This window comes from Cryptomeria japonica, unplaced genomic scaffold, assembly GCF_030272615.1.
Source record: "Cryptomeria japonica unplaced genomic scaffold, Sugi_1.0 HiC_scaffold_414, whole genome shotgun sequence".
Taxonomy (NCBI): domain Eukaryota; kingdom Viridiplantae; phylum Streptophyta; class Pinopsida; order Cupressales; family Cupressaceae; genus Cryptomeria; species Cryptomeria japonica.
In genome coordinates this window covers 21039-89892 of record NW_026729235.1, presented here as the reverse complement: position 1 = coordinate 89892, position 68854 = coordinate 21039, and the positions used below count along the sequence as shown (strand labels likewise).

The 68854-nt window shown below is 62.7% G+C and overlaps 9 non-coding genes across 9 annotated transcripts; all 9 read left to right on the top strand.

Moving 5' to 3' along the window:
* The first annotated feature begins 3065 nt into the window (after positions 1–3065).
* On the top strand, positions 3066–3184 carry LOC131871493 (5S ribosomal RNA). Its single transcript, XR_009369710.1, has one exon. It is a non-coding gene; the product is annotated as a 5S ribosomal RNA (ribosomal RNA).
* Positions 3185–10925: 7741 nt separating this feature from the next.
* Positions 10926–11044, top strand: LOC131871492 (5S ribosomal RNA). The gene has a single exon (XR_009369709.1). It is a non-coding gene; the product is annotated as a 5S ribosomal RNA (ribosomal RNA).
* Positions 11045–18838: 7794 nt separating this feature from the next.
* LOC131871491 (5S ribosomal RNA) lies at positions 18839–18957 on the top strand. Its single transcript, XR_009369708.1, has one exon. It is a non-coding gene; the product is annotated as a 5S ribosomal RNA (ribosomal RNA).
* Positions 18958–26761: 7804 nt separating this feature from the next.
* On the top strand, positions 26762–26880 carry LOC131871490 (5S ribosomal RNA). Its single transcript, XR_009369707.1, has one exon. It is a non-coding gene; the product is annotated as a 5S ribosomal RNA (ribosomal RNA).
* Positions 26881–34684: 7804 nt separating this feature from the next.
* On the top strand, positions 34685–34803 carry LOC131871489 (5S ribosomal RNA). Its single transcript, XR_009369706.1, has one exon. It is a non-coding gene; the product is annotated as a 5S ribosomal RNA (ribosomal RNA).
* Positions 34804–44959: 10156 nt separating this feature from the next.
* On the top strand, positions 44960–45078 carry LOC131871488 (5S ribosomal RNA). Its single transcript, XR_009369705.1, has one exon. It is a non-coding gene; the product is annotated as a 5S ribosomal RNA (ribosomal RNA).
* A 7804-nt stretch (positions 45079–52882) lies between these two features.
* LOC131871503 (5S ribosomal RNA) lies at positions 52883–53001 on the top strand. Its single transcript, XR_009369720.1, has one exon. It is a non-coding gene; the product is annotated as a 5S ribosomal RNA (ribosomal RNA).
* A 7804-nt stretch (positions 53002–60805) lies between these two features.
* LOC131871502 (5S ribosomal RNA) lies at positions 60806–60924 on the top strand. The gene has a single exon (XR_009369719.1). It is a non-coding gene; the product is annotated as a 5S ribosomal RNA (ribosomal RNA).
* A 7804-nt stretch (positions 60925–68728) lies between these two features.
* Positions 68729–68847, top strand: LOC131871501 (5S ribosomal RNA). Its single transcript, XR_009369718.1, has one exon. It is a non-coding gene; the product is annotated as a 5S ribosomal RNA (ribosomal RNA).
* Positions 68848–68854: the final 7 nt, after the last annotated feature.

The window sequence follows — 68854 nt, the reverse complement described above, 5'->3', positions numbered from 1 at the left end:
GCAATTAACCCAACTTCCAACTTCGCGCGCGCCAGGGTGGGAGCGCACCCAACAACCGGGCCTGGGAAGAGCCAATGCGAGAAACCCCACCAAACTCTCTGACAAAAAAAGAGGGGGCGCTCCAGTAACCCCGCTTCGGAGCGCACCCTGGGCAAACCCAGCCAAGGTGCCCACCCCGGCCAAGGTGCAGGCGAGGTGCGCACCCGGGGCAAACCGGGCTCCGACAACGTGCACGCCGCACCTTGGAGCACACTTCGTAGCGCTCCCGGGTGCGCACCTCAGAGCACACCAAGGTGGGCAGCGAGGTGCGCACCTTTGATGCGCTGCCTTCACTAATTTCCAGAAAAGGCAAAAAAAAAAGGAGATTTTAAAATTTCCGTTTTGAAAGATAGTGAAAAAAACGGAACGCGCGTGCCATCTTGAGCCCGCCCTGGTGCGCAGCCCAGGTAAGGTGCCACCCTGGCAAAGGTGCGCACCCGGGCAATTAACCCTACTTCCGACTTCGTGCGCGCCAGGGTGGCAACCGGGCCTCGGAAGAGCCAATGCGAGAAACCCCACCAAACGCTCCGACAAAAAAAGAGGCGGCGCTCCAATAACCCCGCTTCGGAGCGCAGCCGGGGCAAACCAAGCCAAGGTGCCCACCCCGACGAAGGTGCACGCGAGGTGCGCACCCGGGGCAAACCGGGCTCCGACAACGTGCACGCAGCACCTTGGAGCACACTTCGAAGCACTCCCGGGTGCCCACCGGCGTTGCGCACCGTGGTGGGCAGCGAGGTGCGCACCTTTGATGCGCTGCCTTCACTAATTTCCAGAAAAAGGCAAAAAAAAATGAGATTTTAAAATTTCCGTTTTGAAAGATAGTGAAAAAAAAGGAACGCGGGTGCCATCTTGAGCCCGCCCTGGTGCGCAGCCCAGGCAAGGCATGCGCACCAAGGTGCCCACCCGAGGTGCACACCCGGGGCAAACCGGGCTCCGACTTCGTGCAGGCCGCACCTTGGAGCACACTTCGGAGCGCTCCTTGGTGCGCACCATGGTGCCCACCAGGGCGCACCCGAGGCAAACCGGGCTCCGACTTCGTGCACGCCGCACCTTGGAGCACACATCGGAGCGCTCCCAGGTTCGCACCAGCGTTGCGCACCTTTGATGCGCTGCCTTCACTAATTTCCAGAAAAGGCAAAAAAAAACGATATTTTAAAATTTCCGTTCTGAAAGATAGTGAAAAAAACGGAACGCGGGTGCCATCTTGAGCCCTTCCTGATGCGCAGCCCAGGCAAGTTGTGCGCACCAAGGTGCCCACCCTGGCGGAGGTGCGCGCCCGGGGCAAACCGGGCTCCGACTTCGTGCACTGCATGGTGCCCACCAAGGCGCGCAACCCAGCCAAGGTGCCCACCGCAGCGAAGGTGCACGCGAGGTGCGCACCCGAGGTGCACACCCGGGGCAAACCGGGCTCCGACTTCGTGCACGCCGCACCTTGGAGCACACTTCAGAGCGCTCCTTGGTACGCACCAGGGCGCGCAACCCAGCCAAGGTGCTCACCCCGGCGAAGGTGCACGCGAGGTGCGCACCCGGGGCAAACCGGGCTCGGACTTCGTGCACGCCGCACCTTGGAGCACACATCGGAGCGCTCCCGGGTTCGCACCAGCATTGCGCACCTTTGATGCGCTGCCTTCACTAATTTCCAGAAAAGGCAAAAAAAAGAAAAAAATGAGATTTTAAAATTTCCGTTTTGAAAGATAGTGAAAAAAACGGAACGCGGGTGCCATCTTGAGCCCGCCCTGGTGTGCAGCCCAGGCAAGTTGTGCGCACCAAGGCACCCACCCTGGCCAAGGTGGGTCACGGGGTGGGTCCTAGGGTGGGTAACGGGGTGGGTACTAAGGTGCGTGCCAAGGTGGGTCATAGGGTGGGTGCCAAGGTGGGCACCAGGGTGGGTGTGCACCAACCCTAGCCAGGGTAGGTCACGGGGTGGTTGTCGGGGTGGGCGTCAAGGAGCCAAGGTGGGTGGCAAGTAGCCAAGTTGCGTGCCAAGGTGGGTGTCGGGGTGGGTGCCAAGGATCCAAGGTGGGTGCCAAGGAACCAAGGTGGGTGTCTGGGTGGGTGCCGAGGTGGGAGCCAGGGTGGGTCCCAAGGTGAGTGCAAAGGTGGGTGCCAGGGTCAAGGTGAGTGCCAATGTGGGTTCCAAGGTGCCAGGGTCAGGGTGAGTGCCAATGTGGGTTCAAAGGTGCTAAGTTGGGTGCGAGGTTGGGTGCGAGGGTGGGTGGGTGCCAAGGTGTGCTAGGTGGAAGCCCGGGTGGGTCGGCATCCCATGGGTGTCGAGTTGGGTGCCTGATGGGTGCTTCTTGTCAAGTTTTAGTCGTCGGGACTCATTTCGAGCCTTAGAGGTCGTTTCTTGTCCGGTTGCCCTGTCTTCGACCTGGGAACCCAATTTTGGTCCTCGGGTCCCATTTTTTTTTGTCTCGCATCCCACTTTTGGCCTGTGGCCTTTTCGGGGTCGATTCTCGTTTTGGGCATCAGAGCATGTTTCTTCTCCTAAAACCCAATATTTGTTTATTAAGTCTCGGAACACATTTTTGTTCTCGTGGACCCATCATGGGTCTTGGAACGCATTTGTGGTCCTTGGGTCCCATTTTGCATCCCGAAACTTGTGTTTTGGTGCTTGATCCCTATTTTGGGTGCCCACCTTGCACCAAGTGCGCACCCGGGGCAAACCGAGCGCCTTGGTGCACCGGGGCAAGATCGAGCGTGCACCCGAGGCGCCCCGAACATGCACCAAGGTGCACTCGGCCCACATGTGAGCGCAGGTCGTTGCGCCCGAGGTGGTGTGTGGGCACCGCGTTGCAGACGGGACACTGCACGCACACGACGCCCCCTCCAGGTGCACGCACGTAGGCCGGGCCGGGTGCACACCCGACGCCCTAGCAAGGTGCGCGCACCCGGGCAGGGCTCACACTTGGCGAACGGGGCGCACTTCGCGAGGGAGGGTGTGCACCTCGACGGGGGTGGGTGGCCGGGGTGGATTCGCACGTGGGTCGCGGTTTGCTAAGTACACACTGCGACAAGCTCATAACGGGTGCGATCATACCAGCGTTAGTGCACCGGATCCCATCAGAACTCCGCAGTTAAGCGCGCTTGGGCCGGAGTAGTACTGGGATGGGTGACCTCCCGGGAAGTCCCGGTGTTGCACCCTTTTTTAGTTTTTCGCCGGGCGTCGCAATGCTATTTGAATAAACCTTTTGCCCGTTTGCGTTCTCGTCGGGGCCGGGCCGGGCCGGGGTGCGCTGCCCGCACTACCGCGCGCGCGGGGGCGACACCGAGCGCGCACCCGAGGCGCCCCGAGCACACAGGCCACGGTGCAACCCGGGCGTTGTGCGCGCACCCCGGTGCGCCCGAGGTGCTGCGCGCGCACCCAGGTGAAATCGGTGTGCACCTCGGCCAGTGCGCGCTCGGTCGAGTCGCGCACGTTGGCCAAGGTGCACGGTGATGTTTCTTACTCTAAGGTTCCGCACCAGACGCCCGGGACAGGTGAGCGAAGCTGGGCGGGGCCGGGTGCGCGGCCGGGGCAGGTGCACGCAGCTGGAGAGAGCTTTGGAGCACACTTCGGAGCGCACCAATGATGCGCTCCATTCAAAAGTTTCCTGAAAAGGCAAAAAAAGTTGAGATTATAGAATTTCCCACTTGAGAGATTGTAAAAAAAAAAAATTTAAAATGAAGGAAACGCGGGTGCCAAGGTGTGCGCAGCCCAGCCAAGGTGTGCGCACCAAGGCGCCCACCCTGGCGAAGGTGCACGCAAGGTGCGCACCCGAGGCAAACCGGACAATTAACCCAACTTTCGACTTCGCGCGCACCTTGGAGCGCACTTCGGAGCGCTCCTTGGTGCGCACCAATCTTGGGCACCTCGGAGTGCACCATGGCGCCCACCAAGGTGCGCACCCGGGGCAAACCGAGCTCCGACTTCGTGCGCACCTTGGAGCGCACGAAAGGTGCGCACCATGGCGCCCACCAAGGTGCGCAGCCCAGCCAAGGCGTGCGCATCAAGGTGCGCACCCTGGCGAAGGTGCGCACCCGGGGCAAACCGAGCTCCGACTTCGTGCGCACCTTGGAGCGCACAAAAGGTGCGCAACCCAGCCAAGGTGTGCGCACCCCGGTCAAACCGAGCTCCGAATCGTGCGCACCAGAGGTGCACGCCATCGTGCGCACCTTGGAGCACACTTCGGAGCCCTCCTTGGTGCGCGCCGATGTTGCGCACCTCGGAGCGCACCCGGGGAAAACAATGCAATTAACCCGACTTTCGACTTCGTGGGCACCTCGGAGCGCTCTCGGGTTCGCACCTCGGAGCACACCGAGGTGCGCACCTTTGATGCGCTGCCTTCACCAATTTCCAGAAAAGGCAAGAAAACATTGAGAAGGTGTGCGCACCGAGGTGCCCACCCTGGCGAAGGTGCACGCGAGGTGCGCACCCGGGGCAAACCGGGCTCCGACTTCGTGCACGCCGCACCTTGGAGCACACTTCGGAGCGCTCCTTGGTGCGCACCAGGGCGCGCAACCCAGCCGAGGTGCCCACCCCGGCGAAGGTGCACGCGAGGTGCGCACCCGGGGCAAACCGGGCTCCGACTTCGTGCACGCCATGGTGCCCACCGCGGCGAAGGTGCACGCGAGGTGCGCACCCGGGGCAAACCGGGCTCCGACTTCGTGCACGCCGCACCTTGGAGCACACTTCGGAGCGCTCCTTGGTGCGCACCATGGTGCCCACCAGGGCGCGCAACCCCGCCGAAGGTGCACGCGAGGTGCGCACCCGGGGCAAACCGGGCTCCGACTTCGTGCACGCCGCACCTTGGAGCACACTTCGGAGCGCTCCTTGGTGCGCACCATGGTGCCCACCAGGGCGCGCAACCCCGCCGAAGGTGCACGCGAGGTGCGCACCCGGGGCAAACCGGGCTCCGACTTCGTGCACGCCATGGTGCGCACCGCGGCGAAGGTGCGCACCCGGGGCAAACCGGGCTCCGACTTCGTGCACGCCGCACCTTGGAGCACACTTCGGAGCGCTCCTTGGTGCGCACCAGGGCGCGCAACCCAGCCGAGGTGCCCACCCCGGCGAAGGTGCACGCGAGGTGCGTACCCGGGGCAAACCGGGCTCCGACTTCGTGCACGCCGCACCTTGGAGCACACTTCGGAGCGCTCCTTGGTGCGCACCATGGTGCCCACCAGGCCGCGCAACCCAGCCAAGGTGTGCGCACCAAGGTGCACGCGAGGTGCGCACCCGGGGCAAACCGGGGTCCGACTTCGTGCACGCCGCACCTTGGAGCACACATCGGGGCGCTCCCGGGTTCGCACCGGCGTTGCGCACCGTGGTGGGCACCTCGGAGCACACCAAGGTGGGCAGCGAGGTGCGCACCTTTGATGCGATGCCTTCACTAATTTCCATAAAAGGCAAAAAAAAAACGAGATTTTAAAATTTCCGTTTTGAAAGATAGTGAGAAAAAGGGAATGCTGGTGCCATCTTGAGCCCGCCCTGGTGCGTAGCCCAGCCAAGGTGTGCGCACCAAGGTGCCCACCCTGGCGAAGGTGCGCGCCCGGGCAATTAACCCAACTTCCAACTTCGCGCGCGCCAGGGTGGGAGCGCACCCAACAACCGGGCCTGGGAAGAGCCAATGCGAGAAACCCCACCAAACGCTCTGACAAAAAAAGAGGGGGCGCTCCAGTAACCCCGCTTCGGAGCGCACCCTGGGCAAACCCAGCCAAGGTGCCCACCCCGGCCAAGGTGCAGGCGAGGTGCGCACCCGGGGCAAACCGGGCTCCGACAACGTGCACGCCGCACCTTGGAGCACACTTCGTAGCGCTCCCGGGTGCGCACCTCAGAGCACACCAAGGTGGGCAGCGAGGTGCGCACCTTTGATGCGCTGCCTTCACTAATTTCCAGAAAAGGCAAAAAAAAAAGGAGATTTTAAAATTTCCGTTTTGAAAGATAGTGAAAAAAACGGAACGCGCGTGCCATCTTGAGCCCGCCCTGGTGCGCAGCCCAGGTAAGGTGCCCACCCTGGCAAAGGTGCGCACCCGGGCAATTAACCCTACTTCCGACTTCGTGCGCGCCAGGGTGGCAACCGGGCCTCGGAAGAGCCAATGCGAGAAACCCCACCAAACGCTCCGACAAAAAAAGAGGCGGCGCTCCAATAACCCCGCTTCGGAGCGCAGCCGGGGCAAACCCAGCCAAGGTGCCCACCCCGACGAAGGTGCACGCGAGGTGCGCACCCGGGGCAAACCGGGCTCCGACAACGTGCACGCAGCACCTTGGAGCACACTTCGAAGCACTCCCGGGTGCCCACCGGCGTTGCGCACCGTGGTGGGCAGCGAGGTGCGCACCTTTGATGCGCTGCCTTCACTAATTTCCAGAAAAAGGCAAAAAAAAATGAGATTTTAAAATTTCCGTTTTGAAAGATAGTGAAAAAAAAGGAACGCGGGTGCCATCTTGAGCCCGCCCTGGTGCGCAGCCCAGGCAAGGCATGCGCACCAAGGTGCCCACCCGAGGTGCACACCCGGGGCAAACCGGGCTCCGACTTCGTGCAGGCCGCACCTTGGAGCACACTTCGGAGCGCTCCTTGGTGCGCACCATGGTGCCCACCAGGGCGCGCAACCCAGCCAAGGTCTGCACACTAAGGTGCCCACCCCGGCGAAGGTGCACGCGAGGTGCGCACCCGGGGCAAACCGGGCTCCGACTTCGTGCACGCCATGGTGCCCACCGCGGCGAAGGTGCACGCGAGGTGCGCACCCGGGGCAAACCGGGCTCCGACTTCGTGCACGCCGCACCTTGGAGCACACTTCGGAGCGCTCCTTGGTGCGCACCATGGTGCCCACCAGGGCGCGCAACCCAGCCAAGGTGTGCGCACCAAGGTGCACGCGAGGTGCGCACCCGGGGCAAACCGGGGTCCGACTTCGTGCACGCCGCACCTTGGAGCACACATCGGAGCGCTCCCAGGTTCGCACCAGCGTTGCGCACCTTTGATGCGCTGCCTTCACTAATTTCCAGAAAAGGCAAAAAAAAACGATATTTTAAAATTTCCGTTCTGAAAGATAGTGAAAAAAACGGAACGCGGGTGCCATCTTGAGCCCTTCCTGGTGCGCAGCCCAGGCAAGTTGTGCGCACCAAGGTGCCCACCCTGGCGGAGGTGCGCGCCCGGGGCAAACCGGGCTCCGACTTCGTGCACTGCATGGTGCCCACCAAGGCGCGCAACCCAGCCAAGGTGCCCACCGCAGCGAAGGTGCACGCGAGGTGCACACCCGGGGCAAACCGGGCTCCGACTTCGTGCACGCCGCACCTTGGAGCACACTTCAGAGCGCTCCTTGGTGCGCACCAGGGCGCGCAACCCAGCCGAGGTGCCCACCCCGGCGAAGGTGCACGCGAGGTGCGCACCCGGGGCAAACCGGGCTCCGACTTCGTGCACGCCGCACCTTGGAGCACACTTCGGAGCGCTCCTTGGTGCGCACCATGGTGCCCACCAGGCCGCGCAACCCAGCCAAGGTGTGCGCACCAAGGTGCACGCGAGGTGCGCACCCGGGGCAAACCGGGGTCCGACTTCGTGCACGCCGCACCTTGGAGCACACATCGGGGCGCTCCCGGGTTCGCACCGGCGTTGCGCACCGTGGTGGGCACCTCGGAGCACACCAAGGTGGGCAGCGAGGTGCGCACCTTTGATGCGATGCCTTCACTAATTTCCATAAAAGGCAAAAAAAAAACGAGATTTTAAAATTTCCGTTTTGAAAGATAGTGAGAAAAAGGGAATGCTGGTGCCATCTTGAGCCCGCCCTGGTGCGCAGCCCAGCCAAGGTTTGCGCACCAAGGTGCCCACCCTGGCGAAGGTGCGCGCCCGGGCAATTAACCCAACTTCCAACTTCGCGCGCGCCAGGGTGGGAGCGCACCCAACAACCGGGCCTGGGAAGAGCCAATGCGAGAAACCCCACCAAACTCTCTGACAAAAAAAGAGGGGGCGCTCCAGTAACCCCGCTTCGGAGCGCACCCTGGGCAAACCCAGCCAAGGTGCCCACCCCGGCCAAGGTGCAGGCGAGGTGCGCACCCGGGGCAAACCGGGCTCCGACAACGTGCACGCCGCACCTTGGAGCACACTTCGTAGCGCTCCCGGGTGCGCACCTCAGAGCACACCAAGGTGGGCAGCGAGGTGCGCACCTTTGATGCGCTGCCTTCACTAATTTCCAGAAAAGGCAAAAAAAAAAGGAGATTTTAAAATTTCCGTTTTGAAAGATAGTGAAAAAAACGGAACGCGCGTGCCATCTTGAGCCCGCCCTGGTGCGCAGCCCAGGTAAGGTGCCACCCTGGCAAAGGTGCGCACCCGGGCAATTAACCCTACTTCCGACTTCGTGCGCGCCAGGGTGGCAACCGGGCCTCGGAAGAGCCAATGCGAGAAACCCCACCAAACGCTCCGACAAAAAAAGAGGCGGCGCTCCAATAACCCCGCTTCGGAGCGCAGCCGGGGCAAACCAAGCCAAGGTGCCCACCCCGACGAAGGTGCACGCGAGGTGCGCACCCGGGGCAAACCGGGCTCCGACAACGTGCACGCAGCACCTTGGAGCACACTTCGAAGCACTCCCGGGTGCCCACCGGCGTTGCGCACCGTGGTGGGCAGCGAGGTGCGCACCTTTGATGCGCTGCCTTCACTAATTTCCAGAAAAAGGCAAAAAAAAATGAGATTTTAAAATTTCCGTTTTGAAAGATAGTGAAAAAAAAGGAACGCGGGTGCCATCTTGAGCCCGCCCTGGTGCGCAGCCCAGGCAAGGCATGCGCACCAAGGTGCCCACCCGAGGTGCACACCCGGGGCAAACCGGGCTCCGACTTCGTGCAGGCCGCACCTTGGAGCACACTTCGGAGCGCTCCTTGGTGCGCACCATGGTGCCCACCAGGGCGCACCCGAGGCAAACCGGGCTCCGACTTCGTGCACGCCGCACCTTGGAGCACACATCGGAGCGCTCCCAGGTTCGCACCAGCGTTGCGCACCTTTGATGCGCTGCCTTCACTAATTTCCAGAAAAGGCAAAAAAAAACGATATTTTAAAATTTCCGTTCTGAAAGATAGTGAAAAAAACGGAACGCGGGTGCCATCTTGAGCCCTTCCTGATGCGCAGCCCAGGCAAGTTGTGCGCACCAAGGTGCCCACCCTGGCGGAGGTGCGCGCCCGGGGCAAACCGGGCTCCGACTTCGTGCACTGCATGGTGCCCACCAAGGCGCGCAACCCAGCCAAGGTGCCCACCGCAGCGAAGGTGCACGCGAGGTGCGCACCCGAGGTGCACACCCGGGGCAAACCGGGCTCCGACTTCGTGCACGCCGCACCTTGGAGCACACTTCAGAGCGCTCCTTGGTACGCACCAGGGCGCGCAACCCAGCCAAGGTGCTCACCCCGGCGAAGGTGCACGCGAGGTGCGCACCCGGGGCAAACCGGGCTCGGACTTCGTGCACGCCGCACCTTGGAGCACACATCGGAGCGCTCCCGGGTTCGCACCAGCATTGCGCACCTTTGATGCGCTGCCTTCACTAATTTCCAGAAAAGGCAAAAAAAAGAAAAAAATGAGATTTTAAAATTTCCGTTTTGAAAGATAGTGAAAAAAACGGAACGCGGGTGCCATCTTGAGCCCGCCCTGGTGTGCAGCCCAGGCAAGTTGTGCGCACCAAGGCACCCACCCTGGCCAAGGTGGGTCACGGGGTGGGTCCTAGGGTGGGTAACGGGGTGGGTACTAAGGTGCGTGCCAAGGTGGGTCATAGGGTGGGTGCCAAGGTGGGCACCAGGGTGGGTGTGCACCAACCCTAGCCAGGGTAGGTCACGGGGTGGTTGTCGGGGTGGGCGTCAAGGAGCCAAGGTGGGTGGCAAGTAGCCAAGTTGCGTGCCAAGGTGGGTGTCGGGGTGGGTGCCAAGGATCCAAGGTGGGTGCCAAGGAACCAAGGTGGGTGTCTGGGTGGGTGCCGAGGTGGGAGCCAGGGTGGGTCCCAAGGTGAGTGCAAAGGTGGGTGCCAGGGTCAAGGTGAGTGCCAATGTGGGTTCCAAGGTGCCAGGGTCAGGGTGAGTGCCAATGTGGGTTCAAAGGTGCTAAGTTGGGTGCGAGGTTGGGTGCGAGGGTGGGTGGGTGCCAAGGTGTGCTAGGTGGAAGCCCGGGTGGGTCGGCATCCCATGGGTGTCGAGTTGGGTGCCTGATGGGTGCTTCTTGTCAAGTTTTAGTCGTCGGGACTCATTTCGAGCCTTAGAGGTCGTTTCTTGTCCGGTTGCCCTGTCTTCGACCTGGGAACCCAATTTTGGTCCTCGGGTCCCATTTTTTTTTGTCTCGCATCCCACTTTTGGCCTGTGGCCTTTTCGGGGTCGATTCTCGTTTTGGGCATCAGAGCATGTTTCTTCTCCTAAAACCCAATATTTGTTTATTAAGTCTCGGAACACATTTTTGTTCTCGTGGACCCATCATGGGTCTTGGAACGCATTTGTGGTCCTTGGGTCCCATTTTGCATCCCGAAACTTGTGTTTTGGTGCTTGATCCCTATTTTGGGTGCCCACCTTGCACCAAGTGCGCACCCGGGGCAAACCGAGCGCCTTGGTGCACCGGGGCAAGATCGAGCGTGCACCCGAGGCGCCCCGAACATGCACCAAGGTGCACTCGGCCCACATGTGAGCGCAGGTCGTTGCGCCCGAGGTGGTGTGTGGGCACCGCGTTGCAGACGGGACACTGCACGCACACGACGCCCCCTCCAGGTGCACGCACGTAGGCCGGGCCGGGTGCACACCCGACGCCCTAGCAAGGTGCGCGCACCCGGGCAGGGCTCACACTTGGCGAACGGGGCGCACTTCGCGAGGGAGGGTGTGCACCTCGACGGGGGTGGGTGGCCGGGGTGGATTCGCACGTGGGTCGCGGTTTGCTAAGTACACACTGCGACAAGCTCATAACGGGTGCGATCATACCAGCGTTAGTGCACCGGATCCCATCAGAACTCCGCAGTTAAGCGCGCTTGGGCCGGAGTAGTACTGGGATGGGTGACCTCCCGGGAAGTCCCGGTGTTGCACCCTTTTTTAGTTTTTCGCCGGGCGTCGCAATGCTATTTGAATAAACCTTTTGCCCGTTTGCGTTCTCGTCGGGGCCGGGCCGGGCCGGGGTGCGCTGCCCGCACTACCGCGCGCGCGGGGGGCGACACCGAGCGCGCACCCGAGGCGCCCCGAGCACACAGGCCACGGTGCAACCCGGGCGTTGTGCGCGCACCCCGGTGCGCCCGAGGTGCTGCGCGCGCACCCAGGTGAAATCGGTGTGCACCTCGGCCAGTGCGCGCTCGGTCGAGTCGCGCACGTTGGCCAAGGTGCACGGTGATGTTTCTTACTCTAAGGTTCCGCACCAGACGCCCGGGACAGGTGAGCGAAGCTGGGCGGGGCCGGGTGCGCGGCCGGGGCAGGTGCACGCAGCTGGAGAGAGCTTTGGAGCACACTTCGGAGCGCACCAATGATGCGCTCCATTCAAAAGTTTCCTGAAAAGGCAAAAAAAGTTGAGATTATAGAATTTCCCACTTGAGAGATTGTAAAAAAAAAAAATTTAAAATGAAGGAAACGCGGGTGCCAAGGTGTGCGCAGCCCAGCCAAGGTGTGCGCACCAAGGCGCCCACCCTGGCGAAGGTGCACGCAAGGTGCGCACCCGAGGCAAACCGGACAATTAACCCAACTTTCGACTTCGCGCGCACCTTGGAGCGCACTTCGGAGCGCTCCTTGGTGCGCACCAATCTTGGGCACCTCGGAGTGCACCATGGCGCCCACCAAGGTGCGCACCCGGGGCAAACCGAGCTCCGACTTCGTGCGCACCTTGGAGCGCACGAAAGGTGCGCACCATGGCGCCCACCAAGGTGCGCAGCCCAGCCAAGGCGTGCGCATCAAGGTGCGCACCCTGGCGAAGGTGCGCACCCGGGGCAAACCGAGCTCCGACTTCGTGCGCACCTTGGAGCGCACAAAAGGTGCGCAACCCAGCCAAGGTGTGCGCACCCCGGTCAAACCGAGCTCCGAATCGTGCGCACCAGAGGTGCACGCCATCGTGCGCACCTTGGAGCACACTTCGGAGCCCTCCTTGGTGCGCGCCGATGTTGCGCACCTCGGAGCGCACCCGGGGAAAACAATGCAATTAACCCGACTTTCGACTTCGTGGGCACCTCGGAGCGCTCTCGGGTTCGCACCTCGGAGCACACCGAGGTGCGCACCTTTGATGCGCTGCCTTCACCAATTTCCAGAAAAGGCAAGAAAACATTGAGAAGGTGTGCGCACCGAGGTGCCCACCCTGGCGAAGGTGCACGCGAGGTGCGCACCCGGGGCAAACCGGGCTCCGACTTCGTGCACGCCGCACCTTGGAGCACACTTCGGAGCGCTCCTTGGTGCGCACCAGGGCGCGCAACCCAGCCGAGGTGCCCACCCCGGCGAAGGTGCACGCGAGGTGCGCACCCGGGGCAAACCGGGCTCCGACTTCGTGCACGCCATGGTGCCCACCGCGGCGAAGGTGCACGCGAGGTGCGCACCCGGGGCAAACCGGGCTCCGACTTCGTGCACGCCGCACCTTGGAGCACACTTCGGAGCGCTCCTTGGTGCGCACCATGGTGCCCACCAGGGCGCGCAACCCCGCCGAAGGTGCACGCGAGGTGCGCACCCGGGGCAAACCGGGCTCCGACTTCGTGCACGCCGCACCTTGGAGCACACTTCGGAGCGCTCCTTGGTGCGCACCATGGTGCCCACCAGGGCGCGCAACCCCGCCGAAGGTGCACGCGAGGTGCGCACCCGGGGCAAACCGGGCTCCGACTTCGTGCACGCCATGGTGCGCACCGCGGCGAAGGTGCGCACCCGGGGCAAACCGGGCTCCGACTTCGTGCACGCCGCACCTTGGAGCACACTTCGGAGCGCTCCTTGGTGCGCACCAGGGCGCGCAACCCAGCCGAGGTGCCCACCCCGGCGAAGGTGCGTACCCGGGGCAAACCGGGCTCCGACTTCGTGCACGCCGCACCTTGGAGCACACTTCGGAGCGCTCCTTGGTGCGCACCATGGTGCCCACCAGGCCGCGCAACCCAGCCAAGGTGTGCGCACCAAGGTGCACGCGAGGTGCGCACCCGGGGCAAACCGGGGTCCGACTTCGTGCACGCCGCACCTTGGAGCACACATCGGGGCGCTCCCGGGTTCGCACCGGCGTTGCGCACCGTGGTGGGCACCTCGGAGCACACCAAGGTGGGCAGCGAGGTGCGCACCTTTGATGCGATGCCTTCACTAATTTCCATAAAAGGCAAAAAAAAAACGAGATTTTAAAATTTCCGTTTTGAAAGATAGTGAGAAAAAGGGAATGCTGGTGCCATCTTGAGCCCGCCCTGGTGCGCAGCCCAGCCAAGGTGTGCGCACCAAGGTGCCCACCCTGGCGAAGGTGCGCGCCCGGGCAATTAACCCAACTTCCAACTTCGCGCGCGCCAGGGTGGGAGCGCACCCAACAACCGGGCCTGGGAAGAGCCAATGCGAGAAACCCCACCAAACGCTCTGACAAAAAAAGAGGGGGCGCTCCAGTAACCCCGCTTCGGAGCGCACCCTGGGCAAACCCAGCCAAGGTGCCCACCCCGGCCAAGGTGCAGGCGAGGTGCGCACCCGGGGCAAACCGGGCTCCGACAACGTGCACGCCGCACCTTGGAGCACACTTCGTAGCGCTCCCGGGTGCGCACCTCAGAGCACACCAAGGTGGGCAGCGAGGTGCGCACCTTTGATGCGCTGCCTTCACTAATTTCCAGAAAAGGCAAAAAAAAAAGGAGATTTTAAAATTTCCGTTTTGAAAGATAGTGAAAAAAACGGAACGCGCGTGCCATCTTGAGCCCGCCCTGGTGCGCAGCCCAGGTAAGGTGCCCACCCTGGCAAAGGTGCGCACCCGGGCAATTAACCCTACTTCCGACTTCGTGCGCGCCAGGGTGGCAACCGGGCCTCGGAAGAGCCAATGCGAGAAACCCCACCAAACGCTCCGACAAAAAAAGAGGCGGCGCTCCAATAACCCCGCTTCGGAGCGCAGCCGGGGCAAACCCAGCCAAGGTGCCCACCCCGACGAAGGTGCACGCGAGGTGCGCACCCGGGGCAAACCGGGCTCCGACAACGTGCACGCAGCACCTTGGAGCACACTTCGAAGCACTCCCGGGTGCCCACCGGCGTTGCGCACCGTGGTGGGCAGCGAGGTGCGCACCTTTGATGCGCTGCCTTCACTAATTTCCAGAAAAAGGCAAAAAAAAATGAGATTTTAAAATTTCCGTTTTGAAAGATAGTGAAAAAAAAGGAACGCGGGTGCCATCTTGAGCCCGCCCTGGTGCGCAGCCCAGGCAAGGCATGCGCACCAAGGTGCCCACCCGAGGTGCACACCCGGGGCAAACCGGGCTCCGACTTCGTGCAGGCCGCACCTTGGAGCACACTTCGGAGCGCTCCTTGGTGCGCACCATGGTGCCCACCAGGGCGCGCAACCCAGCCAAGGTCTGCACACTAAGGTGCCCACCCCGGCGAAGGTGCACGCGAGGTGCGCACCCGGGGCAAACCGGGCTCCGACTTCGTGCACGCCATGGTGCCCACCGCGGCGAAGGTGCACGCGAGGTGCGCACCCGGGGCAAACCGGGCTCCGACTTCGTGCACGCCGCACCTTGGAGCACACTTCGGAGCGCTCCTTGGTGCGCACCATGGTGCCCACCAGGGCGCGCAACCCAGCCAAGGTGTGCGCACCAAGGTGCACGCGAGGTGCGCACCCGGGGCAAACCGGGGTCCGACTTCGTGCACGCCGCACCTTGGAGCACACATCGGAGCGCTCCCAGGTTCGCACCAGCGTTGCGCACCTTTGATGCGCTGCCTTCACTAATTTCCAGAAAAGGCAAAAAAAAACGATATTTTAAAATTTCCGTTCTGAAAGATAGTGAAAAAAACGGAACGCGGGTGCCATCTTGAGCCCTTCCTGGTGCGCAGCCCAGGCAAGTTGTGCGCACCAAGGTGCCCACCCTGGCGGAGGTGCGCGCCCGGGGCAAACCGGGCTCCGACTTCGTGCACTGCATGGTGCCCACCAAGGCGCGCAACCCAGCCAAGGTGCCCACCGCAGCGAAGGTGCACGCGAGGTGCACACCCGGGGCAAACCGGGCTCCGACTTCGTGCACGCCGCACCTTGGAGCACACTTCAGAGCGCTCCTTGGTGCGCACCAGGGCGCGCAACCCAGCCGAGGTGCCCACCCCGGCGAAGGTGCACGCGAGGTGCGCACCCGGGGCAAACCGGGCTCCGACTTCGTGCACGCCATGGTGCCCACCGCGGCGAAGGTGCGCACCCGGGGCAAACCGGGCTCCGACTTCGTGCACGCCGCACCTTGGAGCACACTTCGGAGCGCTCCTTGGTGCGCACCATGGTGCCCACCAGGCCGCGCAACCCAGCCAAGGTGTGCGCACCAAGGTGCACGCGAGGTGCGCACCCGGGGCAAACCGGGGTCCGACTTCGTGCACGCCGCACCTTGGAGCACACATCGGGGCGCTCCCGGGTTCGCACCGGCGTTGCGCACCGTGGTGGGCACCTCGGAGCACACCAAGGTGGGCAGCGAGGTGCGCACCTTTGATGCGATGCCTTCACTAATTTCCATAAAAGGCAAAAAAAAAACGAGATTTTAAAATTTCCGTTTTGAAAGATAGTGAGAAAAAGGGAATGCTGGTGCCATCTTGAGCCCGCCCTGGTGCGCAGCCCAGCCAAGGTTTGCGCACCAAGGTGCCCACCCTGGCGAAGGTGCGCGCCCGGGCAATTAACCCAACTTCCAACTTCGCGCGCGCCAGGGTGGGAGCGCACCCAACAACCGGGCCTGGGAAGAGCCAATGCGAGAAACCCCACCAAACTCTCTGACAAAAAAAGAGGGGGCGCTCCAGTAACCCCGCTTCGGAGCGCACCCTGGGCAAACCCAGCCAAGGTGCCCACCCCGGCCAAGGTGCAGGCGAGGTGCGCACCCGGGGCAAACCGGGCTCCGACAACGTGCACGCCGCACCTTGGAGCACACTTCGTAGCGCTCCCGGGTGCGCACCTCAGAGCACACCAAGGTGGGCAGCGAGGTGCGCACCTTTGATGCGCTGCCTTCACTAATTTCCAGAAAAGGCAAAAAAAAAAGGAGATTTTAAAATTTCCGTTTTGAAAGATAGTGAAAAAAACGGAACGCGCGTGCCATCTTGAGCCCGCCCTGGTGCGCAGCCCAGGTAAGGTGCCACCCTGGCAAAGGTGCGCACCCGGGCAATTAACCCTACTTCCGACTTCGTGCGCGCCAGGGTGGCAACCGGGCCTCGGAAGAGCCAATGCGAGAAACCCCACCAAACGCTCCGACAAAAAAAGAGGCGGCGCTCCAATAACCCCGCTTCGGAGCGCAGCCGGGGCAAACCAAGCCAAGGTGCCCACCCCGACGAAGGTGCACGCGAGGTGCGCACCCGGGGCAAACCGGGCTCCGACAACGTGCACGCAGCACCTTGGAGCACACTTCGAAGCACTCCCGGGTGCCCACCGGCGTTGCGCACCGTGGTGGGCAGCGAGGTGCGCACCTTTGATGCGCTGCCTTCACTAATTTCCAGAAAAAGGCAAAAAAAAATGAGATTTTAAAATTTCCGTTTTGAAAGATAGTGAAAAAAAAGGAACGCGGGTGCCATCTTGAGCCCGCCCTGGTGCGCAGCCCAGGCAAGGCATGCGCACCAAGGTGCCCACCCGAGGTGCACACCCGGGGCAAACCGGGCTCCGACTTCGTGCAGGCCGCACCTTGGAGCACACTTCGGAGCGCTCCTTGGTGCGCACCATGGTGCCCACCAGGGCGCACCCGAGGCAAACCGGGCTCCGACTTCGTGCACGCCGCACCTTGGAGCACACATCGGAGCGCTCCCAGGTTCGCACCAGCGTTGCGCACCTTTGATGCGCTGCCTTCACTAATTTCCAGAAAAGGCAAAAAAAAACGATATTTTAAAATTTCCGTTCTGAAAGATAGTGAAAAAAACGGAACGCGGGTGCCATCTTGAGCCCTTCCTGATGCGCAGCCCAGGCAAGTTGTGCGCACCAAGGTGCCCACCCTGGCGGAGGTGCGCGCCCGGGGCAAACCGGGCTCCGACTTCGTGCACTGCATGGTGCCCACCAAGGCGCGCAACCCAGCCAAGGTGCCCACCGCAGCGAAGGTGCACGCGAGGTGCGCACCCGAGGTGCACACCCGGGGCAAACCGGGCTCCGACTTCGTGCACGCCGCACCTTGGAGCACACTTCAGAGCGCTCCTTGGTACGCACCAGGGCGCGCAACCCAGCCAAGGTGCTCACCCCGGCGAAGGTGCACGCGAGGTGCGCACCCGGGGCAAACCGGGCTCGGACTTCGTGCACGCCGCACCTTGGAGCACACATCGGAGCGCTCCCGGGTTCGCACCAGCATTGCGCACCTTTGATGCGCTGCCTTCACTAATTTCCAGAAAAGGCAAAAAAAAGAAAAAAATGAGATTTTAAAATTTCCGTTTTGAAAGATAGTGAAAAAAACGGAACGCGGGTGCCATCTTGAGCCCGCCCTGGTGTGCAGCCCAGGCAAGTTGTGCGCACCAAGGCACCCACCCTGGCCAAGGTGGGTCACGGGGTGGGTCCTAGGGTGGGTAACGGGGTGGGTACTAAGGTGCGTGCCAAGGTGGGTCATAGGGTGGGTGCCAAGGTGGGCACCAGGGTGGGTGTGCACCAACCCTAGCCAGGGTAGGTCACGGGGTGGTTGTCGGGGTGGGCGTCAAGGAGCCAAGGTGGGTGGCAAGTAGCCAAGTTGCGTGCCAAGGTGGGTGTCGGGGTGGGTGCCAAGGATCCAAGGTGGGTGCCAAGGAACCAAGGTGGGTGTCTGGGTGGGTGCCGAGGTGGGAGCCAGGGTGGGTCCCAAGGTGAGTGCAAAGGTGGGTGCCAGGGTCAAGGTGAGTGCCAATGTGGGTTCCAAGGTGCCAGGGTCAGGGTGAGTGCCAATGTGGGTTCAAAGGTGCTAAGTTGGGTGCGAGGTTGGGTGCGAGGGTGGGTGGGTGCCAAGGTGTGCTAGGTGGAAGCCCGGGTGGGTCGGCATCCCATGGGTGTCGAGTTGGGTGCCTGATGGGTGCTTCTTGTCAAGTTTTAGTCGTCGGGACTCATTTCGAGCCTTAGAGGTCGTTTCTTGTCCGGTTGCCCTGTCTTCGACCTGGGAACCCAATTTTGGTCCTCGGGTCCCATTTTTTTTTGTCTCGCATCCCACTTTTGGCCTGTGGCCTTTTCGGGGTCGATTCTCGTTTTGGGCATCAGAGCATGTTTCTTCTCCTAAAACCCAATATTTGTTTATTAAGTCTCGGAACACATTTTTGTTCTCGTGGACCCATCATGGGTCTTGGAACGCATTTGTGGTCCTTGGGTCCCATTTTGCATCCCGAAACTTGTGTTTTGGTGCTTGATCCCTATTTTGGGTGCCCACCTTGCACCAAGTGCGCACCCGGGGCAAACCGAGCGCCTTGGTGCACCGGGGCAAGATCGAGCGTGCACCCGAGGCGCCCCGAACATGCACCAAGGTGCACTCGGCCCACATGTGAGCGCAGGTCGTTGCGCCCGAGGTGGTGTGTGGGCACCGCGTTGCAGACGGGACACTGCACGCACACGACGCCCCCTCCAGGTGCACGCACGTAGGCCGGGCCGGGTGCACACCCGACGCCCTAGCAAGGTGCGCGCACCCGGGCAGGGCTCACACTTGGCGAACGGGGCGCACTTCGCGAGGGAGGGTGTGCACCTCGACGGGGGTGGGTGGCCGGGGTGGATTCGCACGTGGGTCGCGGTTTGCTAAGTACACACTGCGACAAGCTCATAACGGGTGCGATCATACCAGCGTTAGTGCACCGGATCCCATCAGAACTCCGCAGTTAAGCGCGCTTGGGCCGGAGTAGTACTGGGATGGGTGACCTCCCGGGAAGTCCCGGTGTTGCACCCTTTTTTAGTTTTTCGCCGGGCGTCGCAATGCTATTTGAATAAACCTTTTGCCCGTTTGCGTTCTCGTCGGGGCCGGGCCGGGCCGGGGTGCGCTGCCCGCACTACCGCGCGCGCGGGGGCGACACCGAGCGCGCACCCGAGGCGCCCCGAGCACACAGGCCACGGTGCAACCCGGGCGTTGTGCGCGCACCCCGGTGCGCCCGAGGTGCTGCGCGCGCACCCAGGTGAAATCGGTGTGCACCTCGGCCAGTGCGCGCTCGGTCGAGTCGCGCACGTTGGCCAAGGTGCACGGTGATGTTTCTTACTCTAAGGTTCCGCACCAGACGCCCGGGACAGGTGAGCGAAGCTGGGCGGGGCCGGGTGCGCGGCCGGGGCAGGTGCACGCAGCTGGAGAGAGCTTTGGAGCACACTTCGGAGCGCACCAATGATGCGCTCCATTCAAAAGTTTCCTGAAAAGGCAAAAAAAGTTGAGATTATAGAATTTCCCACTTGAGAGATTGTAAAAAAAAAAAATTTAAAATGAAGGAAACGCGGGTGCCAAGGTGTGCGCAGCCCAGCCAAGGTGTGCGCACCAAGGCGCCCACCCTGGCGAAGGTGCACGCAAGGTGCGCACCCGAGGCAAACCGGACAATTAACCCAACTTTCGACTTCGCGCGCACCTTGGAGCGCACTTCGGAGCGCTCCTTGGTGCGCACCAATCTTGGGCACCTCGGAGTGCACCATGGCGCCCACCAAGGTGCGCACCCGGGGCAAACCGAGCTCCGACTTCGTGCGCACCTTGGAGCGCACGAAAGGTGCGCACCATGGCGCCCACCAAGGTGCGCAGCCCAGCCAAGGCGTGCGCATCAAGGTGCGCACCCTGGCGAAGGTGCGCACCCGGGGCAAACCGAGCTCCGACTTCGTGCGCACCTTGGAGCGCACAAAAGGTGCGCAACCCAGCCAAGGTGTGCGCACCCCGGTCAAACCGAGCTCCGAATCGTGCGCACCAGAGGTGCACGCCATCGTGCGCACCTTGGAGCACACTTCGGAGCCCTCCTTGGTGCGCGCCGATGTTGCGCACCTCGGAGCGCACCCGGGGAAAACAATGCAATTAACCCGACTTTCGACTTCGTGGGCACCTCGGAGCGCTCTCGGGTTCGCACCTCGGAGCACACCGAGGTGCGCACCTTTGATGCGCTGCCTTCACCAATTTCCAGAAAAGGCAAGAAAACATTGAGAAGGTGTGCGCACCGAGGTGCCCACCCTGGCGAAGGTGCACGCGAGGTGCGCACCCGGGGCAAACCGGGCTCCGACTTCGTGCACGCCGCACCTTGGAGCACACTTCGGAGCGCTCCTTGGTGCGCACCAGGGCGCGCAACCCAGCCGAGGTGCCCACCCCGGCGAAGGTGCACGCGAGGTGCGCACCCGGGGCAAACCGGGCTCCGACTTCGTGCACGCCATGGTGCCCACCGCGGCGAAGGTGCACGCGAGGTGCGCACCCGGGGCAAACCGGGCTCCGACTTCGTGCACGCCGCACCTTGGAGCACACTTCGGAGCGCTCCTTGGTGCGCACCATGGTGCCCACCAGGGCGCGCAACCCCGCCGAAGGTGCACGCGAGGTGCGCACCCGGGGCAAACCGGGCTCCGACTTCGTGCACGCCGCACCTTGGAGCACACTTCGGAGCGCTCCTTGGTGCGCACCATGGTGCCCACCAGGGCGCGCAACCCCGCCGAAGGTGCACGCGAGGTGCGCACCCGGGGCAAACCGGGCTCCGACTTCGTGCACGCCATGGTGCGCACCGCGGCGAAGGTGCGCACCCGGGGCAAACCGGGCTCCGACTTCGTGCACGCCGCACCTTGGAGCACACTTCGGAGCGCTCCTTGGTGCGCACCAGGGCGCGCAACCCAGCCGAGGTGCCCACCCCGGCGAAGGTGCACGCGAGGTGCGTACCCGGGGCAAACCGGGCTCCGACTTCGTGCACGCCGCACCTTGGAGCACACTTCGGAGCGCTCCTTGGTGCGCACCATGGTGCCCACCAGGCCGCGCAACCCAGCCAAGGTGTGCGCACCAAGGTGCACGCGAGGTGCGCACCCGGGGCAAACCGGGGTCCGACTTCGTGCACGCCGCACCTTGGAGCACACATCGGGGCGCTCCCGGGTTCGCACCGGCGTTGCGCACCGTGGTGGGCACCTCGGAGCACACCAAGGTGGGCAGCGAGGTGCGCACCTTTGATGCGATGCCTTCACTAATTTCCATAAAAGGCAAAAAAAAAACGAGATTTTAAAATTTTCGTTTTGAAAGATAGTGAGAAAAAGGGAATGCTGGTGCCATCTTGAGCCCGCCCTGGTGCGCAGCCCAGCCAAGGTGTGCGCACCAAGGTGCCCACCCTGGCGAAGGTGCGCGCCCGGGCAATTAACCCAACTTCCAACTTCGCGCGCGCCAGGGTGGGAGCGCACCCAACAACCGGGCCTGGGAAGAGCCAATGCGAGAAACCCCACCAAACGCTCTGACAAAAAAAGAGGGGGCGCTCCAGTAACCCCGCTTCGGAGCGCACCCTGGGCAAACCCAGCCAAGGTGCCCACCCCGGCCAAGGTGCAGGCGAGGTGCGCACCCGGGGCAAACCGGGCTCCGACAACGTGCACGCCGCACCTTGGAGCACACTTCGTAGCGCTCCCGGGTGCGCACCTCAGAGCACACCAAGGTGGGCAGCGAGGTGCGCACCTTTGATGCGCTGCCTTCACTAATTTCCAGAAAAGGCAAAAAAAAAAGGAGATTTTAAAATTTCCGTTTTGAAAGATAGTGAAAAAAACGGAACGCGCGTGCCATCTTGAGCCCGCCCTGGTGCGCAGCCCAGGTAAGGTGCCCACCCTGGCAAAGGTGCGCACCCGGGCAATTAACCCTACTTCCGACTTCGTGCGCGCCAGGGTGGCAACCGGGCCTCGGAAGAGCCAATGCGAGAAACCCCACCAAACGCTCCGACAAAAAAAGAGGCGGCGCTCCAATAACCCTGCTTCGGAGCGCAGCCGGGGCAAACCCAGCCAAGGTGCCCACCCCGACGAAGGTGCACGCGAGGTGCGCACCCGGGGCAAACCGGGCTCCGACAACGTGCACGCAGCACCTTGGAGCACACTTCGAAGCACTCCCGGGTGCCCACCGGCGTTGCGCACCGTGGTGGGCAGCGAGGTGCGCACCTTTGATGCGCTGCCTTCACTAATTTCCAGAAAAAGGCAAAAAAAAATGAGATTTTAAAATTTCCGTTTTGAAAGATAGTGAAAAAAAAGGAACGCGGGTGCCATCTTGAGCCCGCCCTGGTGCGCAGCCCAGGCAAGGCATGCGCACCAAGGTGCCCACCCGAGGTGCACACCCGGGGCAAACCGGGCTCCGACTTCGTGCAGGCCGCACCTTGGAGCACACTTCGGAGCGCTCCTTGGTGCGCACCATGGTGCCCACCAGGGCGCGCAACCCAGCCAAGGTCTGCACACTAAGGTGCCCACCCCGGCGAAGGTGCACGCGAGGTGCGCACCCGGGGCAAACCGGGCTCCGACTTCGTGCACGCCATGGTGCCCACCGCGGCGAAGGTGCACGCGAGGTGCGCACCCGGGGCAAACCGGGCTCCGACTTCGTGCACGCCGCACCTTGGAGCACACTTCGGAGCGCTCCTTGGTGCGCACCATGGTGCCCACCAGGGCGCGCAACCCAGCCAAGGTGTGCGCACCAAGGTGCACGCGAGGTGCGCACCCGGGGCAAACCGGGGTCCGACTTCGTGCACGCCGCACCTTGGAGCACACATCGGAGCGCTCCCAGGTTCGCACCAGCGTTGCGCACCTTTGATGCGCTGCCTTCACTAATTTCCAGAAAAGGCAAAAAAAAACGATATTTTAAAATTTCCGTTCTGAAAGATAGTGAAAAAAACGGAACGCGGGTGCCATCTTGAGCCCTTCCTGGTGCGCAGCCCAGGCAAGTTGTGCGCACCAAGGTGCCCACCCTGGCGGAGGTGCGCGCCCGGGGCAAACCGGGCTCCGACTTCGTGCACTGCATGGTGCCCACCAAGGCGCGCAACCCAGCCAAGGTGCCCACCGCAGCGAAGGTGCACGCGAGGTGCACACCCGGGGCAAACCGGGCTCCGACTTCGTGCACGCCGCACCTTGGAGCACACTTCAGAGCGCTCCTTGGTGCGCACCAGGGCGCGCAACCCAGCCGAGGTGCCCACCCCGGCGAAGGTGCACGCGAGGTGCGCACCCGGGGCAAACCGGGCTCCGACTTCGTGCACGCCATGGTGCCCACCGCGGCGAAGGTGCGCACCCGGGGCAAACCGGGCTCCGACTTCGTGCACGCCGCACCTTGGAGCACACTTCGGAGCGCTCCTTGGTGCGCACCATGGTGCCCACCAGGCCGCGCAACCCAGCCAAGGTGTGCGCACCAAGGTGCACGCGAGGTGCGCACCCGGGGCAAACCGGGGTCCGACTTCGTGCACGCCGCACCTTGGAGCACACATCGGGGCGCTCCCGGGTTCGCACCGGCGTTGCGCACCGTGGTGGGCACCTCGGAGCACACCAAGGTGGGCAGCGAGGTGCGCACCTTTGATGCGATGCCTTCACTAATTTCCATAAAAGGCAAAAAAAAAACGAGATTTTAAAATTTCCGTTTTGAAAGATAGTGAGAAAAAGGGAATGCTGGTGCCATCTTGAGCCCGCCCTGGTGCGCAGCCCAGCCAAGGTTTGCGCACCAAGGTGCCCACCCTGGCGAAGGTGCGCGCCCGGGCAATTAACCCAACTTCCAACTTCGCGCGCGCCAGGGTGGGAGCGCACCCAACAACCGGGCCTGGGAAGAGCCAATGCGAGAAACCCCACCAAACTCTCTGACAAAAAAAGAGGGGGCGCTCCAGTAACCCCGCTTCGGAGCGCACCCTGGGCAAACCCAGCCAAGGTGCCCACCCCGGCCAAGGTGCAGGCGAGGTGCGCACCCGGGGCAAACCGGGCTCCGACAACGTGCACGCCGCACCTTGGAGCACACTTCGTAGCGCTCCCGGGTGCGCACCTCAGAGCACACCAAGGTGGGCAGCGAGGTGCGCACCTTTGATGCGCTGCCTTCACTAATTTCCAGAAAAGGCAAAAAAAAAAGGAGATTTTAAAATTTCCGTTTTGAAAGATAGTGAAAAAAACGGAACGCGCGTGCCATCTTGAGCCCGCCCTGGTGCGCAGCCCAGGTAAGGTGCCACCCTGGCAAAGGTGCGCACCCGGGCAATTAACCCTACTTCCGACTTCGTGCGCGCCAGGGTGGCAACCGGGCCTCGGAAGAGCCAATGCGAGAAACCCCACCAAACGCTCCGACAAAAAAAGAGGCGGCGCTCCAATAACCCCGCTTCGGAGCGCAGCCGGGGCAAACCAAGCCAAGGTGCCCACCCCGACGAAGGTGCACGCGAGGTGCGCACCCGGGGCAAACCGGGCTCCGACAACGTGCACGCAGCACCTTGGAGCACACTTCGAAGCACTCCCGGGTGCCCACCGGCGTTGCGCACCGTGGTGGGCAGCGAGGTGCGCACCTTTGATGCGCTGCCTTCACTAATTTCCAGAAAAAGGCAAAAAAAAATGAGATTTTAAAATTTCCGTTTTGAAAGATAGTGAAAAAAAAGGAACGCGGGTGCCATCTTGAGCCCGCCCTGGTGCGCAGCCCAGGCAAGGCATGCGCACCAAGGTGCCCACCCGAGGTGCACACCCGGGGCAAACCGGGCTCCGACTTCGTGCAGGCCGCACCTTGGAGCACACTTCGGAGCGCTCCTTGGTGCGCACCATGGTGCCCACCAGGGCGCACCCGAGGCAAACCGGGCTCCGACTTCGTGCACGCCGCACCTTGGAGCACACATCGGAGCGCTCCCAGGTTCGCACCAGCGTTGCGCACCTTTGATGCGCTGCCTTCACTAATTTCCAGAAAAGGCAAAAAAAAACGATATTTTAAAATTTCCGTTCTGAAAGATAGTGAAAAAAACGGAACGCGGGTGCCATCTTGAGCCCTTCCTGATGCGCAGCCCAGGCAAGTTGTGCGCACCAAGGTGCCCACCCTGGCGGAGGTGCGCGCCCGGGGCAAACCGGGCTCCGACTTCGTGCACTGCATGGTGCCCACCAAGGCGCGCAACCCAGCCAAGGTGCCCACCGCAGCGAAGGTGCACGCGAGGTGCGCACCCGAGGTGCACACCCGGGGCAAACCGGGCTCCGACTTCGTGCACGCCGCACCTTGGAGCACACTTCAGAGCGCTCCTTGGTACGCACCAGGGCGCGCAACCCAGCCAAGGTGCTCACCCCGGCGAAGGTGCACGCGAGGTGCGCACCCGGGGCAAACCGGGCTCGGACTTCGTGCACGCCGCACCTTGGAGCACACATCGGAGCGCTCCCGGGTTCGCACCAGCATTGCGCACCTTTGATGCGCTGCCTTCACTAATTTCCAGAAAAGGCAAAAAAAAGAAAAAAATGAGATTTTAAAATTTCCGTTTTGAAAGATAGTGAAAAAAACGGAACGCGGGTGCCATCTTGAGCCCGCCCTGGTGTGCAGCCCAGGCAAGTTGTGCGCACCAAGGCACCCACCCTGGCCAAGGTGGGTCACGGGGTGGGTCCTAGGGTGGGTAACGGGGTGGGTACTAAGGTGCGTGCCAAGGTGGGTCATAGGGTGGGTGCCAAGGTGGGCACCAGGGTGGGTGTGCACCAACCCTAGCCAGGGTAGGTCACGGGGTGGTTGTCGGGGTGGGCGTCAAGGAGCCAAGGTGGGTGGCAAGTAGCCAAGTTGCGTGCCAAGGTGGGTGTCGGGGTGGGTGCCAAGGATCCAAGGTGGGTGCCAAGGAACCAAGGTGGGTGTCTGGGTGGGTGCCGAGGTGGGAGCCAGGGTGGGTCCCAAGGTGAGTGCAAAGGTGGGTGCCAGGGTCAAGGTGAGTGCCAATGTGGGTTCCAAGGTGCCAGGGTCAGGGTGAGTGCCAATGTGGGTTCAAAGGTGCTAAGTTGGGTGCGAGGTTGGGTGCGAGGGTGGGTGGGTGCCAAGGTGTGCTAGGTGGAAGCCCGGGTGGGTCGGCATCCCATGGGTGTCGAGTTGGGTGCCTGATGGGTGCTTCTTGTCAAGTTTTAGTCGTCGGGACTCATTTCGAGCCTTAGAGGTCGTTTCTTGTCCGGTTGCCCTGTCTTCGACCTGGGAACCCAATTTTGGTCCTCGGGTCCCATTTTTTTTTGTCTCGCATCCCACTTTTGGCCTGTGGCCTTTTCGGGGTCGATTCTCGTTTTGGGCATCAGAGCATGTTTCTTCTCCTAAAACCCAATATTTGTTTATTAAGTCTCGGAACACATTTTTGTTCTCGTGGACCCATCATGGGTCTTGGAACGCATTTGTGGTCCTTGGGTCCCATTTTGCATCCCGAAACTTGTGTTTTGGTGCTTGATCCCTATTTTGGGTGCCCACCTTGCACCAAGTGCGCACCCGGGGCAAACCGAGCGCCTTGGTGCACCGGGGCAAGATCGAGCGTGCACCCGAGGCGCCCCGAACATGCACCAAGGTGCACTCGGCCCACATGTGAGCGCAGGTCGTTGCGCCCGAGGTGGTGTGTGGGCACCGCGTTGCAGACGGGACACTGCACGCACACGACGCCCCCTCCAGGTGCACGCACGTAGGCCGGGCCGGGTGCACACCCGACGCCCTAGCAAGGTGCGCGCACCCGGGCAGGGCTCACACTTGGCGAACGGGGCGCACTTCGCGAGGGAGGGTGTGCACCTCGACGGGGGTGGGTGGCCGGGGTGGATTCGCACGTGGGTCGCGGTTTGCTAAGTACACACTGCGACAAGCTCATAACGGGTGCGATCATACCAGCGTTAGTGCACCGGATCCCATCAGAACTCCGCAGTTAAGCGCGCTTGGGCCGGAGTAGTACTGGGATGGGTGACCTCCCGGGAAGTCCCGGTGTTGCACCCTTTTTTAGTTTTTCGCCGGGCGTCGCAATGCTATTTGAATAAACCTTTTGCCCGTTTGCGTTCTCGTCGGGGCCGGGCCGGGCCGGGGTGCGCTGCCCGCACTACCGCGCGCGCGGGGGCGACACCGAGCGCGCACCCGAGGCGCCCCGAGCACACAGGCCACGGTGCAACCCGGGCGTTGTGCGCGCACCCCGGTGCGCCCGAGGTGCTGCGCGCGCACCCAGGTGAAATCGGTGTGCACCTCGGCCAGTGCGCGCTCGGTCGAGTCGCGCACGTTGGCCAAGGTGCACGGTGATGTTTCTTACTCTAAGGTTCCGCACCAGACGCCCGGGACAGGTGAGCGAAGCTGGGCGGGGCCGGGTGCGCGGCCGGGGCAGGTGCACGCAGCTGGAGAGAGCTTTGGAGCACACTTCGGAGCGCACCAATGATGCGCTCCATTCAAAAGTTTCCTGAAAAGGCAAAAAAAGTTGAGATTATAGAATTTCCCACTTGAGAGATTGTAAAAAAAAAAAATTTAAAATGAAGGAAACGCGGGTGCCAAGGTGTGCGCAGCCCAGCCAAGGTGTGCGCACCAAGGCGCCCACCCTGGCGAAGGTGCACGCAAGGTGCGCACCCGAGGCAAACCGGACAATTAACCCAACTTTCGACTTCGCGCGCACCTTGGAGCGCACTTCGGAGCGCTCCTTGGTGCGCACCAATCTTGGGCACCTCGGAGTGCACCATGGCGCCCACCAAGGTGCGCACCCGGGGCAAACCGAGCTCCGACTTCGTGCGCACCTTGGAGCGCACGAAAGGTGCGCACCATGGCGCCCACCAAGGTGCGCAGCCCAGCCAAGGCGTGCGCATCAAGGTGCGCACCCTGGCGAAGGTGCGCACCCGGGGCAAACCGAGCTCCGACTTCGTGCGCACCTTGGAGCGCACAAAAGGTGCGCAACCCAGCCAAGGTGTGCGCACCCCGGTCAAACCGAGCTCCGAATCGTGCGCACCAGAGGTGCACGCCATCGTGCGCACCTTGGAGCACACTTCGGAGCCCTCCTTGGTGCGCGCCGATGTTGCGCACCTCGGAGCGCACCCGGGGAAAACAATGCAATTAACCCGACTTTCGACTTCGTGGGCACCTCGGAGCGCTCTCGGGTTCGCACCTCGGAGCACACCGAGGTGCGCACCTTTGATGCGCTGCCTTCACCAATTTCCAGAAAAGGCAAGAAAACATTGAGAAGGTGTGCGCACCGAGGTGCCCACCCTGGCGAAGGTGCACGCGAGGTGCGCACCCGGGGCAAACCGGGCTCCGACTTCGTGCACGCCGCACCTTGGAGCACACTTCGGAGCGCTCCTTGGTGCGCACCAGGGCGCGCAACCCAGCCGAGGTGCCCACCCCGGCGAAGGTGCACGCGAGGTGCGCACCCGGGGCAAACCGGGCTCCGACTTCGTGCACGCCATGGTGCCCACCGCGGCGAAGGTGCACGCGAGGTGCGCACCCGGGGCAAACCGGGCTCCGACTTCGTGCACGCCGCACCTTGGAGCACACTTCGGAGCGCTCCTTGGTGCGCACCATGGTGCCCACCAGGGCGCGCAACCCCGCCGAAGGTGCACGCGAGGTGCGCACCCGGGGCAAACCGGGCTCCGACTTCGTGCACGCCGCACCTTGGAGCACACTTCGGAGCGCTCCTTGGTGCGCACCATGGTGCCCACCAGGGCGCGCAACCCCGCCGAAGGTGCACGCGAGGTGCGCACCCGGGGCAAACCGGGCTCCGACTTCGTGCACGCCATGGTGCGCACCGCGGCGAAGGTGCGCACCCGGGGCAAACCGGGCTCCGACTTCGTGCACGCCGCACCTTGGAGCACACTTCGGAGCGCTCCTTGGTGCGCACCAGGGCGCGCAACCCAGCCGAGGTGCCCACCCCGGCGAAGGTGCACGCGAGGTGCGTACCCGGGGCAAACCGGGCTCCGACTTCGTGCACGCCGCACCTTGGAGCACACTTCGGAGCGCTCCTTGGTGCGCACCATGGTGCCCACCAGGCCGCGCAACCCAGCCAAGGTGTGCGCACCAAGGTGCACGCGAGGTGCGCACCCGGGGCAAACCGGGGTCCGACTTCGTGCACGCCGCACCTTGGAGCACACATCGGGGCGCTCCCGGGTTCGCACCGGCGTTGCGCACCGTGGTGGGCACCTCGGAGCACACCAAGGTGGGCAGCGAGGTGCGCACCTTTGATGCGATGCCTTCACTAATTTCCATAAAAGGCAAAAAAAAAACGAGATTTTAAAATTTTCGTTTTGAAAGATAGTGAGAAAAAGGGAATGCTGGTGCCATCTTGAGCCCGCCCTGGTGCGCAGCCCAGCCAAGGTGTGCGCACCAAGGTGCCCACCCTGGCGAAGGTGCGCGCCCGGGCAATTAACCCAACTTCCAACTTCGCGCGCGCCAGGGTGGGAGCGCACCCAACAACCGGGCCTGGGAAGAGCCAATGCGAGAAACCCCACCAAACGCTCTGACAAAAAAAGAGGGGGCGCTCCAGTAACCCCGCTTCGGAGCGCACCCTGGGCAAACCCAGCCAAGGTGCCCACCCCGGCCAAGGTGCAGGCGAGGTGCGCACCCGGGGCAAACCGGGCTCCGACAACGTGCACGCCGCACCTTGGAGCACACTTCGTAGCGCTCCCGGGTGCGCACCTCAGAGCACACCAAGGTGGGCAGCGAGGTGCGCACCTTTGATGCGCTGCCTTCACTAATTTCCAGAAAAGGCAAAAAAAAAAGGAGATTTTAAAATTTCCGTTTTGAAAGATAGTGAAAAAAACGGAACGCGCGTGCCATCTTGAGCCCGCCCTGGTGCGCAGCCCAGGTAAGGTGCCCACCCTGGCAAAGGTGCGCACCCGGGCAATTAACCCTACTTCCGACTTCGTGCGCGCCAGGGTGGCAACCGGGCCTCGGAAGAGCCAATGCGAGAAACCCCACCAAACGCTCCGACAAAAAAAGAGGCGGCGCTCCAATAACCCTGCTTCGGAGCGCAGCCGGGGCAAACCCAGCCAAGGTGCCCACCCCGACGAAGGTGCACGCGAGGTGCGCACCCGGGGCAAACCGGGCTCCGACAACGTGCACGCAGCACCTTGGAGCACACTTCGAAGCACTCCCGGGTGCCCACCGGCGTTGCGCACCGTGGTGGGCAGCGAGGTGCGCACCTTTGATGCGCTGCCTTCACTAATTTCCAGAAAAAGGCAAAAAAAAATGAGATTTTAAAATTTCCGTTTTGAAAGATAGTGAAAAAAAAGGAACGCGGGTGCCATCTTGAGCCCGCCCTGGTGCGCAGCCCAGGCAAGGCATGCGCACCAAGGTGCCCACCCGAGGTGCACACCCGGGGCAAACCGGGCTCCGACTTCGTGCAGGCCGCACCTTGGAGCACACTTCGGAGCGCTCCTTGGTGCGCACCATGGTGCCCACCAGGGCGCGCAACCCAGCCAAGGTCTGCACACTAAGGTGCCCACCCCGGCGAAGGTGCACGCGAGGTGCGCACCCGGGGCAAACCGGGCTCCGACTTCGTGCACGCCATGGTGCCCACCGCGGCGAAGGTGCACGCGAGGTGCGCACCCGGGGCAAACCGGGCTCCGACTTCGTGCACGCCGCACCTTGGAGCACACTTCGGAGCGCTCCTTGGTGCGCACCATGGTGCCCACCAGGGCGCGCAACCCAGCCAAGGTGTGCGCACCAAGGTGCACGCGAGGTGCGCACCCGGGGCAAACCGGGGTCCGACTTCGTGCACGCCGCACCTTGGAGCACACATCGGAGCGCTCCCAGGTTCGCACCAGCGTTGCGCACCTTTGATGCGCTGCCTTCACTAATTTCCAGAAAAGGCAAAAAAAAACGATATTTTAAAATTTCCGTTCTGAAAGATAGTGAAAAAAACGGAACGCGGGTGCCATCTTGAGCCCTTCCTGGTGCGCAGCCCAGGCAAGTTGTGCGCACCAAGGTGCCCACCCTGGCGGAGGTGCGCGCCCGGGGCAAACCGGGCTCCGACTTCGTGCACTGCATGGTGCCCACCAAGGCGCGCAACCCAGCCAAGGTGCCCACCGCAGCGAAGGTGCACGCGAGGTGCACACCCGGGGCAAACCGGGCTCCGACTTCGTGCACGCCGCACCTTGGAGCACACTTCAGAGCGCTCCTTGGTGCGCACCAGGGCGCGCAACCCAGCCGAGGTGCCCACCCCGGCGAAGGTGCACGCGAGGTGCGCACCCGGGGCAAACCGGGCTCCGACTTCGTGCACGCCATGGTGCCCACCGCGGCGAAGGTGCGCACCCGGGGCAAACCGGGCTCCGACTTCGTGCACGCCGCACCTTGGAGCACACTTCGGAGCGCTCCTTGGTGCGCACCATGGTGCCCACCAGGCCGCGCAACCCAGCCAAGGTGTGCGCACCAAGGTGCACGCGAGGTGCGCACCCGGGGCAAACCGGGGTCCGACTTCGTGCACGCCGCACCTTGGAGCACACATCGGGGCGCTCCCGGGTTCGCACCGGCGTTGCGCACCGTGGTGGGCACCTCGGAGCACACCAAGGTGGGCAGCGAGGTGCGCACCTTTGATGCGATGCCTTCACTAATTTCCATAAAAGGCAAAAAAAAAACGAGATTTTAAAATTTCCGTTTTGAAAGATAGTGAGAAAAAGGGAATGCTGGTGCCATCTTGAGCCCGCCCTGGTGCGCAGCCCAGCCAAGGTTTGCGCACCAAGGTGCCCACCCTGGCGAAGGTGCGCGCCCGGGCAATTAACCCAACTTCCAACTTCGCGCGCGCCAGGGTGGGAGCGCACCCAACAACCGGGCCTGGGAAGAGCCAATGCGAGAAACCCCACCAAACTCTCTGACAAAAAAAGAGGGGGCGCTCCAGTAACCCCGCTTCGGAGCGCACCCTGGGCAAACCCAGCCAAGGTGCCCACCCCGGCCAAGGTGCAGGCGAGGTGCGCACCCGGGGCAAACCGGGCTCCGACAACGTGCACGCCGCACCTTGGAGCACACTTCGTAGCGCTCCCGGGTGCGCACCTCAGAGCACACCAAGGTGGGCAGCGAGGTGCGCACCTTTGATGCGCTGCCTTCACTAATTTCCAGAAAAGGCAAAAAAAAAAGGAGATTTTAAAATTTCCGTTTTGAAAGATAGTGAAAAAAACGGAACGCGCGTGCCATCTTGAGCCCGCCCTGGTGCGCAGCCCAGGTAAGGTGCCACCCTGGCAAAGGTGCGCACCCGGGCAATTAACCCTACTTCCGACTTCGTGCGCGCCAGGGTGGCAACCGGGCCTCGGAAGAGCCAATGCGAGAAACCCCACCAAACGCTCCGACAAAAAAAGAGGCGGCGCTCCAATAACCCCGCTTCGGAGCGCAGCCGGGGCAAACCAAGCCAAGGTGCCCACCCCGACGAAGGTGCACGCGAGGTGCGCACCCGGGGCAAACCGGGCTCCGACAACGTGCACGCAGCACCTTGGAGCACACTTCGAAGCACTCCCGGGTGCCCACCGGCGTTGCGCACCGTGGTGGGCAGCGAGGTGCGCACCTTTGATGCGCTGCCTTCACTAATTTCCAGAAAAAGGCAAAAAAAAATGAGATTTTAAAATTTCCGTTTTGAAAGATAGTGAAAAAAAAGGAACGCGGGTGCCATCTTGAGCCCGCCCTGGTGCGCAGCCCAGGCAAGGCATGCGCACCAAGGTGCCCACCCGAGGTGCACACCCGGGGCAAACCGGGCTCCGACTTCGTGCAGGCCGCACCTTGGAGCACACTTCGGAGCGCTCCTTGGTGCGCACCATGGTGCCCACCAGGGCGCACCCGAGGCAAACCGGGCTCCGACTTCGTGCACGCCGCACCTTGGAGCACACATCGGAGCGCTCCCAGGTTCGCACCAGCGTTGCGCACCTTTGATGCGCTGCCTTCACTAATTTCCAGAAAAGGCAAAAAAAAACGATATTTTAAAATTTCCGTTCTGAAAGATAGTGAAAAAAACGGAACGCGGGTGCCATCTTGAGCCCTTCCTGATGCGCAGCCCAGGCAAGTTGTGCGCACCAAGGTGCCCACCCTGGCGGAGGTGCGCGCCCGGGGCAAACCGGGCTCCGACTTCGTGCACTGCATGGTGCCCACCAAGGCGCGCAACCCAGCCAAGGTGCCCACCGCAGCGAAGGTGCACGCGAGGTGCGCACCCGAGGTGCACACCCGGGGCAAACCGGGCTCCGACTTCGTGCACGCCGCACCTTGGAGCACACTTCAGAGCGCTCCTTGGTACGCACCAGGGCGCGCAACCCAGCCAAGGTGCTCACCCCGGCGAAGGTGCACGCGAGGTGCGCACCCGGGGCAAACCGGGCTCGGACTTCGTGCACGCCGCACCTTGGAGCACACATCGGAGCGCTCCCGGGTTCGCACCAGCATTGCGCACCTTTGATGCGCTGCCTTCACTAATTTCCAGAAAAGGCAAAAAAAAGAAAAAAATGAGATTTTAAAATTTCCGTTTTGAAAGATAGTGAAAAAAACGGAACGCGGGTGCCATCTTGAGCCCGCCCTGGTGTGCAGCCCAGGCAAGTTGTGCGCACCAAGGCACCCACCCTGGCCAAGGTGGGTCACGGGGTGGGTCCTAGGGTGGGTAACGGGGTGGGTACTAAGGTGCGTGCCAAGGTGGGTCATAGGGTGGGTGCCAAGGTGGGCACCAGGGTGGGTGTGCACCAACCCTAGCCAGGGTAGGTCACGGGGTGGTTGTCGGGGTGGGCGTCAAGGAGCCAAGGTGGGTGGCAAGTAGCCAAGTTGCGTGCCAAGGTGGGTGTCGGGGTGGGTGCCAAGGATCCAAGGTGGGTGCCAAGGAACCAAGGTGGGTGTCTGGGTGGGTGCCGAGGTGGGAGCCAGGGTGGGTCCCAAGGTGAGTGCAAAGGTGGGTGCCAGGGTCAAGGTGAGTGCCAATGTGGGTTCCAAGGTGCCAGGGTCAGGGTGAGTGCCAATGTGGGTTCAAAGGTGCTAAGTTGGGTGCGAGGTTGGGTGCGAGGGTGGGTGGGTGCCAAGGTGTGCTAGGTGGAAGCCCGGGTGGGTCGGCATCCCATGGGTGTCGAGTTGGGTGCCTGATGGGTGCTTCTTGTCAAGTTTTAGTCGTCGGGACTCATTTCGAGCCTTAGAGGTCGTTTCTTGTCCGGTTGCCCTGTCTTCGACCTGGGAACCCAATTTTGGTCCTCGGGTCCCATTTTTTTTTGTCTCGCATCCCACTTTTGGCCTGTGGCCTTTTCGGGGTCGATTCTCGTTTTGGGCATCAGAGCATGTTTCTTCTCCTAAAACCCAATATTTGTTTATTAAGTCTCGGAACACATTTTTGTTCTCGTGGACCCATCATGGGTCTTGGAACGCATTTGTGGTCCTTGGGTCCCATTTTGCATCCCGAAACTTGTGTTTTGGTGCTTGATCCCTATTTTGGGTGCCCACCTTGCACCAAGTGCGCACCCGGGGCAAACCGAGCGCCTTGGTGCACCGGGGCAAGATCGAGCGTGCACCCGAGGCGCCCCGAACATGCACCAAGGTGCACTCGGCCCACATGTGAGCGCAGGTCGTTGCGCCCGAGGTGGTGTGTGGGCACCGCGTTGCAGACGGGACACTGCACGCACACGACGCCCCCTCCAGGTGCACGCACGTAGGCCGGGCCGGGTGCACACCCGACGCCCTAGCAAGGTGCGCGCACCCGGGCAGGGCTCACACTTGGCGAACGGGGCGCACTTCGCGAGGGAGGGTGTGCACCTCGACGGGGGTGGGTGGCCGGGGTGGATTCGCACGTGGGTCGCGGTTTGCTAAGTACACACTGCGACAAGCTCATAACGGGTGCGATCATACCAGCGTTAGTGCACCGGATCCCATCAGAACTCCGCAGTTAAGCGCGCTTGGGCCGGAGTAGTACTGGGATGGGTGACCTCCCGGGAAGTCCCGGTGTTGCACCCTTTTTTAGTTTTTCGCCGGGCGTCGCAATGCTATTTGAATAAACCTTTTGCCCGTTTGCGTTCTCGTCGGGGCCGGGCCGGGCCGGGGTGCGCTGCCCGCACTACCGCGCGCGCGGGGGCGACACCGAGCGCGCACCCGAGGCGCCCCGAGCACACAGGCCACGGTGCAACCCGGGCGTTGTGCGCGCACCCCGGTGCGCCCGAGGTGCTGCGCGCGCACCCAGGTGAAATCGGTGTGCACCTCGGCCAGTGCGCGCTCGGTCGAGTCGCGCACGTTGGCCAAGGTGCACGGTGATGTTTCTTACTCTAAGGTTCCGCACCAGACGCCCGGGACAGGTGAGCGAAGCTGGGCGGGGCCGGGTGCGCGGCCGGGGCAGGTGCACGCAGCTGGAGAGAGCTTTGGAGCACACTTCGGAGCGCACCAATGATGCGCTCCATTCAAAAGTTTCCTGAAAAGGCAAAAAAAGTTGAGATTATAGAATTTCCCACTTGAGAGATTGTAAAAAAAAAAAATTTAAAATGAAGGAAACGCGGGTGCCAAGGTGTGCGCAGCCCAGCCAAGGTGTGCGCACCAAGGCGCCCACCCTGGCGAAGGTGCACGCAAGGTGCGCACCCGAGGCAAACCGGACAATTAACCCAACTTTCGACTTCGCGCGCACCTTGGAGCGCACTTCGGAGCGCTCCTTGGTGCGCACCAATCTTGGGCACCTCGGAGTGCACCATGGCGCCCACCAAGGTGCGCACCCGGGGCAAACCGAGCTCCGACTTCGTGCGCACCTTGGAGCGCACGAAAGGTGCGCACCATGGCGCCCACCAAGGTGCGCAGCCCAGCCAAGGCGTGCGCATCAAGGTGCGCACCCTGGCGAAGGTGCGCACCCGGGGCAAACCGAGCTCCGACTTCGTGCGCACCTTGGAGCGCACAAAAGGTGCGCAACCCAGCCAAGGTGTGCGCACCCCGGTCAAACCGAGCTCCGAATCGTGCGCACCAGAGGTGCACGCCATCGTGCGCACCTTGGAGCACACTTCGGAGCCCTCCTTGGTGCGCGCCGATGTTGCGCACCTCGGAGCGCACCCGGGGAAAACAATGCAATTAACCCGACTTTCGACTTCGTGGGCACCTCGGAGCGCTCTCGGGTTCGCACCTCGGAGCACACCGAGGTGCGCACCTTTGATGCGCTGCCTTCACCAATTTCCAGAAAAGGCAAGAAAACATTGAGAAGGTGTGCGCACCGAGGTGCCCACCCTGGCGAAGGTGCACGCGAGGTGCGCACCCGGGGCAAACCGGGCTCCGACTTCGTGCACGCCGCACCTTGGAGCACACTTCGGAGCGCTCCTTGGTGCGCACCAGGGCGCGCAACCCAGCCGAGGTGCCCACCCCGGCGAAGGTGCACGCGAGGTGCGCACCCGGGGCAAACCGGGCTCCGACTTCGTGCACGCCATGGTGCCCACCGCGGCGAAGGTGCACGCGAGGTGCGCACCCGGGGCAAACCGGGCTCCGACTTCGTGCACGCCGCACCTTGGAGCACACTTCGGAGCGCTCCTTGGTGCGCACCATGGTGCCCACCAGGGCGCGCAACCCCGCCGAAGGTGCACGCGAGGTGCGCACCCGGGGCAAACCGGGCTCCGACTTCGTGCACGCCGCACCTTGGAGCACACTTCGGAGCGCTCCTTGGTGCGCACCATGGTGCCCACCAGGGCGCGCAACCCCGCCGAAGGTGCACGCGAGGTGCGCACCCGGGGCAAACCGGGCTCCGACTTCGTGCACGCCATGGTGCGCACCGCGGCGAAGGTGCGCACCCGGGGCAAACCGGGCTCCGACTTCGTGCACGCCGCACCTTGGAGCACACTTCGGAGCGCTCCTTGGTGCGCACCAGGGCGCGCAACCCAGCCGAGGTGCCCACCCCGGCGAAGGTGCACGCGAGGTGCGTACCCGGGGCAAACCGGGCTCCGACTTCGTGCACGCCGCACCTTGGAGCACACTTCGGAGCGCTCCTTGGTGCGCACCATGGTGCCCACCAGGCCGCGCAACCCAGCCAAGGTGTGCGCACCAAGGTGCACGCGAGGTGCGCACCCGGGGCAAACCGGGGTCCGACTTCGTGCACGCCGCACCTTGGAGCACACATCGGGGCGCTCCCGGGTTCGCACCGGCGTTGCGCACCGTGGTGGGCACCTCGGAGCACACCAAGGTGGGCAGCGAGGTGCGCACCTTTGATGCGATGCCTTCACTAATTTCCATAAAAGGCAAAAAAAAAACGAGATTTTAAAATTTCCGTTTTGAAAGATAGTGAGAAAAAGGGAATGCTGGTGCCATCTTGAGCCCGCCCTGGTGCGCAGCCCAGCCAAGGTGTGCGCACCAAGGTGCCCACCCTGGCGAAGGTGCGCGCCCGGGCAATTAACCCAACTTCCAACTTCGCGCGCGCCAGGGTGGGAGCGCACCCAACAACCGGGCCTGGGAAGAGCCAATGCGAGAAACCCCACCAAACGCTCTGACAAAAAAAGAGGGGGCGCTCCAGTAACCCCGCTTCGGAGCGCACCCTGGGCAAACCCAGCCAAGGTGCCCACCCCGGCCAAGGTGCAGGCGAGGTGCGCACCCGGGGCAAACCGGGCTCCGACAACGTGCACGCCGCACCTTGGAGCACACTTCGTAGCGCTCCCGGGTGCGCACCTCAGAGCACACCAAGGTGGGCAGCGAGGTGCGCACCTTTGATGCGCTGCCTTCACTAATTTCCAGAAAAGGCAAAAAAAAAAGGAGATTTTAAAATTTCCGTTTTGAAAGATAGTGAAAAAAACGGAACGCGCGTGCCATCTTGAGCCCGCCCTGGTGCGCAGCCCAGGTAAGGTGCCCACCCTGGCAAAGGTGCGCACCCGGGCAATTAACCCTACTTCCGACTTCGTGCGCGCCAGGGTGGCAACCGGGCCTCGGAAGAGCCAATGCGAGAAACCCCACCAAACGCTCCGACAAAAAAAGAGGCGGCGCTCCAATAACCCCGCTTCGGAGCGCAGCCGGGGCAAACCCAGCCAAGGTGCCCACCCCGACGAAGGTGCACGCGAGGTGCGCACCCGGGGCAAACCGGGCTCCGACAACGTGCACGCAGCACCTTGGAGCACACTTCGAAGCACTCCCGGGTGCCCACCGGCGTTGCGCACCGTGGTGGGCAGCGAGGTGCGCACCTTTGATGCGCTGCCTTCACTAATTTCCAGAAAAAGGCAAAAAAAAATGAGATTTTAAAATTTCCGTTTTGAAAGATAGTGAAAAAAAAGGAACGCGGGTGCCATCTTGAGCCCGCCCTGGTGCGCAGCCCAGGCAAGGCATGCGCACCAAGGTGCCCACCCGAGGTGCACACCCGGGGCAAACCGGGCTCCGACTTCGTGCAGGCCGCACCTTGGAGCACACTTCGGAGCGCTCCTTGGTGCGCACCATGGTGCCCACCAGGGCGCGCAACCCAGCCAAGGTCTGCACACTAAGGTGCCCACCCCGGCGAAGGTGCACACGAGGTGCGCACCCGGGGCAAACCGGGCTCCGACTTCGTGCACGCCATGGTGCCCACCGCGGCGAAGGTGCACGCGAGGTGCGCACCCGGGGCAAACCGGGCTCCGACTTCGTGCACGCCGCACCTTGGAGCACACTTCGGAGCGCTCCTTGGTGCGCACCATGGTGCCCACCAGGGCGCGCAACCCAGCCAAGGTGTGCGCACCAAGGTGCACGCGAGGTGCGCACCCGGGGCAAACCGGGGTCCGACTTCGTGCACGCCGCACCTTGGAGCACACATCGGAGCGCTCCCAGGTTCGCACCAGCGTTGCGCACCTTTGATGCGCTGCCTTCACTAATTTCCAGAAAAGGCAAAAAAAAACGATATTTTAAAATTTCCGTTCTGAAAGATAGTGAAAAAAACGGAACGCGGGTGCCATCTTGAGCCCTTCCTGGTGCGCAGCCCAGGCAAGTTGTGCGCACCAAGGTGCCCACCCTGGCGGAGGTGCGCGCCCGGGGCAAACCGGGCTCCGACTTCGTGCACTGCATGGTGCCCACCAAGGCGCGCAACCCAGCCAAGGTGCCCACCGCAGCGAAGGTGCACGCGAGGTGCACACCCGGGGCAAACCGGGCTCCGACTTCGTGCACGCCGCACCTTGGAGCACACTTCAGAGCGCTCCTTGGTGCGCACCAGGGCGCGCAACCCAGCCGAGGTGCCCACCCCGGCGAAGGTGCACGCGAGGTGCGCACCCGGGGCAAACCGGGCTCCGACTTCGTGCACGCCATGGTGCCCACCGCGGCGAAGGTGCGCACCCGGGGCAAACCGGGCTCCGACTTCGTGCACGCCGCACCTTGGAGCACACTTCGGAGCGCTCCTTGGTGCGCACCATGGTGCCCACCAGGCCGCGCAACCCAGCCAAGGTGTGCGCACCAAGGTGCACGCGAGGTGCGCACCCGGGGCAAACCGGGGTCCGACTTCGTGCACGCCGCACCTTGGAGCACACATCGGGGCGCTCCCGGGTTCGCACCGGCGTTGCGCACCGTGGTGGGCACCTCGGAGCACACCAAGGTGGGCAGCGAGGTGCGCACCTTTGATGCGATGCCTTCACTAATTTCCATAAAAGGCAAAAAAAAAACGAGATTTTAAAATTTCCGTTTTGAAAGATAGTGAGAAAAAGGGAATGCTGGTGCCATCTTGAGCCCGCCCTGGTGCGCAGCCCAGCCAAGGTGTGCGCACCAAGGTGCCCACCCTGGCGAAGGTGCGCGCCCGGGCAATTAACCCAACTTCCAACTTCGCGCGCGCCAGGGTGGGAGCGCACCCAACAACCGGGCCTGGGAAGAGCCAATGCGAGAAACCCCACCAAACGCTCTGACAAAAAAAGAGGGGGCGCTCCAGTAACCCCGCTTCGGAGCGCACCCTGGGCAAACCCAGCCAAGGTGCCCACCCCGGCCAAGGTGCAGGCGAGGTGCGCACCCGGGGCAAACCGGGCTCCGACAACGTGCACGCCGCACCTTGGAGCACACTTCGTAGCGCTCCCGGGTGCGCACCTCAGAGCACACCAAGGTGGGCAGCGAGGTGCGCACCTTTGATGCGCTGCCTTCACTAATTTCCAGAAAAGGCAAAAAAAAAAGGAGATTTTAAAATTTCCGTTTTGAAAGATAGTGAAAAAAACGGAACGCGCGTGCCATCTTGAGCCCGCCCTGGTGCGCAGCCCAGGTAAGGTGCCCACCCTGGCAAAGGTGCGCACCCGGGCAATTAACCCTACTTCCGACTTCGTGCGCGCCAGGGTGGCAACCGGGCCTCGGAAGAGCCAATGCGAGAAACCCCACCAAACGCTCCGACAAAAAAAGAGGCGGCGCTCCAATAACCCCGCTTCGGAGCGCAGCCGGGGCAAACCCAGCCAAGGTGCCCACCCCGACGAAGGTGCACGCGAGGTGCGCACCCGGGGCAAACCGGGCTCCGACAACGTGCACGCAGCACCTTGGAGCACACTTCGAAGCACTCCCGGGTGCCCACCGGCGTTGCGCACCGTGGTGGGCAGCGAGGTGCGCACCTTTGATGCGCTGCCTTCACTAATTTCCAGAAAAAGGCAAAAAAAAATGAGATTTTAAAATTTCCGTTTTGAAAGATAGTGAAAAAAAAGGAACGCGGGTGCCATCTTGAGCCCGCCCTGGTGCGCAGCCCAGGCAAGGCATGCGCACCAAGGTGCCCACCCGAGGTGCACACCCGGGGCAAACCGGGCTCCGACTTCGTGCAGGCCGCACCTTGGAGCACACTTCGGAGCGCTCCTTGGTGCGCACCATGGTGCCCACCAGGGCGCGCAACCCAGCCAAGGTCTGCACACTAAGGTGCCCACCCCGGCGAAGGTGCACGCGAGGTGCGCACCCGGGGCAAACCGGGCTCCGACTTCGTGCACGCCATGGTGCCCACCGCGGCGAAGGTGCACGCGAGGTGCGCACCCGGGGCAAACCGGGCTCCGACTTCGTGCACGCCGCACCTTGGAGCACACTTCGGAGCGCTCCTTGGTGCGCACCATGGTGCCCACCAGGGCGCGCAACCCAGCCAAGGTGTGCGCACCAAGGTGCACGCGAGGTGCGCACCCGGGGCAAACCGGGGTCCGACTTCGTGCACGCCGCACCTTGGAGCACACATCGGAGCGCTCCCAGGTTCGCACCAGCGTTGCGCACCTTTGATGCGCTGCCTTCACTAATTTCCAGAAAAGGCAAAAAAAAACGATATTTTAAAATTTCCGTTCTGAAAGATAGTGAAAAAAACGGAACGCGGGTGCCATCTTGAGCCCTTCCTGGTGCGCAGCCCAGGCAAGTTGTGCGCACCAAGGTGCCCACCCTGGCGGAGGTGCGCGCCCGGGGCAAACCGGGCTCCGACTTCGTGCACTGCATGGTGCCCACCAAGGCGCGCAACCCAGCCAAGGTGCCCACCGCAGCGAAGGTGCACGCGAGGTGCACACCCGGGGCAAACCGGGCTCCGACTTCGTGCACGCCGCACCTTGGAGCACACTTCAGAGCGCTCCTTGGTGCGCACCAGGGCGCGCAACCCAGCCGAGGTGCCCACCCCGGCGAAGGTGCACGCGAGGTGCGCACCCGGGGCAAACCGGGCTCCGACTTCGTGCACGCCATGGTGCCCACCGCGGCGAAGGTGCGCACCCGGGGCAAACCGGGCTCCGACTTCGTGCACGCCGCACCTTGGAGCACACTTCGGAGCGCTCCTTGGTGCGCACCATGGTGCCCACCAGGCCGCGCAACCCAGCCAAGGTGTGCGCACCAAGGTGCACGCGAGGTGCGCACCCGGGGCAAACCGGGGTCCGACTTCGTGCACGCCGCACCTTGGAGCACACATCGGGGCGCTCCCGGGTTCGCACCGGCGTTGCGCACCGTGGTGGGCACCTCGGAGCACACCAAGGTGGGCAGCGAGGTGCGCACCTTTGATGCGATGCCTTCACTAATTTCCATAAAAGGCAAAAAAAAAACGAGATTTTAAAATTTCCGTTTTGAAAGATAGTGAGAAAAAGGGAATGCTGGTGCCATCTTGAGCCCGCCCTGGTGCGCAGCCCAGCCAAGGTTTGCGCACCAAGGTGCCCACCCTGGCGAAGGTGCGCGCCCGGGCAATTAACCCAACTTCCAACTTCGCGCGCGCCAGGGTGGGAGCGCACCCAACAACCGGGCCTGGGAAGAGCCAATGCGAGAAACCCCACCAAACTCTCTGACAAAAAAAGAGGGGGCGCTCCAGTAACCCCGCTTCGGAGCGCACCCTGGGCAAACCCAGCCAAGGTGCCCACCCCGGCCAAGGTGCAGGCGAGGTGCGCACCCGGGGCAAACCGGGCTCCGACAACGTGCACGCCGCACCTTGGAGCACACTTCGTAGCGCTCCCGGGTGCGCACCTCAGAGCACACCAAGGTGGGCAGCGAGGTGCGCACCTTTGATGCGCTGCCTTCACTAATTTCCAGAAAAGGCAAAAAAAAAAGGAGATTTTAAAATTTCCGTTTTGAAAGATAGTGAAAAAAACGGAACGCGCGTGCCATCTTGAGCCCGCCCTGGTGCGCAGCCCAGGTAAGGTGCCACCCTGGCAAAGGTGCGCACCCGGGCAATTAACCCTACTTCCGACTTCGTGCGCGCCAGGGTGGCAACCGGGCCTCGGAAGAGCCAATGCGAGAAACCCCACCAAACGCTCCGACAAAAAAAGAGGCGGCGCTCCAATAACCCCGCTTCGGAGCGCAGCCGGGGCAAACCAAGCCAAGGTGCCCACCCCGACGAAGGTGCACGCGAGGTGCGCACCCGGGGCAAACCGGGCTCCGACAACGTGCACGCAGCACCTTGGAGCACACTTCGAAGCACTCCCGGGTGCCCACCGGCGTTGCGCACCGTGGTGGGCAGCGAGGTGCGCACCTTTGATGCGCTGCCTTCACTAATTTCCAGAAAAAGGCAAAAAAAAATGAGATTTTAAAATTTCCGTTTTGAAAGATAGTGAAAAAAAAGGAACGCGGGTGCCATCTTGAGCCCGCCCTGGTGCGCAGCCCAGGCAAGGCATGCGCACCAAGGTGCCCACCCGAGGTGCACACCCGGGGCAAACCGGGCTCCGACTTCGTGCAGGCCGCACCTTGGAGCACACTTCGGAGCGCTCCTTGGTGCGCACCATGGTGCCCACCAGGGCGCACCCGAGGCAAACCGGGCTCCGACTTCGTGCACGCCGCACCTTGGAGCACACATCGGAGCGCTCCCAGGTTCGCACCAGCGTTGCGCACCTTTGATGCGCTGCCTTCACTAATTTCCAGAAAAGGCAAAAAAAAACGATATTTTAAAATTTCCGTTCTGAAAGATAGTGAAAAAAACGGAACGCGGGTGCCATCTTGAGCCCTTCCTGATGCGCAGCCCAGGCAAGTTGTGCGCACCAAGGTGCCCACCCTGGCGGAGGTGCGCGCCCGGGGCAAACCGGGCTCCGACTTCGTGCACTGCATGGTGCCCACCAAGGCGCGCAACCCAGCCAAGGTGCCCACCGCAGCGAAGGTGCACGCGAGGTGCGCACCCGAGGTGCACACCCGGGGCAAACCGGGCTCCGACTTCGTGCACGCCGCACCTTGGAGCACACTTCAGAGCGCTCCTTGGTACGCACCAGGGCGCGCAACCCAGCCAAGGTGCTCACCCCGGCGAAGGTGCACGCGAGGTGCGCACCCGGGGCAAACCGGGCTCGGACTTCGTGCACGCCGCACCTTGGAGCACACATCGGAGCGCTCCCGGGTTCGCACCAGCATTGCGCACCTTTGATGCGCTGCCTTCACTAATTTCCAGAAAAGGCAAAAAAAAGAAAAAAATGAGATTTTAAAATTTCCGTTTTGAAAGATAGTGAAAAAAACGGAACGCGGGTGCCATCTTGAGCCCGCCCTGGTGTGCAGCCCAGGCAAGTTGTGCGCACCAAGGCACCCACCCTGGCCAAGGTGGGTCACGGGGTGGGTCCTAGGGTGGGTAACGGGGTGGGTACTAAGGTGCGTGCCAAGGTGGGTCATAGGGTGGGTGCCAAGGTGGGCACCAGGGTGGGTGTGCACCAACCCTAGCCAGGGTAGGTCACGGGGTGGTTGTCGGGGTGGGCGTCAAGGAGCCAAGGTGGGTGGCAAGTAGCCAAGTTGCGTGCCAAGGTGGGTGTCGGGGTGGGTGCCAAGGATCCAAGGTGGGTGCCAAGGAACCAAGGTGGGTGTCTGGGTGGGTGCCGAGGTGGGAGCCAGGGTGGGTCCCAAGGTGAGTGCAAAGGTGGGTGCCAGGGTCAAGGTGAGTGCCAATGTGGGTTCCAAGGTGCCAGGGTCAGGGTGAGTGCCAATGTGGGTTCAAAGGTGCTAAGTTGGGTGCGAGGTTGGGTGCGAGGGTGGGTGGGTGCCAAGGTGTGCTAGGTGGAAGCCCGGGTGGGTCGGCATCCCATGGGTGTCGAGTTGGGTGCCTGATGGGTGCTTCTTGTCAAGTTTTAGTCGTCGGGACTCATTTCGAGCCTTAGAGGTCGTTTCTTGTCCGGTTGCCCTGTCTTCGACCTGGGAACCCAATTTTGGTCCTCGGGTCCCATTTTTTTTTGTCTCGCATCCCACTTTTGGCCTGTGGCCTTTTCGGGGTCGATTCTCGTTTTGGGCATCAGAGCATGTTTCTTCTCCTAAAACCCAATATTTGTTTATTAAGTCTCGGAACACATTTTTGTTCTCGTGGACCCATCATGGGTCTTGGAACGCATTTGTGGTCCTTGGGTCCCATTTTGCATCCCGAAACTTGTGTTTTGGTGCTTGATCCCTATTTTGGGTGCCCACCTTGCACCAAGTGCGCACCCGGGGCAAACCGAGCGCCTTGGTGCACCGGGGCAAGATCGAGCGTGCACCCGAGGCGCCCCGAACATGCACCAAGGTGCACTCGGCCCACATGTGAGCGCAGGTCGTTGCGCCCGAGGTGGTGTGTGGGCACCGCGTTGCAGACGGGACACTGCACGCACACGACGCCCCCTCCAGGTGCACGCACGTAGGCCGGGCCGGGTGCACACCCGACGCCCTAGCAAGGTGCGCGCACCCGGGCAGGGCTCACACTTGGCGAACGGGGCGCACTTCGCGAGGGAGGGTGTGCACCTCGACGGGGGTGGGTGGCCGGGGTGGATTCGCACGTGGGTCGCGGTTTGCTAAGTACACACTGCGACAAGCTCATAACGGGTGCGATCATACCAGCGTTAGTGCACCGGATCCCATCAGAACTCCGCAGTTAAGCGCGCTTGGGCCGGAGTAGTACTGGGATGGGTGACCTCCCGGGAAGTCCCGGTGTTGCACCCTTTTTTAGTTTTTCGCCGGGCGTCGCAATGCTATTTGAATAAACCTTTTGCCCGTTTGCGTTCTCGTCGGGGCCGGGCCGGGCCGGGGTGCGCTGCCCGCACTACCGCGCGCGCGGGGGCGACACCGAGCGCGCACCCGAGGCGCCCCGAGCACACAGGCCACGGTGCAACCCGGGCGTTGTGCGCGCACCCCGGTGCGCCCGAGGTGCTGCGCGCGCACCCAGGTGAAATCGGTGTGCACCTCGGCCAGTGCGCGCTCGGTCGAGTCGCGCACGTTGGCCAAGGTGCACGGTGATGTTTCTTACTCTAAGGTTCCGCACCAGACGCCCGGGACAGGTGAGCGAAGCTGGGCGGGGCCGGGTGCGCGGCCGGGGCAGGTGCACGCAGCTGGAGAGAGCTTTGGAGCACACTTCGGAGCGCACCAATGATGCGCTCCATTCAAAAGTTTCCTGAAAAGGCAAAAAAAGTTGAGATTATAGAATTTCCCACTTGAGAGATTGTAAAAAAAAAAAATTTAAAATGAAGGAAACGCGGGTGCCAAGGTGTGCGCAGCCCAGCCAAGGTGTGCGCACCAAGGCGCCCACCCTGGCGAAGGTGCACGCAAGGTGCGCACCCGAGGCAAACCGGACAATTAACCCAACTTTCGACTTCGCGCGCACCTTGGAGCGCACTTCGGAGCGCTCCTTGGTGCGCACCAATCTTGGGCACCTCGGAGTGCACCATGGCGCCCACCAAGGTGCGCACCCGGGGCAAACCGAGCTCCGACTTCGTGCGCACCTTGGAGCGCACGAAAGGTGCGCACCATGGCGCCCACCAAGGTGCGCAGCCCAGCCAAGGCGTGCGCATCAAGGTGCGCACCCTGGCGAAGGTGCGCACCCGGGGCAAACCGAGCTCCGACTTCGTGCGCACCTTGGAGCGCACAAAAGGTGCGCAACCCAGCCAAGGTGTGCGCACCCCGGTCAAACCGAGCTCCGAATCGTGCGCACCAGAGGTGCACGCCATCGTGCGCACCTTGGAGCACACTTCGGAGCCCTCCTTGGTGCGCGCCGATGTTGCGCACCTCGGAGCGCACCCGGGGAAAACAATGCAATTAACCCGACTTTCGACTTCGTGGGCACCTCGGAGCGCTCTCGGGTTCGCACCTCGGAGCACACCGAGGTGCGCACCTTTGATGCGCTGCCTTCACCAATTTCCAGAAAAGGCAAGAAAACATTGAGAAGGTGTGCGCACCGAGGTGCCCACCCTGGCGAAGGTGCACGCGAGGTGCGCACCCGGGGCAAACCGGGCTCCGACTTCGTGCACGCCGCACCTTGGAGCACACTTCGGAGCGCTCCTTGGTGCGCACCAGGGCGCGCAACCCAGCCGAGGTGCCCACCCCGGCGAAGGTGCACGCGAGGTGCGCACCCGGGGCAAACCGGGCTCCGACTTCGTGCACGCCATGGTGCCCACCGCGGCGAAGGTGCACGCGAGGTGCGCACCCGGGGCAAACCGGGCTCCGACTTCGTGCACGCCGCACCTTGGAGCACACTTCGGAGCGCTCCTTGGTGCGCACCATGGTGCCCACCAGGGCGCGCAACCCCGCCGAAGGTGCACGCGAGGTGCGCACCCGGGGCAAACCGGGCTCCGACTTCGTGCACGCCGCACCTTGGAGCACACTTCGGAGCGCTCCTTGGTGCGCACCATGGTGCCCACCAGGGCGCGCAACCCCGCCGAAGGTGCACGCGAGGTGCGCACCCGGGGCAAACCGGGCTCCGACTTCGTGCACGCCATGGTGCGCACCGCGGCGAAGGTGCGCACCCGGGGCAAACCGGGCTCCGACTTCGTGCACGCCGCACCTTGGAGCACACTTCGGAGCGCTCCTTGGTGCGCACCAGGGCGCGCAACCCAGCCGAGGTGCCCACCCCGGCGAAGGTGCACGCGAGGTGCGTACCCGGGGCAAACCGGGCTCCGACTTCGTGCACGCCGCACCTTGGAGCACACTTCGGAGCGCTCCTTGGTGCGCACCATGGTGCCCACCAGGCCGCGCAACCCAGCCAAGGTGTGCGCACCAAGGTGCACGCGAGGTGCGCACCCGGGGCAAACCGGGGTCCGACTTCGTGCACGCCGCACCTTGGAGCACACATCGGGGCGCTCCCGGGTTCGCACCGGCGTTGCGCACCGTGGTGGGCACCTCGGAGCACACCAAGGTGGGCAGCGAGGTGCGCACCTTTGATGCGATGCCTTCACTAATTTCCATAAAAGGCAAAAAAAAAACGAGATTTTAAAATTTCCGTTTTGAAAGATAGTGAGAAAAAGGGAATGCTGGTGCCATCTTGAGCCCGCCCTGGTGCGCAGCCCAGCCAAGGTGTGCGCACCAAGGTGCCCACCCTGGCGAAGGTGCGCGCCCGGGCAATTAACCCAACTTCCAACTTCGCGCGCGCCAGGGTGGGAGCGCACCCAACAACCGGGCCTGGGAAGAGCCAATGCGAGAAACCCCACCAAACGCTCTGACAAAAAAAGAGGGGGCGCTCCAGTAACCCCGCTTCGGAGCGCACCCTGGGCAAACCCAGCCAAGGTGCCCACCCCGGCCAAGGTGCAGGCGAGGTGCGCACCCGGGGCAAACCGGGCTCCGACAACGTGCACGCCGCACCTTGGAGCACACTTCGTAGCGCTCCCGGGTGCGCACCTCAGAGCACACCAAGGTGGGCAGCGAGGTGCGCACCTTTGATGCGCTGCCTTCACTAATTTCCAGAAAAGGCAAAAAAAAAAGGAGATTTTAAAATTTCCGTTTTGAAAGATAGTGAAAAAAACGGAACGCGCGTGCCATCTTGAGCCCGCCCTGGTGCGCAGCCCAGGTAAGGTGCCCACCCTGGCAAAGGTGCGCACCCGGGCAATTAACCCTACTTCCGACTTCGTGCGCGCCAGGGTGGCAACCGGGCCTCGGAAGAGCCAATGCGAGAAACCCCACCAAACGCTCCGACAAAAAAAGAGGCGGCGCTCCAATAACCCCGCTTCGGAGCGCAGCCGGGGCAAACCCAGCCAAGGTGCCCACCCCGACGAAGGTGCACGCGAGGTGCGCACCCGGGGCAAACCGGGCTCCGACAACGTGCACGCAGCACCTTGGAGCACACTTCGAAGCACTCCCGGGTGCCCACCGGCGTTGCGCACCGTGGTGGGCAGCGAGGTGCGCACCTTTGATGCGCTGCCTTCACTAATTTCCAGAAAAAGGCAAAAAAAAATGAGATTTTAAAATTTCCGTTTTGAAAGATAGTGAAAAAAAAGGAACGCGGGTGCCATCTTGAGCCCGCCCTGGTGCGCAGCCCAGGCAAGGCATGCGCACCAAGGTGCCCACCCGAGGTGCACACCCGGGGCAAACCGGGCTCCGACTTCGTGCAGGCCGCACCTTGGAGCACACTTCGGAGCGCTCCTTGGTGCGCACCATGGTGCCCACCAGGGCGCGCAACCCAGCCAAGGTCTGCACACTAAGGTGCCCACCCCGGCGAAGGTGCACGCGAGGTGCGCACCCGGGGCAAACCGGGCTCCGACTTCGTGCACGCCATGGTGCCCACCGCGGCGAAGGTGCACGCGAGGTGCGCACCCGGGGCAAACCGGGCTCCGACTTCGTGCACGCCGCACCTTGGAGCACACTTCGGAGCGCTCCTTGGTGCGCACCATGGTGCCCACCAGGGCGCGCAACCCAGCCAAGGTGTGCGCACCAAGGTGCACGCGAGGTGCGCACCCGGGGCAAACCGGGGTCCGACTTCGTGCACGCCGCACCTTGGAGCACACATCGGAGCGCTCCCAGGTTCGCACCAGCGTTGCGCACCTTTGATGCGCTGCCTTCACTAATTTCCAGAAAAGGCAAAAAAAAACGATATTTTAAAATTTCCGTTCTGAAAGATAGTGAAAAAAACGGAACGCGGGTGCCATCTTGAGCCCTTCCTGGTGCGCAGCCCAGGCAAGTTGTGCGCACCAAGGTGCCCACCCTGGCGGAGGTGCGCGCCCGGGGCAAACCGGGCTCCGACTTCGTGCACTGCATGGTGCCCACCAAGGCGCGCAACCCAGCCAAGGTGCCCACCGCAGCGAAGGTGCACGCGAGGTGCACACCCGGGGCAAACCGGGCTCCGACTTCGTGCACGCCGCACCTTGGAGCACACTTCAGAGCGCTCCTTGGTGCGCACCAGGGCGCGCAACCCAGCCGAGGTGCCCACCCCGGCGAAGGTGCACGCGAGGTGCGCACCCGGGGCAAACCGGGCTCCGACTTCGTGCACGCCATGGTGCCCACCGCGGCGAAGGTGCGCACCCGGGGCAAACCGGGCTCCGACTTCGTGCACGCCGCACCTTGGAGCACACTTCGGAGCGCTCCTTGGTGCGCACCATGGTGCCCACCAGGCCGCGCAACCCAGCCAAGGTGTGCGCACCAAGGTGCACGCGAGGTGCGCACCCGGGGCAAACCGGGGTCCGACTTCGTGCACGCCGCACCTTGGAGCACACATCGGGGCGCTCCCGGGTTCGCACCGGCGTTGCGCACCGTGGTGGGCACCTCGGAGCACACCAAGGTGGGCAGCGAGGTGCGCACCTTTGATGCGATGCCTTCACTAATTTCCATAAAAGGCAAAAAAAAAACGAGATTTTAAAATTTCCGTTTTGAAAGATAGTGAGAAAAAGGGAATGCTGGTGCCATCTTGAGCCCGCCCTGGTGCGCAGCCCAGCCAAGGTTTGCGCACCAAGGTGCCCACCCTGGCGAAGGTGCGCGCCCGGGCAATTAACCCAACTTCCAACTTCGCGCGCGCCAGGGTGGGAGCGCACCCAACAACCGGGCCTGGGAAGAGCCAATGCGAGAAACCCCACCAAACTCTCTGACAAAAAAAGAGGGGGCGCTCCAGTAACCCCGCTTCGGAGCGCACCCTGGGCAAACCCAGCCAAGGTGCCCACCCCGGCCAAGGTGCAGGCGAGGTGCGCACCCGGGGCAAACCGGGCTCCGACAACGTGCACGCCGCACCTTGGAGCACACTTCGTAGCGCTCCCGGGTGCGCACCTCAGAGCACACCAAGGTGGGCAGCGAGGTGCGCACCTTTGATGCGCTGCCTTCACTAATTTCCAGAAAAGGCAAAAAAAAAAGGAGATTTTAAAATTTCCGTTTTGAAAGATAGTGAAAAAAACGGAACGCGCGTGCCATCTTGAGCCCGCCCTGGTGCGCAGCCCAGGTAAGGTGCCACCCTGGCAAAGGTGCGCACCCGGGCAATTAACCCTACTTCCGACTTCGTGCGCGCCAGGGTGGCAACCGGGCCTCGGAAGAGCCAATGCGAGAAACCCCACCAAACGCTCCGACAAAAAAAGAGGCGGCGCTCCAATAACCCCGCTTCGGAGCGCAGCCGGGGCAAACCAAGCCAAGGTGCCCACCCCGACGAAGGTGCACGCGAGGTGCGCACCCGGGGCAAACCGGGCTCCGACAACGTGCACGCAGCACCTTGGAGCACACTTCGAAGCACTCCCGGGTGCCCACCGGCGTTGCGCACCGTGGTGGGCAGCGAGGTGCGCACCTTTGATGCGCTGCCTTCACTAATTTCCAGAAAAAGGCAAAAAAAAATGAGATTTTAAAATTTCCGTTTTGAAAGATAGTGAAAAAAAAGGAACGCGGGTGCCATCTTGAGCCCGCCCTGGTGCGCAGCCCAGGCAAGGCATGCGCACCAAGGTGCCCACCCGAGGTGCACACCCGGGGCAAACCGGGCTCCGACTTCGTGCAGGCCGCACCTTGGAGCACACTTCGGAGCGCTCCTTGGTGCGCACCATGGTGCCCACCAGGGCGCACCCGAGGCAAACCGGGCTCCGACTTCGTGCACGCCGCACCTTGGAGCACACATCGGAGCGCTCCCAGGTTCGCACCAGCGTTGCGCACCTTTGATGCGCTGCCTTCACTAATTTCCAGAAAAGGCAAAAAAAAACGATATTTTAAAATTTCCGTTCTGAAAGATAGTGAAAAAAACGGAACGCGGGTGCCATCTTGAGCCCTTCCTGATGCGCAGCCCAGGCAAGTTGTGCGCACCAAGGTGCCCACCCTGGCGGAGGTGCGCGCCCGGGGCAAACCGGGCTCCGACTTCGTGCACTGCATGGTGCCCACCAAGGCGCGCAACCCAGCCAAGGTGCCCACCGCAGCGAAGGTGCACGCGAGGTGCGCACCCGAGGTGCACACCCGGGGCAAACCGGGCTCCGACTTCGTGCACGCCGCACCTTGGAGCACACTTCAGAGCGCTCCTTGGTACGCACCAGGGCGCGCAACCCAGCCAAGGTGCTCACCCCGGCGAAGGTGCACGCGAGGTGCGCACCCGGGGCAAACCGGGCTCGGACTTCGTGCACGCCGCACCTTGGAGCACACATCGGAGCGCTCCCGGGTTCGCACCAGCATTGCGCACCTTTGATGCGCTGCCTTCACTAATTTCCAGAAAAGGCAAAAAAAAGAAAAAAATGAGATTTTAAAATTTCCGTTTTGAAAGATAGTGAAAAAAACGGAACGCGGGTGCCATCTTGAGCCCGCCCTGGTGTGCAGCCCAGGCAAGTTGTGCGCACCAAGGCACCCACCCTGGCCAAGGTGGGTCACGGGGTGGGTCCTAGGGTGGGTAACGGGGTGGGTACTAAGGTGCGTGCCAAGGTGGGTCATAGGGTGGGTGCCAAGGTGGGCACCAGGGTGGGTGTGCACCAACCCTAGCCAGGGTAGGTCACGGGGTGGTTGTCGGGGTGGGCGTCAAGGAGCCAAGGTGGGTGGCAAGTAGCCAAGTTGCGTGCCAAGGTGGGTGTCGGGGTGGGTGCCAAGGATCCAAGGTGGGTGCCAAGGAACCAAGGTGGGTGTCTGGGTGGGTGCCGAGGTGGGAGCCAGGGTGGGTCCCAAGGTGAGTGCAAAGGTGGGTGCCAGGGTCAAGGTGAGTGCCAATGTGGGTTCCAAGGTGCCAGGGTCAGGGTGAGTGCCAATGTGGGTTCAAAGGTGCTAAGTTGGGTGCGAGGTTGGGTGCGAGGGTGGGTGGGTGCCAAGGTGTGCTAGGTGGAAGCCCGGGTGGGTCGGCATCCCATGGGTGTCGAGTTGGGTGCCTGATGGGTGCTTCTTGTCAAGTTTTAGTCGTCGGGACTCATTTCGAGCCTTAGAGGTCGTTTCTTGTCCGGTTGCCCTGTCTTCGACCTGGGAACCCAATTTTGGTCCTCGGGTCCCATTTTTTTTTGTCTCGCATCCCACTTTTGGCCTGTGGCCTTTTCGGGGTCGATTCTCGTTTTGGGCATCAGAGCATGTTTCTTCTCCTAAAACCCAATATTTGTTTATTAAGTCTCGGAACACATTTTTGTTCTCGTGGACCCATCATGGGTCTTGGAACGCATTTGTGGTCCTTGGGTCCCATTTTGCATCCCGAAACTTGTGTTTTGGTGCTTGATCCCTATTTTGGGTGCCCACCTTGCACCAAGTGCGCACCCGGGGCAAACCGAGCGCCTTGGTGCACCGGGGCAAGATCGAGCGTGCACCCGAGGCGCCCCGAACATGCACCAAGGTGCACTCGGCCCACATGTGAGCGCAGGTCGTTGCGCCCGAGGTGGTGTGTGGGCACCGCGTTGCAGACGGGACACTGCACGCACACGACGCCCCCTCCAGGTGCACGCACGTAGGCCGGGCCGGGTGCACACCCGACGCCCTAGCAAGGTGCGCGCACCCGGGCAGGGCTCACACTTGGCGAACGGGGCGCACTTCGCGAGGGAGGGTGTGCACCTCGACGGGGGTGGGTGGCCGGGGTGGATTCGCACGTGGGTCGCGGTTTGCTAAGTACACACTGCGACAAGCTCATAACGGGTGCGATCATACCAGCGTTAGTGCACCGGATCCCATCAGAACTCCGCAGTTAAGCGCGCTTGGGCCGGAGTAGTACTGGGATGGGTGACCTCCCGGGAAGTCCCGGTGTTGCACCCTTTTTTAGTTTTTCGCCGGGCGTCGCAATGCTATTTGAATAAACCTTTTGCCCGTTTGCGTTCTCGTCGGGGCCGGGCCGGGCCGGGGTGCGCTGCCCGCACTACCGCGCGCGCGGGGGCGACACCGAGCGCGCACCCGAGGCGCCCCGAGCACACAGGCCACGGTGCAACCCGGGCGTTGTGCGCGCACCCCGGTGCGCCCGAGGTGCTGCGCGCGCACCCAGGTGAAATCGGTGTGCACCTCGGCCAGTGCGCGCTCGGTCGAGTCGCGCACGTTGGCCAAGGTGCACGGTGATGTTTCTTACTCTAAGGTTCCGCACCAGACGCCCGGGACAGGTGAGCGAAGCTGGGCGGGGCCGGGTGCGCGGCCGGGGCAGGTGCACGCAGCTGGAGAGAGCTTTGGAGCACACTTCGGAGCGCACCAATGATGCGCTCCATTCAAAAGTTTCCTGAAAAGGCAAAAAAAGTTGAGATTATAGAATTTCCCACTTGAGAGATTGTAAAAAAAAAAAATTTAAAATGAAGGAAACGCGGGTGCCAAGGTGTGCGCAGCCCAGCCAAGGTGTGCGCACCAAGGCGCCCACCCTGGCGAAGGTGCACGCAAGGTGCGCACCCGAGGCAAACCGGACAATTAACCCAACTTTCGACTTCGCGCGCACCTTGGAGCGCACTTCGGAGCGCTCCTTGGTGCGCACCAATCTTGGGCACCTCGGAGTGCACCATGGCGCCCACCAAGGTGCGCACCCGGGGCAAACCGAGCTCCGACTTCGTGCGCACCTTGGAGCGCACGAAAGGTGCGCACCATGGCGCCCACCAAGGTGCGCAGCCCAGCCAAGGCGTGCGCATCAAGGTGCGCACCCTGGCGAAGGTGCGCACCCGGGGCAAACCGAGCTCCGACTTCGTGCGCACCTTGGAGCGCACAAAAGGTGCGCAACCCAGCCAAGGTGTGCGCACCCCGGTCAAACCGAGCTCCGAATCGTGCGCACCAGAGGTGCACGCCATCGTGCGCACCTTGGAGCACACTTCGGAGCCCTCCTTGGTGCGCGCCGATGTTGCGCACCTCGGAGCGCACCCGGGGAAAACAATGCAATTAACCCGACTTTCGACTTCGTGGGCACCTCGGAGCGCTCTCGGGTTCGCACCTCGGAGCACACCGAGGTGCGCACCTTTGATGCGCTGCCTTCACCAATTTCCAGAAAAGGCAAGAAAACATTGAGAAGGTGTGCGCACCGAGGTGCCCACCCTGGCGAAGGTGCACGCGAGGTGCGCACCCGGGGCAAACCGGGCTCCGACTTCGTGCACGCCGCACCTTGGAGCACACTTCGGAGCGCTCCTTGGTGCGCACCAGGGCGCGCAACCCAGCCGAGGTGCCCACCCCGGCGAAGGTGCACGCGAGGTGCGCACCCGGGGCAAACCGGGCTCCGACTTCGTGCACGCCATGGTGCCCACCGCGGCGAAGGTGCACGCGAGGTGCGCACCCGGGGCAAACCGGGCTCCGACTTCGTGCACGCCGCACCTTGGAGCACACTTCGGAGCGCTCCTTGGTGCGCACCATGGTGCCCACCAGGGCGCGCAACCCCGCCGAAGGTGCACGCGAGGTGCGCACCCGGGGCAAACCGGGCTCCGACTTCGTGCACGCCGCACCTTGGAGCACACTTCGGAGCGCTCCTTGGTGCGCACCATGGTGCCCACCAGGGCGCGCAACCCCGCCGAAGGTGCACGCGAGGTGCGCACCCGGGGCAAACCGGGCTCCGACTTCGTGCACGCCATGGTGCGCACCGCGGCGAAGGTGCGCACCCGGGGCAAACCGGGCTCCGACTTCGTGCACGCCGCACCTTGGAGCACACTTCGGAGCGCTCCTTGGTGCGCACCAGGGCGCGCAACCCAGCCGAGGTGCCCACCCCGGCGAAGGTGCACGCGAGGTGCGTACCCGGGGCAAACCGGGCTCCGACTTCGTGCACGCCGCACCTTGGAGCACACTTCGGAGCGCTCCTTGGTGCGCACCATGGTGCCCACCAGGCCGCGCAACCCAGCCAAGGTGTGCGCACCAAGGTGCACGCGAGGTGCGCACCCGGGGCAAACCGGGGTCCGACTTCGTGCACGCCGCACCTTGGAGCACACATCGGGGCGCTCCCGGGTTCGCACCGGCGTTGCGCACCGTGGTGGGCACCTCGGAGCACACCAAGGTGGGCAGCGAGGTGCGCACCTTTGATGCGATGCCTTCACTAATTTCCATAAAAGGCAAAAAAAAAACGAGATTTTAAAATTTCCGTTTTGAAAGATAGTGAGAAAAAGGGAATGCTGGTGCCATCTTGAGCCCGCCCTGGTGCGCAGCCCAGCCAAGGTGTGCGCACCAAGGTGCCCACCCTGGCGAAGGTGCGCGCCCGGGCAATTAACCCAACTTCCAACTTCGCGCGCGCCAGGGTGGGAGCGCACCCAACAACCGGGCCTGGGAAGAGCCAATGCGAGAAACCCCACCAAACGCTCTGACAAAAAAAGAGGGGGCGCTCCAGTAACCCCGCTTCGGAGCGCACCCTGGGCAAACCCAGCCAAGGTGCCCACCCCGGCCAAGGTGCAGGCGAGGTGCGCACCCGGGGCAAACCGGGCTCCGACAACGTGCACGCCGCACCTTGGAGCACACTTCGTAGCGCTCCCGGGTGCGCACCTCAGAGCACACCAAGGTGGGCAGCGAGGTGCGCACCTTTGATGCGCTGCCTTCACTAATTTCCAGAAAAGGCAAAAAAAAAAGGAGATTTTAAAATTTCCGTTTTGAAAGATAGTGAAAAAAACGGAACGCGCGTGCCATCTTGAGCCCGCCCTGGTGCGCAGCCCAGGTAAGGTGCCCACCCTGGCAAAGGTGCGCACCCGGGCAATTAACCCTACTTCCGACTTCGTGCGCGCCAGGGTGGCAACCGGGCCTCGGAAGAGCCAATGCGAGAAACCCCACCAAACGCTCCGACAAAAAAAGAGGCGGCGCTCCAATAACCCCGCTTCGGAGCGCAGCCGGGGCAAACCCAGCCAAGGTGCCCACCCCGACGAAGGTGCACGCGAGGTGCGCACCCGGGGCAAACCGGGCTCCGACAACGTGCACGCAGCACCTTGGAGCACACTTCGAAGCACTCCCGGGTGCCCACCGGCGTTGCGCACCGTGGTGGGCAGCGAGGTGCGCACCTTTGATGCGCTGCCTTCACTAATTTCCAGAAAAAGGCAAAAAAAAATGAGATTTTAAAATTTCCGTTTTGAAAGATAGTGAAAAAAAAGGAACGCGGGTGCCATCTTGAGCCCGCCCTGGTGCGCAGCCCAGGCAAGGCATGCGCACCAAGGTGCCCACCCGAGGTGCACACCCGGGGCAAACCGGGCTCCGACTTCGTGCAGGCCGCACCTTGGAGCACACTTCGGAGCGCTCCTTGGTGCGCACCATGGTGCCCACCAGGGCGCGCAACCCAGCCAAGGTCTGCACACCAAGGTGCCCACCCCGGCGAAGGTGCACGCGAGGTGCGCACCCGGGGCAAACCGGGCTCCGACTTCGTGCACGCCATGGTGCCCACCGCGGCGAAGGTGCACGCGAGGTGCGCACCCGGGGCAAACCGGGCTCCGACTTCGTGCACGCCGCACCTTGGAGCACACTTCGGAGCGCTCCTTGGTGCGCACCATGGTGCCCACCAGGGCGCGCAACCCAGCCAAGGTGTGCGCACCAAGGTGCACGCGAGGTGCGCACCCGGGGCAAACCGGGGTCCGACTTCGTGCACGCCGCACCTTGGAGCACACATCGGAGCGCTCCCAGGTTCGCACCAGCGTTGCGCACCTTTGATGCGCTGCCTTCACTAATTTCCAGAAAAGGCAAAAAAAAACGATATTTTAAAATTTCCGTTCTGAAAGATAGTGAAAAAAACGGAACGCGGGTGCCATCTTGAGCCCTTCCTGGTGCGCAGCCCAGGCAAGTTGTGCGCACCAAGGTGCCCACCCTGGCGGAGGTGCGCGCCCGGGGCAAACCGGGCTCCGACTTCGTGCACTGCATGGTGCCCACCAAGGCGCGCAACCCAGCCAAGGTGCCCACCGCAGCGAAGGTGCACGCGAGGTGCACACCCGGGGCAAACCGGGCTCCGACTTCGTGCACGCCGCACCTTGGAGCACACTTCAGAGCGCTCCTTGGTGCGCACCAGGGCGCGCAACCCAGCCGAGGTGCCCACCCCGGCGAAGGTGCACGCGAGGTGCGCACCCGGGGCAAACCGGGCTCCGACTTCGTGCACGCCATGGTGCCCATCGCGGCGAAGGTGCGCACCCGGGGCAAACCGGGCTCCGACTTCGTGCACGCCGCACCTTGGAGCACACTTCGGAGCGCTCCTTGGTGCGCACCATGGTGCCCACCAGGCCGCGCAACCCAGCCAAGGTGTGCGCACCAAGGTGCACGCGAGGTGCGCACCCGGGGCAAACCGGGGTCCGACTTCGTGCACGCCGCACCTTGGAGCACACATCGGGGCGCTCCCGGGTTCGCACCGGCGTTGCGCACCGTGGTGGGCACCTCGGAGCACACCAAGGTGGGCAGCGAGGTGCGCACCTTTGATGCGATGCCTTCACTAATTTCCATAAAAGGCAAAAAAAAAACGAGATTTTAAAATTTCCGTTTTGAAAGATAGTGAGAAAAAGGGAATGCTGGTGCCATCTTGAGCCCGCCCTGGTGCGCAGCCCAGCCAAGGTTTGCGCACCAAGGTGCCCACCCTGGCGAAGGTGCGCGCCCGGGCAATTAACCCAACTTCCAACTTCGCGCGCGCCAGGGTGGGAGCGCACCCAACAACCGGGCCTGGGAAGAGCCAATGCGAGAAACCCCACCAAACTCTCTGACAAAAAAAGAGGGGGCGCTCCAGTAACCCCGCTTCGGAGCGCACCCTGGGCAAACCCAGCCAAGGTGCCCACCCCGGCCAAGGTGCAGGCGAGGTGCGCACCCGGGGCAAACCGGGCTCCGACAACGTGCACGCCGCACCTTGGAGCACACTTCGTAGCGCTCCCGGGTGCGCACCTCAGAGCACACCAAGGTGGGCAGCGAGGTGCGCACCTTTGATGCGCTGCCTTCACTAATTTCCAGAAAAGGCAAAAAAAAAAGGAGATTTTAAAATTTCCGTTTTGAAAGATAGTGAAAAAAACGGAACGCGCGTGCCATCTTGAGCCCGCCCTGGTGCGCAGCCCAGGTAAGGTGCCACCCTGGCAAAGGTGCGCACCCGGGCAATTAACCCTACTTCCGACTTCGTGCGCGCCAGGGTGGCAACCGGGCCTCGGAAGAGCCAATGCGAGAAACCCCACCAAACGCTCCGACAAAAAAAGAGGCGGCGCTCCAATAACCCCGCTTCGGAGCGCAGCCGGGGCAAACCAAGCCAAGGTGCCCACCCCGACGAAGGTGCACGCGAGGTGCGCACCCGGGGCAAACCGGGCTCCGACAACGTGCACGCAGCACCTTGGAGCACACTTCGAAGCACTCCCGGGTGCCCACCGGCGTTGCGCACCGTGGTGGGCAGCGAGGTGCGCACCTTTGATGCGCTGCCTTCACTAATTTCCAGAAAAAGGCAAAAAAAAATGAGATTTTAAAATTTCCGTTTTGAAAGATAGTGAAAAAAAAGGAACGCGGGTGCCATCTTGAGCCCGCCCTGGTGCGCAGCCCAGGCAAGGCATGCGCACCAAGGTGCCCACCCGAGGTGCACACCCGGGGCAAACCGGGCTCCGACTTCGTGCAGGCCGCACCTTGGAGCACACTTCGGAGCGCTCCTTGGTGCGCACCATGGTGCCCACCAGGGCGCACCCGAGGCAAACCGGGCTCCGACTTCGTGCACGCCGCACCTTGGAGCACACATCGGAGCGCTCCCAGGTTCGCACCAGCGTTGCGCACCTTTGATGCGCTGCCTTCACTAATTTCCAGAAAAGGCAAAAAAAAACGATATTTTAAAATTTCCGTTCTGAAAGATAGTGAAAAAAACGGAACGCGGGTGCCATCTTGAGCCCTTCCTGATGCGCAGCCCAGGCAAGTTGTGCGCACCAAGGTGCCCACCCTGGCGGAGGTGCGCGCCCGGGGCAAACCGGGCTCCGACTTCGTGCACTGCATGGTGCCCACCAAGGCGCGCAACCCAGCCAAGGTGCCCACCGCAGCGAAGGTGCACGCGAGGTGCGCACCCGAGGTGCACACCCGGGGCAAACCGGGCTCCGACTTCGTGCACGCCGCACCTTGGAGCACACTTCAGAGCGCTCCTTGGTACGCACCAGGGCGCGCAACCCAGCCAAGGTGCTCACCCCGGCGAAGGTGCACGCGAGGTGCGCACCCGGGGCAAACCGGGCTCGGACTTCGTGCACGCCGCACCTTGGAGCACACATCGGAGCGCTCCCGGGTTCGCACCAGCATTGCGCACCTTTGATGCGCTGCCTTCACTAATTTCCAGAAAAGGCAAAAAAAAGAAAAAAATGAGATTTTAAAATTTCCGTTTTGAAAGATAGTGAAAAAAACGGAACGCGGGTGCCATCTTGAGCCCGCCCTGGTGTGCAGCCCAGGCAAGTTGTGCGCACCAAGGCACCCACCCTGGCCAAGGTGGGTCACGGGGTGGGTCCTAGGGTGGGTAACGGGGTGGGTACTAAGGTGCGTGCCAAGGTGGGTCATAGGGTGGGTGCCAAGGTGGGCACCAGGGTGGGTGTGCACCAACCCTAGCCAGGGTAGGTCACGGGGTGGTTGTCGGGGTGGGCGTCAAGGAGCCAAGGTGGGTGGCAAGTAGCCAAGTTGCGTGCCAAGGTGGGTGTCGGGGTGGGTGCCAAGGATCCAAGGTGGGTGCCAAGGAACCAAGGTGGGTGTCTGGGTGGGTGCCGAGGTGGGAGCCAGGGTGGGTCCCAAGGTGAGTGCAAAGGTGGGTGCCAGGGTCAAGGTGAGTGCCAATGTGGGTTCCAAGGTGCCAGGGTCAGGGTGAGTGCCAATGTGGGTTCAAAGGTGCTAAGTTGGGTGCGAGGTTGGGTGCGAGGGTGGGTGGGTGCCAAGGTGTGCTAGGTGGAAGCCCGGGTGGGTCGGCATCCCATGGGTGTCGAGTTGGGTGCCTGATGGGTGCTTCTTGTCAAGTTTTAGTCGTCGGGACTCATTTCGAGCCTTAGAGGTCGTTTCTTGTCCGGTTGCCCTGTCTTCGACCTGGGAACCCAATTTTGGTCCTCGGGTCCCATTTTTTTTTGTCTCGCATCCCACTTTTGGCCTGTGGCCTTTTCGGGGTCGATTCTCGTTTTGGGCATCAGAGCATGTTTCTTCTCCTAAAACCCAATATTTGTTTATTAAGTCTCGGAACACATTTTTGTTCTCGTGGACCCATCATGGGTCTTGGAACGCATTTGTGGTCCTTGGGTCCCATTTTGCATCCCGAAACTTGTGTTTTGGTGCTTGATCCCTATTTTGGGTGCCCACCTTGCACCAAGTGCGCACCCGGGGCAAACCGAGCGCCTTGGTGCACCGGGGCAAGATCGAGCGTGCACCCGAGGCGCCCCGAACATGCACCAAGGTGCACTCGGCCCACATGTGAGCGCAGGTCGTTGCGCCCGAGGTGGTGTGTGGGCACCGCGTTGCAGACGGGACACTGCACGCACACGACGCCCCCTCCAGGTGCACGCACGTAGGCCGGGCCGGGTGCACACCCGACGCCCTAGCAAGGTGCGCGCACCCGGGCAGGGCTCACACTTGGCGAACGGGGCGCACTTCGCGAGGGAGGGTGTGCACCTCGACGGGGGTGGGTGGCCGGGGTGGATTCGCACGTGGGTCGCGGTTTGCTAAGTACACACTGCGACAAGCTCATAACGGGTGCGATCATACCAGCGTTAGTGCACCGGATCCCATCAGAACTCCGCAGTTAAGCGCGCTTGGGCCGGAGTAGTACTGGGATGGGTGACCTCCCGGGAAGTCCCGGTGTTGCACCCTTTTTTAGTTTTTCGCCGGGCGTCGCAATGCTATTTGAATAAACCTTTTGCCCGTTTGCGTTCTCGTCGGGGCCGGGCCGGGCCGGGGTGCGCTGCCCGCACTACCGCGCGCGCGGGGGCGACACCGAGCGCGCACCCGAGGCGCCCCGAGCACACAGGCCACGGTGCAACCCGGGCGTTGTGCGCGCACCCCGGTGCGCCCGAGGTGCTGCGCGCGCACCCAGGTGAAATCGGTGTGCACCTCGGCCAGTGCGCGCTCGGTCGAGTCGCGCACGTTGGCCAAGGTGCACGGTGATGTTTCTTACTCTAAGGTTCCGCACCAGACGCCCGGGACAGGTGAGCGAAGCTGGGCGGGGCCGGGTGCGCGGCCGGGGCAGGTGCACGCAGCTGGAGAGAGCTTTGGAGCACACTTCGGAGCGCACCAATGATGCGCTCCATTCAAAAGTTTCCTGAAAAGGCAAAAAAAGTTGAGATTATAGAATTTCCCACTTGAGAGATTGTAAAAAAAAAAAATTTAAAATGAAGGAAACGCGGGTGCCAAGGTGTGCGCAGCCCAGCCAAGGTGTGCGCACCAAGGCGCCCACCCTGGCGAAGGTGCACGCAAGGTGCGCACCCGAGGCAAACCGGACAATTAACCCAACTTTCGACTTCGCGCGCACCTTGGAGCGCACTTCGGAGCGCTCCTTGGTGCGCACCAATCTTGGGCACCTCGGAGTGCACCATGGCGCCCACCAAGGTGCGCACCCGGGGCAAACCGAGCTCCGACTTCGTGCGCACCTTGGAGCGCACGAAAGGTGCGCACCATGGCGCCCACCAAGGTGCGCAGCCCAGCCAAGGCGTGCGCATCAAGGTGCGCACCCTGGCGAAGGTGCGCACCCGGGGCAAACCGAGCTCCGACTTCGTGCGCACCTTGGAGCGCACAAAAGGTGCGCAACCCAGCCAAGGTGTGCGCACCCCGGTCAAACCGAGCTCCGAATCGTGCGCACCAGAGGTGCACGCCATCGTGCGCACCTTGGAGCACACTTCGGAGCCCTCCTTGGTGCGCGCCGATGTTGCGCACCTCGGAGCGCACCCGGGGAAAACAATGCAATTAACCCGACTTTCGACTTCGTGGGCACCTCGGAGCGCTCTCGGGTTCGCACCTCGGAGCACACCGAGGTGCGCACCTTTGATGCGCTGCCTTCACCAATTTCCAGAAAAGGCAAGAAAACATTGAGAAGGTGTGCGCACCGAGGTGCCCACCCTGGCGAAGGTGCACGCGAGGTGCGCACCCGGGGCAAACCGGGCTCCGACTTCGTGCACGCCGCACCTTGGAGCACACTTCGGAGCGCTCCTTGGTGCGCACCAGGGCGCGCAACCCAGCCGAGGTGCCCACCCCGGCGAAGGTGCACGCGAGGTGCGCACCCGGGGCAAACCGGGCTCCGACTTCGTGCACGCCATGGTGCCCACCGCGGCGAAGGTGCACGCGAGGTGCGCACCCGGGGCAAACCGGGCTCCGACTTCGTGCACGCCGCACCTTGGAGCACACTTCGGAGCGCTCCTTGGTGCGCACCATGGTGCCCACCAGGGCGCGCAACCCCGCCGAAGGTGCACGCGAGGTGCGCACCCGGGGCAAACCGGGCTCCGACTTCGTGCACGCCGCACCTTGGAGCACACTTCGGAGCGCTCCTTGGTGCGCACCATGGTGCCCACCAGGGCGCGCAACCCCGCCGAAGGTGCACGCGAGGTGCGCACCCGGGGCAAACCGGGCTCCGACTTCGTGCACGCCATGGTGCGCACCGCGGCGAAGGTGCGCACCCGGGGCAAACCGGGCTCCGACTTCGTGCACGCCGCACCTTGGAGCACACTTCGGAGCGCTCCTTGGTGCGCACCAGGGCGCGCAACCCAGCCGAGGTGCCCACCCCGGCGAAGGTGCACGCGAGGTGCGTACCCGGGGCAAACCGGGCTCCGACTTCGTGCACGCCGCACCTTGGAGCACACTTCGGAGCGCTCCTTGGTGCGCACCATGGTGCCCACCAGGCCGCGCAACCCAGCCAAGGTGTGCGCACCAAGGTGCACGCGAGGTGCGCACCCGGGGCAAACCGGGGTCCGACTTCGTGCACGCCGCACCTTGGAGCACACATCGGGGCGCTCCCGGGTTCGCACCGGCGTTGCGCACCGTGGTGGGCACCTCGGAGCACACCAAGGTGGGCAGCGAGGTGCGCACCTTTGATGCGATGCCTTCACTAATTTCCATAAAAGGCAAAAAAAAAACGAGATTTTAAAATTTCCGTTTTGAAAGATAGTGAGAAAAAGGGAATGCTGGTGCCATCTTGAGCCCGCCCTGGTGCGCAGCCCAGCCAAGGTGTGCGCACCAAGGTGCCCACCCTGGCGAAGGTGCGCGCCCGGGCAATTAACCCAACTTCCAACTTCGCGCGCGCCAGGGTGGGAGCGCACCCAACAACCGGGCCTGGGAAGAGCCAATGCGAGAAACCCCACCAAACGCTCTGACAAAAAAAGAGGGGGCGCTCCAGTAACCCCGCTTCGGAGCGCACCCTGGGCAAACCCAGCCAAGGTGCCCACCCCGGCCAAGGTGCAGGCGAGGTGCGCACCCGGGGCAAACCGGGCTCCGACAACGTGCACGCCGCACCTTGGAGCACACTTCGTAGCGCTCCCGGGTGCGCACCTCAGAGCACACCAAGGTGGGCAGCGAGGTGCGCACCTTTGATGCGCTGCCTTCACTAATTTCCAGAAAAGGCAAAAAAAAAAGGAGATTTTAAAATTTCCGTTTTGAAAGATAGTGAAAAAAACGGAACGCGCGTGCCATCTTGAGCCCGCCCTGGTGCGCAGCCCAGGTAAGGTGCCCACCCTGGCAAAGGTGCGCACCCGGGCAATTAACCCTACTTCCGACTTCGTGCGCGCCAGGGTGGCAACCGGGCCTCGGAAGAGCCAATGCGAGAAACCCCACCAAACGCTCCGACAAAAAAAGAGGCGGCGCTCCAATAACCCCGCTTCGGAGCGCAGCCGGGGCAAACCCAGCCAAGGTGCCCACCCCGACGAAGGTGCACGCGAGGTGCGCACCCGGGGCAAACCGGGCTCCGACAACGTGCACGCAGCACCTTGGAGCACACTTCGAAGCACTCCCGGGTGCCCACCGGCGTTGCGCACCGTGGTGGGCAGCGAGGTGCGCACCTTTGATGCGCTGCCTTCACTAATTTCCAGAAAAAGGCAAAAAAAAATGAGATTTTAAAATTTCCGTTTTGAAAGATAGTGAAAAAAAAGGAACGCGGGTGCCATCTTGAGCCCGCCCTGGTGCGCAGCCCAGGCAAGGCATGCGCACCAAGGTGCCCACCCGAGGTGCACACCCGGGGCAAACCGGGCTCCGACTTCGTGCAGGCCGCACCTTGGAGCACACTTCGGAGCGCTCCTTGGTGCGCACCATGGTGCCCACCAGGGCGCGCAACCCAGCCAAGGTCTGCACACTAAGGTGCCCACCCCGGCGAAGGTGCACGCGAGGTGCGCACCCGGGGCAAACCGGGCTCCGACTTCGTGCACGCCATGGTGCCCACCGCGGCGAAGGTGCACGCGAGGTGCGCACCCGGGGCAAACCGGGCTCCGACTTCGTGCACGCCGCACCTTGGAGCACACTTCGGAGCGCTCCTTGGTGCGCACCATGGTGCCCACCAGGGCGCGCAACCCAGCCAAGGTGTGCGCACCAAGGTGCACGCGAGGTGCGCACCCGGGGCAAACCGGGGTCCGACTTCGTGCACGCCGCACCTTGGAGCACACATCGGAGCGCTCCCAGGTTCGCACCAGCGTTGCGCACCTTTGATGCGCTGCCTTCACTAATTTCCAGAAAAGGCAAAAAAAAACGATATTTTAAAATTTCCGTTCTGAAAGATAGTGAAAAAAACGGAACGCGGGTGCCATCTTGAGCCCTTCCTGGTGCGCAGCCCAGGCAAGTTGTGCGCACCAAGGTGCCCACCCTGGCGGAGGTGCGCGCCCGGGGCAAACCGGGCTCCGACTTCGTGCACTGCATGGTGCCCACCAAGGCGCGCAACCCAGCCAAGGTGCCCACCGCAGCGAAGGTGCACGCGAGGTGCACACCCGGGGCAAACCGGGCTCCGACTTCGTGCACGCCGCACCTTGGAGCACACTTCAGAGCGCTCCTTGGTGCGCACCAGGGCGCGCAACCCAGCCGAGGTGCCCACCCCGGCGAAGGTGCACGCGAGGTGCGCACCCGGGGCAAACCGGGCTCCGACTTCGTGCACGCCATGGTGCCCACCGCGGCGAAGGTGCGCACCCGGGGCAAACCGGGCTCCGACTTCGTGCACGCCGCACCTTGGAGCACACTTCGGAGCGCTCCTTGGTGCGCACCATGGTGCCCACCAGGCCGCGCAACCCAGCCAAGGTGTGCGCACCAAGGTGCACGCGAGGTGCGCACCCGGGGCAAACCGGGGTCCGACTTCGTGCACGCCGCACCTTGGAGCACACATCGGGGCGCTCCCGGGTTCGCACCGGCGTTGCGCACCGTGGTGGGCACCTCGGAGCACACCAAGGTGGGCAGCGAGGTGCGCACCTTTGATGCGATGCCTTCACTAATTTCCATAAAAGGCAAAAAAAAAACGAGATTTTAAAATTTCCGTTTTGAAAGATAGTGAGAAAAAGGGAATGCTGGTGCCATCTTGAGCCCGCCCTGGTGCGCAGCCCAGCCAAGGTTTGCGCACCAAGGTGCCCACCCTGGCGAAGGTGCGCGCCCGGGCAATTAACCCAACTTCCAACTTCGCGCGCGCCAGGGTGGGAGCGCACCCAACAACCGGGCCTGGGAAGAGCCAATGCGAGAAACCCCACCAAACTCTCTGACAAAAAAAGAGGGGGCGCTCCAGTAACCCCGCTTCGGAGCGCACCCTGGGCAAACCCAGCCAAGGTGCCCACCCCGGCCAAGGTGCAGGCGAGGTGCGCACCCGGGGCAAACCGGGCTCCGACAACGTGCACGCCGCACCTTGGAGCACACTTCGTAGCGCTCCCGGGTGCGCACCTCAGAGCACACCAAGGTGGGCAGCGAGGTGCGCACCTTTGATGCGCTGCCTTCACTAATTTCCAGAAAAGGCAAAAAAAAAAGGAGATTTTAAAATTTCCGTTTTGAAAGATAGTGAAAAAAACGGAACGCGCGTGCCATCTTGAGCCCGCCCTGGTGCGCAGCCCAAGTAAGGTGCCACCCTGGCAAAGGTGCGCACCCGGGCAATTAACCCTACTTCCGACTTCGTGCGCGCCAGGGTGGCAACCGGGCCTCGGAAGAGCCAATGCGAGAAACCCCACCAAACGCTCCGACAAAAAAAGAGGCGGCGCTCCAATAACCCCGCTTCGGAGCGCAGCCGGGGCAAACCAAGCCAAGGTGCCCACCCCGACGAAGGTGCACGCGAGGTGCGCACCCGGGGCAAACCGGGCTCCGACAACGTGCACGCAGCACCTTGGAGCACACTTCGAAGCACTCCCGGGTGCCCACCGGCGTTGCGCACCGTGGTGGGCAGCGAGGTGCGCACCTTTGATGCGCTGCCTTCACTAATTTCCAGAAAAAGGCAAAAAAAAATGAGATTTTAAAATTTCCGTTTTGAAAGATAGTGAAAAAAAAGGAACGCGGGTGCCATCTTGAGCCCGCCCTGGTGCGCAGCCCAGGCAAGGCATGCGCACCAAGGTGCCCACCCGAGGTGCACACCCGGGGCAAACCGGGCTCCGACTTCGTGCAGGCCGCACCTTGGAGCACACTTCGGAGCGCTCCTTGGTGCGCACCATGGTGCCCACCAGGGCGCACCCGAGGCAAACCGGGCTCCGACTTCGTGCACGCCGCACCTTGGAGCACACATCGGAGCGCTCCCAGGTTCGCACCAGCGTTGCGCACCTTTGATGCGCTGCCTTCACTAATTTCCAGAAAAGGCAAAAAAAAACGATATTTTAAAATTTCCGTTCTGAAAGATAGTGAAAAAAACGGAACGCGGGTGCCATCTTGAGCCCTTCCTGATGCGCAGCCCAGGCAAGTTGTGCGCACCAAGGTGCCCACCCTGGCGGAGGTGCGCGCCCGGGGCAAACCGGGCTCCGACTTCGTGCACTGCATGGTGCCCACCAAGGCGCGCAACCCAGCCAAGGTGCCCACCGCAGCGAAGGTGCACGCGAGGTGCGCACCCGAGGTGCACACCCGGGGCAAACCGGGCTCCGACTTCGTGCACGCCGCACCTTGGAGCACACTTCAGAGCGCTCCTTGGTACGCACCAGGGCGCGCAACCCAGCCAAGGTGCTCACCCCGGCGAAGGTGCACGCGAGGTGCGCACCCGGGGCAAACCGGGCTCGGACTTCGTGCACGCCGCACCTTGGAGCACACATCGGAGCGCTCCCGGGTTCGCACCAGCATTGCGCACCTTTGATGCGCTGCCTTCACTAATTTCCAGAAAAGGCAAAAAAAAGAAAAAAATGAGATTTTAAAATTTCCGTTTTGAAAGATAGTGAAAAAAACGGAACGCGGGTGCCATCTTGAGCCCGCCCTGGTGTGCAGCCCAGGCAAGTTGTGCGCACCAAGGCACCCACCCTGGCCAAGGTGGGTCACGGGGTGGGTCCTAGGGTGGGTAACGGGGTGGGTACTAAGGTGCGTGCCAAGGTGGGTCATAGGGTGGGTGCCAAGGTGGGCACCAGGGTGGGTGTGCACCAACCCTAGCCAGGGTAGGTCACGGGGTGGTTGTCGGGGTGGGCGTCAAGGAGCCAAGGTGGGTGGCAAGTAGCCAAGTTGCGTGCCAAGGTGGGTGTCGGGGTGGGTGCCAAGGATCCAAGGTGGGTGCCAAGGAACCAAGGTGGGTGTCTGGGTGGGTGCCGAGGTGGGAGCCAGGGTGGGTCCCAAGGTGAGTGCAAAGGTGGGTGCCAGGGTCAAGGTGAGTGCCAATGTGGGTTCCAAGGTGCCAGGGTCAGGGTGAGTGCCAATGTGGGTTCAAAGGTGCTAAGTTGGGTGCGAGGTTGGGTGCGAGGGTGGGTGGGTGCCAAGGTGTGCTAGGTGGAAGCCCGGGTGGGTCGGCATCCCATGGGTGTCGAGTTGGGTGCCTGATGGGTGCTTCTTGTCAAGTTTTAGTCGTCGGGACTCATTTCGAGCCTTAGAGGTCGTTTCTTGTCCGGTTGCCCTGTCTTCGACCTGGGAACCCAATTTTGGTCCTCGGGTCCCATTTTTTTTTGTCTCGCATCCCACTTTTGGCCTGTGGCCTTTTCGGGGTCGATTCTCGTTTTGGGCATCAGAGCATGTTTCTTCTCCTAAAACCCAATATTTGTTTATTAAGTCTCGGAACACATTTTTGTTCTCGTGGACCCATCATGGGTCTTGGAACGCATTTGTGGTCCTTGGGTCCCATTTTGCATCCCGAAACTTGTGTTTTGGTGCTTGATCCCTATTTTGGGTGCCCACCTTGCACCAAGTGCGCACCCGGGGCAAACCGAGCGCCTTGGTGCACCGGGGCAAGATCGAGCGTGCACCCGAGGCGCCCCGAACATGCACCAAGGTGCACTCGGCCCACATGTGAGCGCAGGTCGTTGCGCCCGAGGTGGTGTGTGGGCACCGCGTTGCAGACGGGACACTGCACGCACACGACGCCCCCTCCAGGTGCACGCACGTAGGCCGGGCCGGGTGCACACCCGACGCCCTAGCAAGGTGCGCGCACCCGGGCAGGGCTCACACTTGGCGAACGGGGCGCACTTCGCGAGGGAGGGTGTGCACCTCGACGGGGGTGGGTGGCCGGGGTGGATTCGCACGTGGGTCGCGGTTTGCTAAGTACACACTGCGACAAGCTCATAACGGGTGCGATCATACCAGCGTTAGTGCACCGGATCCCATCAGAACTCCGCAGTTAAGCGCGCTTGGGCCGGAGTAGTACTGGGATGGGTGACCTCCCGGGAAGTCCCGGTGTTGCACCCTTTTTTAG